We start from the raw sequence: 72,089 nt of genomic DNA on the forward strand, positions 1-72,089 counted from the left end.
TTGAATCAGATGATTATAATCTGTAGAGTGGTGCAAAAATGATGGTTTCATAAACATGTCGAAATTGACATGCTTAACCCTACCACAGTCTGTATTTGCTTGTCCCAAGTCATGAGCCTGTAATTCAGTGCATGGTTTCGTTTGTTGCTGTATATCATATTTGTTTTTGGATTATTGTTTTGTACATCAAATAAGCCGTTACTTTTCTCGTTTGATTTACATTTGTCACGTCGGGGCCTATTATAACTTGCAGTATGGTTTTGCTCATTGTTGAAGCTCGTACGGTCACCTGTAGATGCTAATATTTACATCATGTTGGTCTCTGGTGGAAAGTTGTCTCATTGGCAGTCATACCACAACTTCTGATTTTTATATATTCGATCTAAAATGGCCATTTTACACATATTGTTTGGTCAATTTATGTATAAGCCAAGGCTTTATCCATTGCAAGGGAATATTTTACTGACCTTTACATATTAGAATAAGATATATTGTAGCAAAGTGTAGGGTAAGGCTTTGGTTAATATGTTAATATTAATGACAATATCCGAAAGCAAGGATATTTTGCCATTTTCTGCACTTTGCATTTAATGTAAGAAGTTTTAAGCAATACCGCAATTAGACGGAATTCAAAAATATAAAAATACTGAGATCTGACAGACTAATGTCTTATCAAAATGTAATCTAAAAAAATAACCTTATCATACCTTTTCTATTACTAAGGTAACCAGTGACCTGACATCAACATCCAATGCCTTAACAGTAAATTATGATATAAAATAAGAAAACAAAAAATAGACGGTGTTGTTCAGTTGTGACTTGGTACTATCACATTATCATGTGGTTTTATATGCGTACTCATGTTTTTTTTTTTTAATTTTGGAGTCTTAGATTTATTCATCCTAGAGTATACGTAACATACAAATGAGACACACACTCGGTTATTGTTATCGGGTGAATGGGGATATATATCTTAACATTGGAGTATAAAGTATACAACCCAAGATGAAGCATACACGAATGGTTACTTCCCAACTAACGAAAACTTTGTTATGTAGGTCTAAAGCATTATGCATGATACTTATAGTAGAAAATGTTATGCAAGTCAAATTCATTACTATTTCTGTTTTTGGAGTTGGAGGGGGACTCTGACATTTTTGAAAACAACACATGTGTGTCGTTTTGTTGCCGCCTAATTGACCTACGACCATCTTCTTTAATTCATGTTTGATTATAAAAAGTTTAAAACAACAAAATATGTTGTTTGAACAAAGCGAAATAACTCTATTTAGTTTACTTATCTAAAAGTTATAAATGACTAGATTCTGAAAAGTTTGCTCTAATGAATAAAAAAAGGAAGAATTTAAACGTGTTTATAATAACATGTAAAAGGCCATAATTGGTAATAGATCAACAAAAAGGGGATGGGATCATGGATGCCACGAATCTGCGACACACATTTTATACTGGTCAACCAATTTATGATTTCGACCATAAAAAAAAAACCCCAAAAGTTGATAGTAATCTTTCTTTTTTAAACCTTTATTCGTAAATCTGTATCAACGTAATCCAGACATGAAACACAACGCTTGGTACATCGTATTAACTAAGTGATGTTTACTCTACGAACAGATGTTTATTTAATGAGGTTCCTAAATAAGGAAAGTTTTACAATGAATTACCAGTTGAAAACGTCAATTTCTATACATAAATCAAGGTATGGAGGAGACTTATCTTTTTTCTCAATTCCTTTGCACATTTATGTTGTATGCATGAGCTATATAATATTCCAGGGTTTGTTAATTTTTATTGGATTTTTTATTGTCAGCAGGACTGACGCCTCTAGTAGATCAGAAATCGTTTTCCGTTCCGAACGAATGGCCCAATATTTTTTTATAGACTCAGACTGCTTTTGCTTTAGTTTTCTGTTTAATATTTGTGCTAAATTCTTGTCTCTATATCCATTGGTTGAAGGACAAGGTATGATAAGCCCCCGTTTTGGTCCCCTATTTTCTCATTTTTCAAATTTTGTTTTGGAAAGCTACTTATTATATTGAAATATTCCCTTAGGTTTGAAGTTTGTTTGGATGAACTTCAAGACCATTAATTTCAGCAACTAGGTGAGGTGAGGGGGGTGAAAGGGTATAAAAAACGCCAAAAGTAGGAAAAATTACGATTTTGGCCTGTGTTTCTTAAAATTCAATAGCGTGCGCCTACGTGACCCGGAGAAAATTATGGCGATCTAGACAGACAAAAACAGTGATAATGACATGGTAATAAAAAAATTCCTGGGTCACGTTGGCGCAGTCACTTAAAAACTAAAAAAATCGTTGTACGGAACACATCCAAAGTGAATAATAATTACAATATCTGAATAATGACGGAAAGTTTACCCCCTCACCTCACCCAGTTGCTGAAATTAATGGTTTTGAAGTTCATCCAAACAAACTTCAAACCTCAGGGAATATTTTAACATGATAAGTAGCTTTCCAAAACAAAATTTGAAAAATAAGAAAATAGGGGGGGCCAAAACGGGGGCTTATCGTACCTTGTTCTTTGTAATAAATCTTCTTATTTTTATATGTTTAATCAATGTATAAGTGTGAAAAAATATTCACGTATCTATGGTTTATTTCTGAAATTTATTAATTTATGGAAGGTTCAAGCATTGACGTCACATGACCTTTATAGTCAATTTTACAAAAAGCTGAACAAAGTGATACAGGGAGAGGGAAGATAGAAAAAAATAGAGTATTCCCAATGTAGCTAATATATCATAAATTAATCAGTAGTAAATCATTGGCTTTAAAACAAAAAGAATCGCACGAGAAATAAATGGCGTCAACCAGGTTCGTTGACAGGGTTAGCAGTTATTGCTATGCATACATTATTCACCATACAATCCAAAGTCATATACATAGACAGTGAGAGTCAAATCAGGACCGTTACATAACCATTGCCACTAGTTATGAACGAAGTAAACCAGAACATGCATACAGTGGAGATCACTTCTAACCTCTCACACTGAAAACCTAAATTAGTCAATTTGACCAATTTAATTGGTCATTTTGACTGTCCTCTAGATGACAATGCATTTTAATCATTTTGACTATGCTCTTAGTCGTTTGACTAGATGGTTAGTCACATTTGACTGAGTAGGCTGGTATTTATGACTATGTTAGGAAGTCAAAATGACTATGTTATACTCTTTATGACGAATTGGATTGTTCAATTGACTATGCACATTTGTCAGTTTGACAATTGAATGCAGTCCATATGACTTATTGAAATGGTCGAAAATGACCATGTTGGTTAGTCAACATGATTACTGTGAATAGTCACGACTGTTAGACTGTTATTTTAATTTGTGTTGTGTTTTTTGTTCTACCATTTTACTTTGTGTGTGTTTCCATCCGTTTTGTACTTTTATGTTTCATTTCTTCTGTTATTCTACTTTATGTTGTTTCTCTTCCATAGGATTGACAAATACATTTGGAATATAATATCATTAAAAATACCACAGCAGCAATACTAACAATGACAACAGTATAGGACCACAAAGTGCTCAATGTTCAAAACCTTCCTATATCTTAAGTTTCCATGTGTAACCATTACTCAGTGACATATATTAAAGTCTAAAAATCAAATAAAGAAAATATATTTATTATAAACTCATTGTTACATACATTATTATATCCCAACTTCAATATATATTTTATACATTTTCAGTATGTCAGAATTTGAAGTGTTTATTTTAGATATTTTGTCGGTATCAACTCTGCATGTGTCAGTGTAATATTCTCTCTGGTAAAAAATCTCTCAGCTGTGTTCATACAAATATAGCAATGTCTTCATTTGCTGAAAAATAAAATTATTTCATTTTAAAAGCTAAAATATTACAATAAACAAGTATATCAGTCATGTTAAAAGTTAAAAGAATAAAACAAATTTTAAAATCTTTGATCTAGTGATTTAGTCACTCATCTTATACTATTATTTTGTAATGTAAGCACCGGGATCTTGACAGCCAACCATCTTATACCACAACATTGTAATGTAAGCACCAGGATCTTGACAGCCACCCATCTTATACCACAACATTGTAATGTAAGCACCGGGATCTTGACAGCCACCCATCTTATACCACAACATTGTAATGTAAGCACCGGGATCTTGACAGCCACCCATCTTCTACCACAACATTGTGATGTAAGCACCAGGATCTTGACAGCCACCCATCTTATAACACAACATTGTAATGTAAGCACCAGGATCTTGACATCCACCCATCCTATATTACAGCATTGTAATGTAAGCACCAGGATCTTGACAGCCAACCTGAGGTTTTTTTTAATTTTTGTTGTGAATATCGATTGCAGTGTTAAATTTATTTTCAACAGTTTTTGGTCAGGTGAACAAAAGATATCGCTAAATACTCTTTTCAATCGACAATACGTTGTATGTGTATCAGAATTGATATCCCGTATACATATCTCCCCCTTTTTTATTGTCATTACGTCAACATGTGCCGATTTTACATTCATTACACTTTTTCTTAAATTTAATTTTTGTAAGTTATAATTTAAACAAATATACATAATACTTACTTTAAACAATTGGTTTAATTGACAAAATGACAGTTTCATGCCTCCTGGTTTGTTTACATCTACACGATCTAGAGAACAAAGGGAACGCGAAAGAGTGCGCGTGAAAACTGATACTCTACACCACGTGGTGCTGTGACCACTAACATAGTCAAATTGACCGTGCAGGTAGTCACAATGACTTGATGGGTAGTCATATATGCTGTTGACTACCTTTCGGCTAATATTTGACTAAATGAATAGTCATAGTGACTAATTTAAATTTTCAGTGCATTAGAACTGTCAGAATAATCTGTCATAGAACTGTTCTAAACTGTCCTAGAACGGTTCTACCTAGAACAGTTCTACCCTAGTACTGTTCTAAGTAGAACTGTCAGAATCAGTTCTAGGTAGAACTGACCAAATCAGTTCTAGGTAGAACTGTCAGAATCAGTTCTAGGGTAGAACTGTCTAAAACTGTTCTAGGTAGAACTGTCCAAATCAGTTCTAACCGTAGAACTGTCAGCAGAACTGACTAAATCAGTTCTAACCGTAGAACTGTCAGCAGAACTGTCTAAAACTGTTCTAGCCGTAGAACTGACCAAACCTGTCAGAATTGTAGAACAGTTCTAAATGACGTCACCATTCAGTGTTATTATTATCGTTGATAAAGCCACACGCAAAATGCCTCCTGTCAAAGTTAACAGAATTTGAATGTATTTGAGACAGCGAATAGTTAATCTTCGCCAAAGAGGAAAATCGTATGTCAAGATTTTCAGTATTTTATCCGACACAGAGGGAGTTTTGATATAAGTCTTTAAATTTTTCCACGTTTTCCGAGATGAAGTTTTTAAATCGTCATTTTTCGTAAACAGTGATGAAGGTGGTGTTAAACTATTAACTGGGAGCAGAATAAAAAAGGAAAAAACCGATTTTCCTCTTTTTTCCCTTCAATTTCTGACAAGTGCAATTAGTGGCTAAATTTGGACCAGAATGTAATAAATTTATTCTATAACCCATGTATTTAAGTAAAAAAGATGAAAAACAAAGACAATTCTGTTATATTAGTATTTATTTGTTACATTTCAAAATAAATTTATACTGAATTCTACACTTAGCTGTACATTTTCAGTCAACTCTCTGTAAAGGATGCAACATAGAATAAATTTATTCTGAATGCATGGTGCTTTCTGTATATGATAATTTATAAAATAAATTTATTTTATAGAGCCCTTATATCTATTATTAGTTCGAGAAAAACAGAATAAGTTTATTCTACTTTTAATGTGATGCATGACTATATAACATAAATTTATTTTGAAAGTAAAGTTATCTGTATGGTGAGGCTAAAATACAGAATAAATTTATTCTACATTCAATGTGATTTATGATTATAATAATATATGAAATAAATTTATTTTATAGAGCCTTAACATCTATTATAAGTTCGAGAAAAACATAGAATAAATTTATTCTACATTCAATGTGATTTATGATTATAATAATATATAAAATAAATTCATTTTGAAAGTCCAGTAATCTATATGGTGAGGCTGAGACACAGAATAAATTTATTCTACACTCTAAGTGATTTAAAATTTATGATTATAATAATATATAGAATAAATTTATTTTGAAAGTAAAATTATTTGTATGGTGAGGCTGAGACAAAGAATAAATTTATTCTACATTCAATGTGATTTTTGTTTTATATAATAATATATAAAATAAATTTATTATGAAAGAACAGTAATCATGTTAAGGTTGAGACACAGAATAAATTTATTCTACATTGAAATTGCTTTATGATTATTGTGATATAAATGAAATAAACTTTATTTGGAAAATCCTTTGAAATGTTTATCTTTTTTGCAACATAGGATGTTTTAATAATTGTGAATTTTGATAGTATTAAATATATTCACAAAATAATTAAATAAGTACATTTAGGAAACAGAAAATAATTACTCCATCAATGTTTCAACCATGATTAAAATAAAAAAACAGGATGGTATAGTCATTTATAAAAGTACTCGACATGATTAAACTTAAAAAAATTTAAAAGAAAATTCCAACGGTGTTATTTATTACAGTCATGACAGTCAAACTGATAAAGAATGTTTTGTTCATGATCATGAATTATACCTTTTTTCCGCTCTCATTTTTAATACTATTAAATATTCCAAAATGATTGCAATTATGATTATGTCCAATTTATCTTATCACAAATATTCTAGAGGAACAGTTCAGAAAGCATGTAAAACAAACGTAATGCTATATGGCCAAAAATCAATTTCCTTATTGTTTCGATTTATCATGTGATGGCATACAAACATTTTAAAAAATACATCAATTTGAAAGTCATTTGTGTTGTCTTATATAATCCTGAACATTTTGTTTAATGTTTTGTCAATGGTCATCTGTTGGAATAATTCTGGGTTTTTTTTTCACACAAGTCTGTCTTCGTTATAATGTATTTGGTATCAATCGTTTGGACATCTGATCTTTTAATGATATAGCTGGAATTTTTCATCTTTAAACTCTTCTTAACTTTTCCAACAATTGTCTTTGTAAATGTCAGCTTTGTATCTTCTAATATTCCCAAATACATGTTTCCATTATTTCGTTCAACCAAAGCTATCTGAAAGATTAAATAATAAAAAAAAAACCAGTTCATATAAAAAATTGCTTGTAAATATGCACGAGTCAACTTCCACATTAAGATACAGGATTCACGTAGTTAAAGACTGTTTTGTGATTATAACATTCGGTTGAGTCAAACTAAAGTTAGAGAACTGAAATGAATAATTCGGCGATTTTTATGTTCATAAAGGAGCATAACCTAATAACAATTAAAGTGATGCGAGTAAATTTCGAGCCTGACTTGTTTTTGTGGTAATAAGCATTGTGTATGAGTTTTATAACATTTGGTTGAGGCAAACTAAAGTTAGAGAACGGAAACGAAAAATTCAGCAATGTTTTTTTTGTTTATGAAGGGGCTTAACTCAAGAACGGTAGAAGTGACGCCACCAATTTCTATCTTGATCTGTGTTTTATGGTTATACGTATGCATTGTGTATACGAGTTATTATTTTTGCTTGAGGCAAACTAAAATTAGAGAACAGAAGCGAAAAATCCAATAATTTTTATGTTTATAAAGGGGCATAACTCAAGAATGGTAAAAGTAACGCCACCCAATTTCGAGCTTGATATGTATTTTGTGGTAATAAGCATTGTGTATAAGTTTTATATCATTTGGTTAAGATAAACTAAAGTTAGAGAACAACCATGTTTGGGGATGGACGGACGGGACATACAGACATGGGTAAAACTTGATGCCCCCACCGCTACGGAGGGGTCAAACACGTATTCATTCATAACATATTTAAATCAATACCAGTAATAATTTTCCAAGTATAAAAGTGATATAATCCTCTTTTCAAAGAAAACATGAACTTACAAACTGTACATCTGTCCCTTTTTTTTTACGTTGCCTTAACTGCTTTTTTATGCTGATAAAGTTATATTTCAACTCTGTCTGAGTGTCATCTTTTTAAAAGGAATCTTGTATATTCACCAAACAACAATCTATTAATCAATAAACGATACCAATCACCTTACTTGTAGCTATCATACTGCATATGACAATTTTCCAATGATGCATTTTTCAAGAGCATAAGTATTGCCTTTTGATACAATTAAATTAACCCCTTGTCATTCTCAATAAAATGCTCCGCTGGGCGCAGCTTGATACGACCGCAGAGGTCGAACCCTGAACAGTTGGGGGCAAGTATGGACACAACATTCAAGCTTGATACAGCACTGAATTTGGATTGTGATTAAATATTTGACACAGCATAGGTTTCTGACTCAGAATGAATGGGGTCTAAGAACTTAATTTTTTTAAATTTACCTATTCAAACCATATCATTATTATTTGCTTTTATATATAAATCAGAAATAACCAATTTTAAATGGAACATTTTAAAGAAAAAAAAAGGAGAAAAAAAATCCCCCCCAACTTTTTGAACCCCCTTATGATTCATCACCCCCAAACTCAATACCAGCCTTCCCTTTGTGTTATGGTACCTTGCAGTACAATTTCAGAGAGATCCATACACTTGAACACAAGTTATTGTCTGGAAACTAGAAAAATGCTTGTTTTTTGGCCCCTTTTTGGCCCCAAATTCCTAAATGTTTAGGGCAATTACCCCCAAACTCAAACCCAGCTTTCCCTTTGTGATATGGAACCTTGTAGTACAATGTCATACAGATCCATACACTTACACATAAGTTATTGTCCTGAAACTAGAAACATGCTTGTTTTTTGCCCCTTTTTGGCCCTTATTCCTAAAATTTTAAGGCAATTACCCCCAAAATCAATCATAGCCTTCCCTTTGTGGTATGGTACCTTGCGGTACAATTTCAGAGAGATCCATACACTTGAACACAAGTTATTGTCTGGAAACTAGAAAAAATGCTTATTTTTGGCCCTTTTTTGGCCCCTTATTCTTAAACGTTTTGGGCAATTACCCCAAACTCAATTCCAGCTTTTTCTTTGTGATATGGAACCTTGTAGTACAATTTCAGAAAGATCCATACACTTACACACAAGTTATTGTCATGAAACTAGAAAAATGCTTGTTTTTTTGCCCCTTTTTTGCCCCTTATTCCTAAAATTTTGAGGCAATTACCCCCAAAATCAATCCCAGCATTCCCTTTGTGATATGGAACCTTTTGGTACAATGTCAAAGAGATCCATACACTAACATACAAGTTATGTCTGGAAGTTACAAAAATGCTTATTTTTGGCCCCTTTTTGGCCCCTTATTCCTTAACTGTTGGTACCATAACCCCCAAAATCAATCCCAACCTTCCTTTTCTGGTATTGAACCTTATGGTAAAATTTCATAGAGATCCATTCACTTAAACTAAAGTTAGAGTGCGAAAACCAATGTGTCTTCGGACGACGACAACGCGGGACGACGACGACGACGATAACGTCATACCAATATACGACCACAAAATTTTTTTGCGGTCGTATAAAAACATGAAATAAAATTGCCAAACTACTCTTTACAATAATCTTAGGATACGAACAAATTCTTTCATTAAACATTATGATTTAATTTGTAATATTGATGTGCTAGTCATCAAACATGACCATATTGACAGATCCTGGTTTAAAAAAGACACACAAAGTTAAAAGGTTGATGAAGATAATACAACATACCTCTTTATTATCCTCATTCTGATAGTTTTCCTTGAACATGTTGAATGATTCTTGCTCTTCATTATGTTCTGTACTAGTCTTTGTTTTCTATAAATAATTAAATGTGTAAATCAATAAGCATAACTTTAATTTTCTGAAAACTATATCACATTCAAGGTGCTCAAGGGCAAATAGTCCTGCAAAGATGTGGAATGTTCATGCTAAGCATACCCACTTGTAACTCAAAGTGTGAGAAAATAGGAAGTAGATGTCCATAAAAGAAATCACACTTTCCAATTCATCCCCATCAAAATCTTGACCAATTATGACGTCATTTTGCCAAGTAGTTTCTGAGAAAAATGTAATGAAAATGGTTGTTGAAAAAAGAGATGGGTGGAAGAACAGACAACGATACAGACGAGGTGATTGCTGTGCTAGGAGTGTAGGAGCAGATCTAGAGGTCTTATATTTTTTTTTGTTCTTTTAAATCTTTTCATAAATGTCCTACAACTTTCCCTAAAATTTACATTTTAAAGTGGCTTAACTCCCGATCATAAAAAGTTGACTCAGATTGCACAATGCACCCTTTTTGTGCATATTGAAATTGTTGCAAGAACAAAATGGGATACTAGTATTAAGTGGCATTTCATCATAAGCAAAATAAATGGGTGTGTAGAAAAATTTGCCCTAAGCATAATAAAATTGCGTCAAATATGACTGTTTTAAAAGCGTCAGATAACTTTTGAATTATTTAAGAAGTTGAATATAATAAGTATTAACGATGGGCAGATGGGTATAAAAGTTAATAAGCAATGATTTTCAAACTAATTCAACTTCTTTCTGATATCAGCATTTTTCATAATTGTCATATTAGTCTGTGGTTCTCCTTACGGATCCAAACTCAATCTTTAACATGCAACACATGCAATAGCTTTATACTTAATGAATCATGGTTGAGGTTGACCCATATAATCTCCAGAGAAATGAGAAGTGAAAATTCTGATGAAGCTATAGATACCAAATATCATTGTATTACCAATAATGGTTCATCTTAAACTAACCTTATCAAAAACTTTAACATGTAAAGTAAGCAAATGTTTCAGAGAGAATAGACGATGAAGGAGCAGCCGGATCTAATCGCTGTAGAAATAAGATATGCAAATGATTGTACAACTGCACACCACATATCAAGCCCCTCTCTCTAAAATTCATAGTATATTCCTTCTAGACTAACCGATACATTGCACGCATTTTTAACATAATGACTTCTAATACACTCATTACAATTAAGGCCGAACTATTGTCAAAACATGAGTGGGCGTATTGCGTTTCCGCTAACTTTTCAAAGTTCCAATACTAAGTTTCCGAAAACTTAAAGTATACGTTTCCAGAATTTGTATTTATTACTTTTCCGGAAATTTACCTGGAATTAAATCATAAATATTTGAATATATGTTAGATAATTTTTATTGTACACTTTTATACAAAAACGTTTCTGATATTAAATCTACAATATATAAGATATTACCAGTTGACTACGACTACAAGGACAAAAATTCGGATTTCGGAAAAAAATGGCTGACACATTTCTTTGGTTTGGCTTACTTGCCAAACAATAATATTGAAGAATGATTTGTAGAATTAATAACAGACGCTCCATCTGACGATAAATGCATGAAGCTTGCAGATTACATATTGGAATTTTATATAGATGGCAATTCGAGATTTCCACCAACCAATGGTTCCGAGTATTTTAATTTCCACTTAAACGAGCAATTTTACGCTAGCCATCCTAACCTATTAGTCTTTGTCGATGTTCTATCAAAACTGCAAACAACATCATCGTAAAGATGAGAACTTTATCTATTGAAGCACCCGTTCGAAAATATGAAAAGGAGAAGATGGACTTCCTTGTTGAAAAAAAAACACAAAACTTTTAAATGGTGAATGTACTACTGTGGACTTTGTACGACGTGTTGGCTACCATTTTATTATGACTTTGCTTTCGTTCAACAGGTATTCCTTAATTAATTTCCCGGAAAAATTATAATTATTTTTTTTTCAGGAATCGTAACTATTTTCCCGCAAAAGTAAGGTATTTCTTTCCGGAAACGTGAACTTTTTTTCCCGGAAACGTCATTTTTTTTTCCTGGAAAAGTAATGCCAATTTCCGGAAAGGTTAAACGCCAATATGGGGCTATGAGTTATATTAACTTAATCTTCTTCACTTTCAAAACCTTTTGCAAAGAGATAAGAAAGGACACTTTTATAAAACATCAATTATGATTCATAATTTCAGCATTCTAAGATACTGGTTTCAAAAAGCCAGTTAAAAGTTTAAACTTTTAAATTACCTTAGTCTCTAGATTTTCCTCAAAATTTATCCTACAATTTTCTACGGTATAGTCTTCAGGGTCGGATCCAGGGATATTGAAGGGGGGAAGGGGGGGGTAATCGATAAAACTGAGTCTATAATGGCGAGTAGAGTTTTTCTATATTTAAAATGAAATTTAATATATTCTTCAATCAAGAGGTGGGTGTCACTGCTCTATCATGTATCTAAATGTTATATTCAAAGTTGTTCTTGTTTATTATACAGTGATCGATATTAATCTACCCAGTAAACAATCCAACGTTGACATTACGTTGTGACAACGTAATACTATCGTTGTGACAACGTAGTAAAATTACGTTGGTACAACGTAATTTTGTGGACTCCAAGGCACGTGCTGACAACCATCCACACAACGTTGGCACAACGTAATTTGTGACGTAATTTATTACCATCATAAGACGTTGTCACAACGTCGCAACACAACTGTAAACGTCCCTTGTCCTCATTTGATTGATAGGAGCAATAAAATCCATTGGGGAAGTAAACAAGGTCTATATTTTATTCTTTTGACCTGTTTTTTAAGTTGTAAATTTGTCCTATGTAGGAAAGATGGACACAATGTCGATATGTACTCTTATTTCCAAACTGCCAGCTGTGTATAATATAGTCACAAAAGTTGTTTTTTTACCTTTTTGCCAGGTTTCAATGTCAAATGTATAAATATTTCGTTTTCCCAAAAACTTTGCATTATAATTTACATTAAACCTGTAGTTTTGTCCAATTAATGTTTCACACAGTTGTTTAAGGTTAAAGTGTTAGTTTTTAACTTTTGCAATACTGAAGTACAAGATTTACACATTTCCATTTAACAAAAGCAACTTTTCTTTAAAAAAATTTAACACATAATACTATTCGAAAAAGGAGATTTTGTATGATGGCCAATGAGACAACCCTCTATCCTAAAATCAAATATTGATGATGTTAGCAATTATAGGTAACTGTACAGCCTTCAACATGACATCTTGGTACATGCTGCAACTTCTGAATGTTTAGGGTTTCAGTGTTCTAGAATATAGATTTCACTATGATGGTGGAAATTCTAGAATGTAGATTTCACTTTAACGAAGGAAAACATTTTCTAATGAATTATTCAGAAATACAACAAACTACCACATATACCTTAATATTTACTGTAGATTCATTCAGCTGGATTCACTACACAATGACAAGCTAGGAAAAAAGTTTGGAAAAAGGCCCAAAAGCTGACTGTCTAATTTACAAATATATATTCTACGCAACTTATACACTTCTAAAAATATCCCAAATGAAGAAAATACCTGAAATACAATCAAACTAACTATTGCTTTTTTCCATTGACCAACTACAAAATGTAGAGATAGACCTATCCAAAAGTTAAGACTTCTTTTTTCTTGGCTTCATGAACCAATAAAAAAATAATAATATATTTCTGAATTTTTTTTATTTTTATTCCAAATTTTAGTCTTGTGTTGGTTGTATACATGTCATTCCAAATTTTGGTTTTCTGCCCTCTGATCAGCTGGTCTTGTGTTGGTTTTAGGTCTCTGAAAAATAAATAATCATAAATTATAAAATACAAAAAAAACAACTGATCCCAACTTATGAATTACAGCAGTTCTTAAAAAATATCCTGTGTGTAAACATAAATAATATTTTTTCTATTGCTGGTCGTATAATAAATCTTGCAGATTCATAATTATGTTGTGCTGTTACTGAGTCAGAGATGTTTGTATCTTTGCCAATTATACACATTTTGATATTGTATGTTAGAAATTTTAACATAATTTCAACAGTATATAATAATTTATAACTTTTGGTTAACCTTTTTCTTATTTAAAAAATAAATTTGTTGTTAAATTGAACTTTTAATGAAATTATGGCTGTTCCAGAAAATACTATGTCCGCCCCCCAGGGACGGCCATTTTTTAACCCCCAGCACCGACAGAATTAATAAACTGCTGTGCTGTGCGCATCTGGATACGCCCGCAGAGGTCCAACCCTGAACAGTTGGGGCAAAAATGGACACAATATTCAAGCTTGATACAGGTCTGAATTTGGATTGAAATTAAATATTTGACATATTATAGGTTTCTGAATAAATGTAGTCAAAGAACTTGAAATTGGTTATATGAATTGAATTTATATTCAATTAATATAAAGATTTCTTGCTGTTGTGCAATACACTGTGCTGTTGCGCAATACTTAGTAAATCTGTTGTCAGACTATAAACAAATAAAGTTCAATTAATTCTCAATGTCATATTAGAAATTATGAAAATCAAAAGGGAGCTTACATCAATAGATATAAACAATTCACCAAAGTTTCATGAGAATTGCTGACAGCATTTTTGAGTTATTGTCCGAAACTTGAAAATCCCCCCTTTTTTAATGAATAAAACCCCATAACTCAGAAATGTAAAATTTAGAATTTATAAAATTCTAAAGGGAGCTTACATCAATAGATATAAACAATTCACCAAAGTTTCATAAGAACTGCTGAAAGCATTTTTGAGTTTTGTCCGAAAAATGGAAAATCCCCCTTTTTTATGAATAAAACCCTGTAACTCAGAAACGTAAAATCTAAAATTTATAAAAATCAAAATGGAGCTCATGTCAATAGATATAAACAATTCATTACAATTTCTTGCAAGTTGGTGAAAGCATTTTTGAGTTATTTTCCGAAAACTGGAAAATCCCCCTTTTTTTAATGAATAAAACCCCATAACTCGGAAACGTAAAATCTAAAATTTATGAAAAACGAAAGGGAGCTCACGTCAATAGAATTAAACAAGGCACCAAAGTTTTATGCAAATTGGTTAAAGCGGTTTTGAGTTAATGTCCAACATGTTGATGACGGACGGACAGACGGACAACGGTAGTGCAATCGTAAAAACTTATGCAAATTGATATTCGCAGATGCGGATCGATCGAGGATTTCAAAAGGGGCACGAGCAGGGCAACGCTAGAGGTGAGACTTGTAAAACGTTTAGTATGTATTGCATAAATGTCGTTCCATGAGGGGATCCCAGTATCATTGACCCCCACCCCTAATCCCACCTCTAATTTACTGAGAAAACTAACCTCCAATTTCTTGAACTGTGATGAATGTTGCATATATACGAAACTGGAATTTAAGACAGTTCCCGTCTATTTTCAACTTCCTCCTTCTAATGTCCACTTGTCTGTCATCTTCGTTGCACGTACATAGAGAATAATACCAAGTAATCATACATATACAAACTTATTGATCCGTGTCGTCTTGTAATTAATTATCTTGTGTTTCCATTTGAAGTCTTCTCGACATGTGGTAACACTAGGGGGCCTACAATCAACGTACGCGTGCATTACATAAAATTGATAAAAGGCTTTTAAGCCGCGAGTTGTTTGGTGTAATTAGTAATATTTTAACAACTTCTGACAGATATGCGACACTAGTTTGATAACATAAATTAAAAAAATCGAATGTTGTAAATTATTTGAATCTGTGTCAATTCATAGGGGTTATTAATGTGTTTTCATTTTATACCCTTCAAATAACATAATATGCTTATAAAATTGGACTACAAAAGTATAAGGGTCTGGATAAATGGTCCTGACTCAATCGATTTTGTATTCTTTAATTTTTTTAAATATTTTTTTTCTATTCTTTATAATTTTTCTCATTATTCTCTATTTGATCACCCTTTTATTTTCTATTCTTTATATTTTTGGTCTTTTTTTCTCTTTATGTTATATGTTTTGTTCGTTATTCTGCGTTTCCCCCATAATTCTATATTCTGTAAACCCAGACCCTCAAGTATTATTCACGATAAATAGGCGATTGGGCATGGGTACCCTTTTTTCTCACCCTTTCTTCTATTTGTTTTAAAAGATTTGTAATAAATTCATTATTTTATGTTTAACTTATCTTCATTTGTGCTTGCTTTCGTAATTTAACTACAATTTTACAATTTACACACTAGTTTAAATGTGCTGCCTTTAGTCCGGATTAAATAGATAAAAAAATATTGAAATGTTAAAAAAAAATGTTAATACAAGAAAGAAAAAAAGAGGGTCTATGTTCTAAGCTCTGACTAGTTATTCCTAGTATAGCTATTCCATGTTACGGCATATCTGTTTCTTTTACATGCAGGATATATATGCATGCATGATACAAAAAATGCATAAAAAATAAAAAAGAATAATACAGCATCAAAGAATTGTCCAAGAAAGGAACGGAAAGTGAAACAATTTAACAATTTAACAGAACACAAACCGGTGTTACAAGTACAAAGGTCTCGTCACAAATTACTTGTAAAAAGGTATTGAAATGATACGATATTATAGGGAAGATGCTTGTTGGAAAACTGGAAAGCCTGCATCTAGGACAGGATAGTACTTTAGGGGCAACCATGTCTCTAGTATTTATTTTTAACCTATGAATTTCCTGGATTGTTAAAAGTCGGGCAAATGAATTATGGCTTCAATGTACAAATATGATTCCTTAAGAAGATTATGAATTTATCATTTCTTTGGTTTCAATGAAATTGTCAAATGATTCTGATTTATTATTTAACTGAATGTTAAATGATTTGAAACACATAGAAAAGAAGAGAAAAGGGGAAAGTACATGTAAGCTGACCCTAAAGTAAGATTGTGTTTATAATAGCAAAAATGTCATATTTTTTTTCTAATTGGGGAAAAAAATAATTAAACAGAATAAACTAAAAAGGGGGTTTATACTCTAAGCTTGGTATACTATTTCCAGCTCGAGATTTCCAGTGCAGTCACCAGTGCATGTTCACAGATCGCAGTTGTAGTAAAACTTTCAAATCATGCAGAAAAGTATATTCGCTTTGTCCCTTTTCCAAGACTTATTTTTACGCATTTTGCCTCCAATGATACAGGTAAAGGTAAGGGGGTAAACAGCAATTCTGGTGTGCTTTTACACTTTATTCTTCTCAGTTTACATGCCACGCTATTGCCAAGTTATGAAGTCCGTCCTAATGAGTATAGACATTTGTTTACAAAGCATGCAATACCATTCTCTCTTTTTCTCTTAAGTCGTCTTTTATTAGATATAAAACACAAGCTCAAATTCTCAAAACGTCCAACAATACGCGCATTTGCAATCCGACACCTCATCCGGAATGCTTAACGATGACATTGATTATTTGTGCATGCGCAAACGGATTGCCGAACAAATAGAAATATTAACTTTTCTTCCGGCTTGCCGATTCATATATATTTCTGATAGAACAAATCAAGTCCTTACTACATGTATACAAATCCTTGAACAAATATATAAAATGGGAAAATTATAATTATCATGAATAAAGTAAGTTAGAACAAAAGATGCGTGAAAAAATTAAAATCCTTAAATTAGAAAAAAATTACCTAAATAGAAAATAGTTACACCTATGGTACAACCAAGAATTTGTATTATATTAATAGTAAGAAGGATTTGGCATCTCGTGGTTTATCGTCTGGCGAGACTTCGCTACTCGCCACTACTACTTGTCATTTACGATATCGGACCATTATAATTTGGTTATTATTTTGTATACATGATCTAGTTATTTTTTAATTTCTGTTTCGTATAGACATACAAAATCCTTGGTACATCCATGGAAGTATTATATTGTCAATATTATACTTTCATGGTACAACCATGTTATCTGAATAGATCTCCGACTGTGTCACACTCACGACTGGAAAGTTGGTATGTGCTGCTGATCAGTTTATAGACACTTAAGGGTGACTTAATTCAATAACGAAACCGCGACTTAAAGAGTTTTCAGCATTTTAAGACAAAAAAGACGATTTTTTAGTTTGCTGAACGTGTAGCGGCTAAAATTACGTGCATATCCAGGACTATAGAAAAAATTTATCAATAAATCCAGTAGATAGGCTCGTAGTGAAATGTCCTCATTGTCTTGTGTAAAAAGCTCTTTTGAAGTCCCCGCAGGTACATGTATAATCAACTTTGTAGTAAGTGCTTCGGTACTGTCATATAATTTTTACGTTAATTCGCCATTTATTAGTTTATAAATTACATATAAAAACAATAACCCGGATAAATGATTCCCGACCCATGATAGTGCTTGTATTTTATAAGAGGATAACGAAATTAGCGAATTATATTTATTTAGATTGATAACCTTGATGGAATAAACCACTTTTTTATGTACCTTTTTACCGTAAGGTGCTCGCGTAATTGTTTATATGAAGATTGATTAGGATGACGATGAGAACGATGTATAATGTCCAGTGGTAACTATTACATACATATCCAGACGACAACCTATAATGGTTTACTTTTATATATTGTGACCTAGATGGAGAGTTGCATATTGGCACTTAAACCACATCTGCTTATATCTATTATGATATTAATATGTTTTGTACTAGACAAGCTGAGCCAGGTTGATGACGTGTTTATTCAGAAGATAAAAAAAACTCTTCAGGAAGACATGTTACTCTGCCAAGACACATTATTCTAACTTCAATCGTACCAGTCTTCAAATGCTTTCATCACCAATAAACCAATATGTTTTCTTAACCTTCATTATTTGTTTGGCCGAAACAATGACATAATATCGTGGAACAGCCATTGCCTTTTGTACGGAAAGCGGGAACAATAAGCTAATTCTACTAGTATTCCGGTATTCCGGACGACAACGAAAAAAAATCAACATGCAAATATATATGGGGAACCAGTATACCGTTATTTACACATCAGACTGTACTGGTTATACCGAAACTTTGGATAAACCAAACCAGGTACTTCATATATGAGTAATTACGCCCTCAATTTTATAGAATTCATTCATAACTATTTGTATCATTTGTAATCATCAGTCAAATGTATTCTACAAGGATCACCAGTCCTTCACCTTTCATTTGATATCTAAATGACTTACCAAAAATTGTTTTGCATAGTTTGATGTTTACACCTATACGTAAGAACTACTTTGTTTTAAATATGTACTAGCTACTTTCCTTTTTGACCGTGCCCAATTTGGTGGTGTAACATCTTACGAATTCTATTCAAATTCCTTTTGCAAAATATTTCGCTCTTGCTGGTGCTAGGGGCTGTCTTACACTTGCAGTGAGGTGAGAGCCTTTTTGCTCCGTGTTGAAGGTCTCAATGTGACTTTGAGATTAAATACAGCAATTAAAGCGCTGTTCCGTTGCTTTTTGTGTGTTGTTTATTGCTGTTCTTATACTGATTTTGTGTCATGGATTGATACCCCATATCCTTTGTTTTTCTATGGAAAAAGAGATGTTGCTTTAAAAAAAAATAATATGAGAATTGGTATGTTTAAAACTTCGATACTACTAGTAGAACATAAACTAAGACATGGTGGTCCTCTATTTTAGGGTACACTGAAAGTGTAATATTTATTCATTCCTTATAGGACGCAAAACGTTTGCTGTCTCATGAAATTCTGATGATTGACGTAGTAAAAAACTTCATGTTTTAGAAAGAAGATGGATACCTCAAAACTTGATTTTTAATTGTAGGAACTAAATGAAAAAGAGAAGTGTAATATGAAATCTTATGATTCTTTTTACATTCTACAAAAATGATTAGTTATCCTATGCTAATTAGCCATATCATATTTTGATTACCACATACCGTGGCCATCATATAAACCTAATAAACATCCGACTGTAAAATTTCGCATGATAGATAATGACGAACAAACGACGGAAATTACATAACAGATCCACAGCGTGTGCATTTGACTCTATCTTAATAAATTTGTCAGTACATGGAGGAAAGGTCCGTTTCAAATATTATTCAAAGATTAGGAGCGAATATTCAATACTCCATTTGTTTATTGTTCTTGTCGTGGATGTAACGGCACCAGGAACAGGAACAGATCAGGAGAGATAACAGAAGTCTGTAAGTATCTATTTTATGTATTTATATATTTACATAGATATCATAAGCCTTTCATGTCTGCAGTTGACAAATTTTCATATAATAATATGCACTGTTTTAGTAAACCACAGATGTTCTTTTCGAACTTAAAAAACCTCCCTGAGAAGACACACCTCATTCGAATCTTTCTTCTCAAATGTATGCCTAAATGTATATCAAATTGATAATTTTTATGGACAGCATTTTCGAATACTTCTAAAAAAATGTATTAATTCCAACGGCAGGAAATTTTAAATGGTAAATCGTAAACATGTTATCTCGGAGGAAATGTTCACACTAAACCATGTTAACAGTGCATTTTTCACAAATATAAAATAAAATAAAATGTTATATTATGCAAATTTTAAAACATTATATCACAACGATTCGGAAAGAATGGAACTGGTCTCAAGAACCTTCGCCTGGTTAGGGTACACAAAATGAAAACCCGACCACAGCCGATAGGAGAGGGGGGTCGGACCTTTATCGGGACTCCGGGATCGGGTGTTTTTAAGCTCGGGATTTCGGGATTGATCCTTTCGGGATCCGGGAATTCTTTTTTCGAATTTCGGGATGTCGGGATTTAAATTTCTTTAAATTCGGGACCTCAGGATTTCATGTTTTTAAGCCCGGGATTTCGGGATCAGGACCCCTCCGATGTTTAATCCCGCCGCATTTTTGCGCCTGTCCCAAGTCAGGAGCGTCTGGCCTTTGTTAGTCAGTATGCTTTTTTAATTTTAGTTCATTTATATGTTTTGGAGTTTAGTATGACGTCCATTTTCACTGAACTAGCATCCAATTTTATTTAGGGGCATCTGAGGACCACCTCCAGGTGCGGGATTTTCTCGCTGCATTGAAGACCCATTGGTGGCCTTCAGCTGTTGTCTGCTCTTTGGTCGGGTTGTTGTCTCTTTGACATATTCCCCATTTCCATTCTCAATCTTATATATATTTCTTATATCATGAGTATTAAATTTGCAGTAACGCTTACTATGGACGTATGTTGCACTGCATTATCATATTCCTTGCCTAAAATGAGACCTGGGGACAAAATACGTGCAAGTCGGTTATTTTAATATCTTAATATTTTCATACACGGATGTATGCATTTCACTTGATACGGTCCTCTGAGTTAAACAGTTAAACTATGATTAAACAGTTTTAATCAGTCAATCAATACAGTTCACTTCCTTTATCAAATGAGTGCAGCTTTTCAAACTTCTTTTTCATCTCAGTTTATTTTGGCACCTCCTGCAGGAATGATAAATTTCACTACCATTGAGTAATACCATTGTCTGACTTTTCTCTTGAAGAAAAATAGTAAAATTGTAGGCTTTAGTATATACCGGTATATCATGTAAATGTATATTGCACGGACCGAAAAGCACAGCATTTATTATTAAATGTTGTGAAAGATCAAACTCTGGAAGAAAAATAGTGTAAGTCCAGCATAAGTATAAACATATATACTGGCTTCAGCCATAGTTATTTTAACCATTGGTTACGATGTTTTTATTTGTAAAAGGTTGAATTGAATTAACAAAATGTAAATGTTCAAACATGAGATAAATTTACTGCTTATAGACCATTATTAACACATGACATAGGCAAATTCTCTTTTTTCCTATAGTGCTATAATCTGGATAATGCACAGTAAAGGTGTGCATTAACTACCTCAGATATACTGCACTGTTCAAATGAACTCTTATCTTCAGGGGCGAATCTAGTTTTTTTTCAAAGGCATAGGGGTGTTATTCCATAAAAATAAGTTTGTCAATTTTAGGATTAAACTTAATTTATTTTCCAATCAAAAAAAAAGGGGGGGGGGGGGGGGGGGGGTGGGTAAGTAAACTTTTTTTAAAACATTAAATTTCACAATCTTTGTTAATGGAAAAATAAATGTTCTTAGAAAGGTATCTCTATCTTCAGAGTTTTATATGAAAATTATTTTATTTTGTCCGTCTGGCAGGTTTTAATTGACTTCGACCTCATTTTCATAGTTTATTTGACAGTTTTTAGTTGTGTGGTTGGATCAATTTCTCGAGCATTATAAGCAATAGGTCAATTATATGTAGTGTATGGAACAATTGTGAGGTGCCTGTCTGTTGGTCGGTGTTTACATGACCTTGACCTCATTTTAAAGGTTCATTGATCAATGTTTAGATTTTGTGGTTAGATCTGTTTCTCATGTTCTATAAGCAATATGACAACTATAGTTGGTTCATTGATAATGTTAAGTTTATGTGATAATTGTAGTAAATCCTCCATATTACAGACTTTCAACATGAATTCCATGATAAGTAAATCAAAGGCGAGACATGTGCACTCTTACTTTGGTTATAAAATATTTAAAGTGTTGATTAAAGTACATGTACCTAAATTTCAATATATTTTTGTTTCAGAGTGCTTAAGGAGCATCCTTAACATTTTGAGAGAAAAATGAAGATTTTGTTGAAGGGGGAAATGTGTTTGGTACATTACTCACATGTTTGCCTGAAGAAGCTGCTGTTCCTTTGGAAACATGTCTTACTTGTTTTCTGATATGATAAATGGGGTAAGTAAACGTATTTTTAACACCAGTCATGTGTTTAAGACTTTATTAAACCTGTTTTTGTTATTTGTGTCTTCAGTTCGCTGTCACCATGACATATACCATTCATCTATTTTTAGACTCGATGATTGATTGATTGATTGGTTATGACTGGCTTAATGTCCAATGGCAAATATTTCATGCATATTCAGGAAGTTGGGAATGATACATGCCAATACTGATAATAATAAAGGAATATGCTTGTTCTTTATTCTTAAAAACAATAACAGATTAATTGATCCTGCATTAAACTTCAAATATTTCTTGTAGAGTGAGAAAATTGTTTTGAAACACCAGCAAAAAAGACTAGATTGTCATTCAGTCCTAACCCCATACAGTGTCTCTGCAGATGAAGATAGGTATGTAAGAATGAGGTTTTAATTTGATATATTTTTTACTTTTAAATTGTTAAAGTGTGATTAGTAAAAAAAATATTTCAGATTTATTGTGTATTAAAACAACATTGCAAATTGTTTGTTTTGCCTTTTTGTCTCTGTCTGTTAAACTTTAGTTTAAATTTTTTTTGGATCAACTTTTGCAACATTCAAACATATTATACATAACATAATTGAAAACTTTAAGATTTTAAGACACATTTATGAACGTTTTTCGACGATTTTAATGTGCTACCTATACAAATGTTCAATTATTTTGACAGAATTCAATCAGTTATATTTCTGAAAATAAAAGAGATAAAGGTATTATCATACCCATTTACTGTTCCCTGACCTTAACATTACTTTTAATTAATGTACATAAGGATTTGACTGCAAGGGGTTTATTACATATAACAATCAATATATTAAGCTCATATGGGGTTGCTGGATGAACAAACGGATGCAAAGACTAAAAACAATAATGCCCCACTACCAGGGTTGGTTACGATACTGTTGTCAGGTCATTAAAGATTGCATATTTTGGCGTTAATATTGATTCACTTATAGGGTCTTTGCATCGGCACTAAACACATTTATTTAAAAACCAGTTGTTGGCATGACACGGGTTATGTTCTTCTCATATGTGTTATGATGGTATGATACTAAACCCCTAACGGGACGGATTGTGCCTGATATTCATATGATGAAGACATAATCTTTCAATCAGTTTAATTGAGGTCTGGAGCTGGCATGTCAGTTAACTGCTAGTAGTCTGTTGTTATTTATGTATTATTGTCATTTTGTTTATTTTCTTTGGTTACATCTTCTCACATCAGACTCGGACTTCTCTTGAACTGAATTTTAATGTGCGTATTGTTATGCGTTTACTTTTCTACATTGGCTAGAGGTATAGGGGGAGGGTTGAGATCTCATAAACATGTTTAACCCCGCCGCATTTTTACGCCTGTCCCAAGTCAGGAGCCTCTAGCCTTTGTCAGTCTTGTATTATTTTTAATTTTAGTTTCTTGTGTACAATTTGGAGTTTAGTATGGCGTTCATTATCACTGAACTAGTATATATATTTGTTTAGGGGCAAGCTGAAGGACGCCTCCGGGTGCGGGAATTTCTCGCTGCATTGAAGACCTGTTGGTGACCTTCTGCTGTTGTCTGTTCTATGGTCGGGTTGTTGTCTCTTTGACACATTCCCCATTTCCATTCTCAATTTTATTGGACATTAGAGGGTATCTGATTGCTCAGGACAAATGAAATCAAAAAAGGGGGGATAACGCATATATATATATACAGCTTCAATTAGTTCTCTCTCTAGCAATTATAAAATCATCTTATCAGCCAATACTAAGAATATTATCTTGCTGTATCCAGAGGCAAGACTATAAACTACAATAAAGAGAGTGAATAATAAAATAAACAAAATAGACATCATAATTAAGATAAAAAAAAGACAGAAAGTTTTTTGACAGTTTCCTCGTCATAGATTATAAATTTTGGTATGATAACTAAAAATATTAACAAAATAGCTATTTCGATATATTTATTTATATCGTATACTCAAAAGGAAAACATTTTTTTTTCATATTTGAAATTGTTGAAAATTTGTCGTTATTTCTTTCAGATCAGGCCAATCCAGAAACAAGAAAAGGGACAATTTTTAGCACGTTCATCTATGGAGACATGTATCTAAAAAAGCAGATTTTTTTTCAGTTTTAGTAGAACTTGTCGAACTTTTACTATTTTTAAACTGTTTATTTTACATTTATATGTTGATATTTTGTTTTTTAAAATTGCTGTATTTCTTTCATCTTGCTATTCAGTCCCACATAACAAAATCTGCTGAAATTATTATTTCCATATTTTATAGAAGTGTCCTTTTGCATTGTTGATAGCAGTAAATATATTTTGTCTTAAGTTAGGTTTTAAAAACATTCACATCCCAACTCCAAATAAAATACATTTTTATGAATGTTACATGTAAATAGACATGAAAGATAGAATTGTATATGGAAAAAATGTATCACGTGAACATATTGAATATTATCAAAAGCACTGCTGACATAAAATAAATTTATTGTATGTAGTAGACAGTCCTACAGATCAGTGTATTTTTACCTGAAGACATTTTATATATTTTTATAACCAGAAATAGTGTGAGTGTAGAATAAATTTATTCTTTGTCTCAACCTTAACGTAATTACTGTACTTTCATAATAAATTTATTTTATATTTTTTTATATTCATAAATTTTAAATCACTTAGAGTGTAGAATAAATTTATTCTGTGTCTCAGCCTCACCATGCAGATTACTGTACTTTCATAATAAATTTATTTTATATATTTTTATATAAAACAAAAATCACATTGAATGTAGAATAAATTTATTCTGTGTATTAACCTCACCATACAGATAACTTTACTTTCGAAACAAATTTATTTTATTTATCATTATAATCATAAATTTTAAATCACTTAGAGTGTAGAATAAATTTATTCTGTGTCTCAGCCTCACCATATAGAATACTGGACTTTCAAAATAAATTTATTTTATATATTATTATAATCATAAATCACATTGAATGTAGAATAAATTTATTCTGTATCTCAGCCTCACCATACAGATAACTTTCCTTTCAAAATACATGTAAATTTATTTTATATATTATTATAGTCATGCGTCACATTGAATGTAGAATAAACTTATTCTGTTTTAAAAATTTCTAGAACTAATAATAGGTATTTAGGCTCTATAAAATAAATTTATTTTATAAATTATCATAAATACAGAAAAGCACCATGCATTTAGAATAAATTTATTCTATGTTGCATCCTTTACAGAGAGTTGACTGAAAATGTACAGCTAAGTGTAGAATTCAGTATAAATTTATTTTGAAATGTAACAAATAAATACTTATATAAAAGAATTGTCTTCGTTTTTCATCTTTTTTACTCAAATACATGGGTTATAGAATAAATTTATTACATTCTGGTCCAAATTTAGCCCCTAATTGCACTTGTCAGAAAATAGAGGGAAAAAAGAGGAAAATTGGTTTTTTCCTTTTTTATTCTGCTCCCAGTTTATTGTTTTTCGTGAAATTTTTGTTGTATTTCCTGTGAACTGTGATCAGCTAATTTAACATTTTGTAAACTCTGATGAAACATCCCTCTTCCCTGCATTACCCCCCTCACAGATAGTTTTGGTGGGATGGGGCTGAGATTACTATAACACATAGTATATTATTGTTATAGTAATCTCAGACCTGATAAAATAACTAACTCTACACAAGAAAGGGTTAAAAAATAAAATAATTATGAAGAATGTAAACAAACTGAGACCTCGATCAAAACGGTAACAAGCTTATTGTCAAAAAGCATGTTCCATCCACAAAAAAACGTGTCACCCCTTTCCCGTCAGAATATCGCCAGTCGTTCATTATAAACTCTAAATAATGAAGTTTGGTATTTTATTTACCTGTAAGTACAAATATTTCATAAAATTATTTGTTTTGCACTCTCCTCCATCGACATCCATCGTAACAAAATTTCCGCTATAAAAGCGACCGAGAAAACGGTTATGAACATTTTCCGTAACGAGAAATGTTAAAACAGTGCTGTGATGAGAATTTTTTAATATATATTATATTCTTTTGACTTATTTATATTTAAGACAAAGAGTTCTTAAAACTGTTCTATGGATAGAACTGACTAAATCAATTCTAGCCGTAGAACTGACTAAATCAGTTCTAATCGTAGAGCTGTTATAGTCGTAGAACTGTTCTAGCCGTAGAACTGTTCTAGTCGTAGAACTGACCAAAGAGTTGGTCAGTTCTAGGTAGAACTGTCTAAAACTGTTCTAGGGTAAATCTGTAAGGATCAGTTCTAGGTAGAACTGTCTAAATCAGTTGTATGTAGAACTGACCAAATCAGTTCTAGGTTAGAACTGTTCTAGCTAGAACTGTCTAAAAGGTGTCAGGATGACAGTTCTACATACTGTCCTAGAACAGTTCTCCTGACAGATTCTGACAGATTTGATGAGAGGTTAGAAGTGATCTCCACTGTACATACGTTCATGGACGGTTCATGTTCATGTGATTCTGTAATTCTGAATTGAGCTAGTTTGAATTTTCGTTTTTATAATAATATAAAAATCAATACATTATTGCATTATTTCTCCATATCTTACGACTTGTAACTTAATTAATTTGTATCAAAATAAACGAAGAAAGCACGATGTTTATTTTCGATGACGCAATATAATGAATATACCGGTACTACTATCTTTACCTTGAACTATTTGTCGTAATTCGGCTGCTTCTTTCTCAACTACAGACATCTTTTGAACCTCCATTTCAAGTTTGGCTATTTTCTTTTCATAAGTTTCCATTCGGTTCAAAAGATTTTCCAAATTGATATCATTTCTGGTTGCAATAATACCATGAAAGAACAAGCACAGAATAATAATTTCAACTGACATTTGTAAATGCGGACAGATAAGAATATGTGTCATTGTTCTGTTCTTATCATAATTACAACCAGAATTAAAGTCAGGGCTATGGCTATTTTTGTAATGTTCAGACTTAATCTTTATTCATTTAGGTATTCAAAAATCTATCTGCATATTTGACAACATTCCGATGAAATGATAGTAATAAATGAACAACACACTTTAATATTTTTATTATCTACGGAACATGTAACAGAACATAAAAAAATCTGTTGTAGGCATTCCAATGGAAAATCATATCTAAACTTTTAACCGATGTGCGTGTGTTTGGTTTAAAATTTGAGAATTTTCTCATGCAGCACACAAAGAAAAGTACCGTTCAGGATAAATGTTGTATCATATTCTAACAGATTTACAAGTTTTGTAAAGATATGTTGAGGCGGGTTGAGGCGACCAAAATTACAATAAAGAGCTGCGCTATGAGCGCACGATACGCACGCCCCTCTTTTACCTCGTCTTTAAAAATGAATTTATATTATCAACTAGAAATACTGTGAGGCGTTTTTGAGTTATTGCCCGAAAACTGGAAAATACCCCCTTCTTTATGAATAAAGTCCCAATACTTCAAAACGTAAAATCAGAAATTTTGTTTTTGAAAATCGAAAGGGAATTTATGTCAATATATAAATACAATTCACTAAAGTTTCAAAATTTTTCAAAGCATATTTGAGTTATAGTAAAAAAACTGGAAAATCCCCCATTTTTGTTTTTAATAAAATTCCATAACTCGGAAACGTAAAATCCAAAATTTATAAAAATCGAAAATGAGCTTACGTCAATAGATATACTAGTAAACAATTCACCAAAGTATCCTGAAAACTGGTGAGAGCGTTTTTAAGTTATTGTACGAAGTGTTGGTGGACTGACGAACGGACAGACAGACGGACAACGGTATACCATAAAACGTCCCGTGAACGGGCGTATAAAAGTTGTCTGATTAAAACATTTTCGTCAGTTTTAGTTCCGAGGGTTTCACCAGTCCAGTAGTCAGCACTAAAAATGTTATGCATGTCAAATTCATTACTTATTTATGTTTTTAGAGTTGGAGGTGGACTCGCATTTATAGAAAGACACATATTTCCGTCGTTTTATTGCCGTATAACTGACTTTAGACCTTACATCTTCTTTTATTCATATTTGACTAAACAACGAAGCAACAAGCAAATAAGTTATTAGTACAAAGCGAAATAACTCAAATAAGTTTTCTGTATCCAAAAGTTATCAAAGAACTTTAAAAATCGATTAGGAATTTAAACGTGTTGATAATGACCTGTAAAAGCCATTGGTGATATATACACAAAAGGGAATGGGATTATGTATGTCACAAATCTAATCTTTAACACATATTGTATACAGGTCATCCAAATTATGATTTCGACCGTAAGAAAAATAAAATAGTTGACAGCTAATTTTCTTTATCAAGCCTTTAGTTTCATTCAGCAGCTTCGACCTTGTAATCAGTAACCCTGTATACACGAACTCCAGATACGAAACACAAGACCTGAATTATCGTATTAAACTAGTGGTTTATATTCTAGAAAGGCGTTTATTTAATGAAGTTCTTTCATAATATTTTGGAAGTTTTGCAAAATATACCAGTTGAAAATGTTAAGCTACTGAGCATAATTCAAGGTATGAAGGAGACTTGCCTTTGTCAATATATTTTGTATAAACGTGCTATATAATATTCCAGGGCTTGTTATTTATTATTGGATGTTTGATTGTCAGCAGGACAGACTCCTCTAGTGGAGCAGAAATTGATTTTCGTTCCGATATGCCAATGGCATTTATAGATTCGGATTGCTTTTGGTTGCTTTTTTTTTTATTTGTGTAACATTCTTTCTCGATATTCATTGTTTAAGTCAGTAAAAATCTCGTCTAATCTTTGTTTTCGCTTAAGGTGGTACCTAACACTACAGGGAGATAGCTCTGTAAAAATCAGCTAAGCGTTTTAATTACATTGTATTGTTAAGGAAATATTAAGCTTCTCAATGATCAAAATTAGTGTTTGTCAAACTGCTATATAACCAATGAAATTTTTCTGATAAAGTGGTTGGTTCAAATTTTTTGAAATTTTTATGTTTTTGTCAAAGGGTCAAAGTGAACATTTTGTCAAAATTTTATGAAAATTAAACGAGCCAAATTAATATTAGTCAAGGTGTTGGGTACCACCTTAATCAAATCATATAAATAAAAATATAAAAGTATTTATGGTTTATTTCTGAAATTTCTCAAATTATGGACTATTCAAGCATTGATGTCACATAACATCCTAGTCAATTTTACAAAAAACTGACAAAAGTGATACAGGCTGAAGGAAGATCGAAAAAATAGATTATATCCAGTGAACCAGGAGCGTTAAACATGCATTATTTATCATACAATCCAAAGTCAAATCGATAAAATGTCAAACCAGGACCAATACAAAGCTGCCACTAGTTATGTCAGATGAACGAAGTCAACTGGAACACCCGTATGTTCATGAACGGTACATATAATTCTGTCATTCGTAGAAAGTTTGAACTTTCGTATTTCTTATCTTAATATTTGATACATTATAGCATTATTTCTCCATATCTTACCAGCCGTAACTTAATTAATTTGTATCAAAATAAACGAAGTTAGCACGATATTTATTTAAGTTGATGCAATATACTACTAGCTTTACCTTGGACTATTTTTCGTAATTCGGCTGCCTCTTTCTCAATTACAAACATCTTTTGAACCTCCATTTCAAGTTTGAATATTTTCTTTTCATAATTTTCCATTCGGTCCAAAAGATTTTCCACATTAATATCATTTCTGGTTGCAGTAATACCAATTAAGAACAAGCACAGAATAATTATATACCATGCCATTGTAAATACCGACAGATAAGAATGTGTGTCATGGTTCTGTTCTTTTCTTTTTTTTGTTATGTTCAGACTTAATCTTTAATCTTTTAGGAAAAGAATCTGATTATTAGTGTAAGCATTCCAATAGACAATTACCGATGTGCGTGTGTTTGGTTTAAAATTTTAGAATTTTCTCATGCAGCTCGCAAAGAAAAGTACCGTTCAGGATAAATGTTTTTTAAAGATATGCTGAGGCGGGTTGAGGCGACGAAAATTAAAATATAGAGCTTCCCCATGAGCGCATAATACCCCATCCATCTTTCACCTCATCTTTATGCTTTAAATGAATTTATATGATCAACTAGAAATACTGTGAGGCGTTTTTCAGTTATGGTCCGAAATCAGGAAATCCCCCCCCCCTTTTATGAATAAAGTCCCAATACTCCAAAACGTAAAATCAGAAATGTTTGAAAATCGAACAGGAATGTATGTCAATATTTATAAACAATTCACAAAAGTTTCATGAAAATTTTTCAAAGCATCTTTAAGTTATAGTCAGAAAACTGGAAAATCCCCCATTTTTTTTAATACAATCCCATTACTCAGAAACGTAAAATTTAACATATATAAAAATCGAAAGGGAGCTTCCGTCAATAGATATAAACACTTCACCAAAGTTTCGCCGTAAACGGGCGTTTAAAATTGTCTGATTTAAAATATTTCGTCAGTTTTAGTTTTAGCTCCGAGGGTTTCACCAGTCCAGTAGTCAGTACTTTTGTTTTGACATGACTTATCATTGGTATGGTCATAACTATATAAATTAAATGTTTACAAAACTTTGAATTTTTCGAAATACATGTACTAAGGATTTTCTATCCAAGAAACAGATTACCTTAGCTGTATTTGGCAAAACATTTCAGAATTTTACGTACTCAATGATCTTTGTACTTTGTTGGTTCATTTTAAATGTCTTGATTCGAGCGTACCTGACGAGTTATTTTGTAGATAAAACGCGCGTCTGACGTATAAAATTTAAATCCTGGGTCGATGACACTGCCGGTGGAGGTTTCCTCCTTGAGGGTATCACAAGATCAGCAGTCAGCACTTCAGTGTTGCCATGAATTATCATTGATTAGTTATACTTATAAATTAAAATGTTAACATAACTCTGAATTTGTCGACATACTAAGGATTTTCTACTCCCGGAATAGATTACCTTAGCTGTATTTGGCAAAACCTTTCGGAATTTTCGGTACTCAATACTCTTCAACTTCGTACTCTGTAGGGCCTTTATAAGTTTCTTGATTCGAGCCTTACTGGTGAGTCTTTTTGTAGACAAAAAAAAAAAAAGACATATGGCGTACATAATTTCAATCCTGATATCTATAATGAGTTTACTTTCTGATATTCGTCGGATAATGCGACATAACTCAGATCTATATTGGTAAAAATTGTATGTGTTTTAACAACTATGGCTGTTGTTCTTTTGTTACAGGTTCCCAATGCAAAACAATGAGGTAAAAACGAAAACATTTATGATTTTATAATTTTCAAAATCTGTTTAGAGGAACAAAGAAGTACATTTTTAATAGCCGTTATGTTTTTGTGCATTATTTAATAAGACTATTTTGCTATTCCTTGTTTAACCTTTTAAATTTTGTTGGAATGCCTAACTAATGAACTTTATTTTCATTTTCTGAAAACGTTAACAATAGGAAGTATACCAAATGAGTTTTGAGTCTTCGAATAAAGGAATGTTTGCTCCTGGTAAAATATAAAATGTTTGCTCTTGGTAAAATAAGAAATATTTGCTCTTGGTAAAATAAGAAATGTTTGTTCCTGGTAAAATAAAAAAATGTTTGCTCTTAGTAAATTGAGATACGTTTGCTCCTGTAAAAAGAGATACATATGTTTGCTCCTGGTAAAATGAAATACTTTTACTCCTAGTAAAATAAAGATATATTTACTCCTGGTTAATTAAGACATGATGCTCCTGGTGAAATAAGATAATTATGTTTGCTCCTGGTTAATAAAATTCATTCAAAATGTTCATTGAAAGTGAAATTTTTCTTAACATATAACACAGATGATAATTTTATAGTCGTCTACATTTTTCTTAGCATGGTCTTTATGTTGGACAATCTTGAGGAATTATTGTTGCCTTATCAAACTTAAGTAACTGTTCATGAGAAAAAAATAGAATAACAAAAATACCGAACTCCAAGGAAAATTCAAAACGGAAAGTCTTTTACCAAATGGCAAAATCAAAAGCTCAAACACATCAAACGAATGGAAAACAACTGTAATATTCCTGGCTTAGTACAGGCATTTCCTTATGTAGAAAATGGGGCATAAAACCCGGTTTGATAGCCAGCTAAACCTCTCACTTGTATGACAGTCGCATATAGAATTCCATTATATTGACAACAATGTGTGAGCGAAACAAACAGACATAAAAGGTAATCAAATAACTATTCCAACAAAGAAAAACAAAATGGCATATAGACATGCTGTAAAATAAAATGTGAATTGTTGAATTTTAGACAGGAAAATAAACCAAATACATAATTGAAACTAAAAACAAAAAATATGCTCCTTCATCCTGGCTGATTCTTTGGCCAATAAGTCTTTACAAATACTTGAAGGAGATCATTCCACTTGAAGTTTTCTCCTGTAAAACAAAACCTGTCTGCAATGACTTAAAGAAGTCCAACGAAAAACTATGTACTCCATTAGCGGACTGACAATTACCCTTGTTCGTCGCGAGCCTACACAATTACAAGCAGCTAAAAAGTCGTTGAAATAGATACGTCATTTGAACACTGGCCGATAGTTGTCTCATGGGCAATTATACCTGATCTTCTTAATCTTATATAAACAAAAAAAGTGGTATTCAGAATTATAACTTTCATATTTAATTCAATGAACAAAATAAACAGAGAATGTTTACATGCTATAAGAGGATTATAATCATAGTTTACAATAGTTTACAATACCAAATAAATAGAGATCAGGATCATCTTCCAATATATATTTCGTATAAATGTTATGACATTCGACCAATGCATCTTTAAACTTGCGTCATTTAAATGACATTATAGCGAAACTAAAATCAAAGTACTGAAGTACTGAACATCGGATGACCACAAGTTCTTGAGGATGGTCAAAAGCACTTGTCTCAGAAAAAAACAACATATCTCTTTACCTGAAACTGAGGTTAATGTACAGAGATATATTTTTTTCTGAGACAAGTTCGTGCGTGGATGATGAATAAATGACAGGAAATTCAACTTCACCGTCATAACTATTATATTGTAGTGATACAAATCAGTATACATGGTGGACACTTTTCTGTAAAAATTCGATTTTTCTAAGATTGGATACGAGTAGGCATTCATATTTTCCCGCAAAAACAATTACAGAGTTACCGGTCCTCGCAAAAAGTTCTCTGAGATATTCTTCCGCATGCTTTAACACAATTTTTCGGTACGTCTGCATTGATATTATCATTGATTTTGTACTTATATATATATATCTAACTACAAAACATTTTCATATTATTAATTTATGTTGTAAACAAAAATATTTTTATCAGTATTCATTGAAGAGATGTATTTATATCAAACGATAAGGAATGTTATTTTGCATTCGTTTTTGTGCGCATATTTATCATGTTTATAGATCGGTTACAAACCCAAAACTAATTTACATAATGGAAATCTAGGCGATAACAATACATCTGAATGACCCCAAGGTCATCGCGATGTAAAAATGATATGATGAAAATTACGTTTTGTAATGTTTTACCGACACTATTAATCTGCATTTTTAATACACTGTGATATCATATATGCACAGTAGCCGGTTCTCTGGCAGTCTTTCTCATGGTTATTGGATAAGTTGTTAATGATTTATGGCATGCGTCTCTCACAAATTCTAAGCTGATGTAGTAACAACATTAAAAGTACCATTTATTCTGCACTAGATGCGCATTTCGACAATAAATGTCTCTTCAGTGATACTCGAACCCACAATATTTGAAAATCCGAAGCTTATTAAAATAATGGAGAGTTGTATATTTAAGACAGCCTTTGTTTTTGTTTCATGTACCGTTGATGTCCTTTTTGATTAAGATGGTTAATTTAAGTACTTATTATTATTGTACTTTTTTATCTGTCGTTTTTTTTCTTCACAAAATTTAAAAAAAAACGAATGTAGTGGAGGTTTTAATGTACAATTCAGAAATAATTTCGAGTTGGTTTAGTCGTAACGTTGCGAGTTATAAGGTTACTAATAATTTTACCATAAATACATTCATTGCTTGAATCTTTAATTGGATGCCTGTGTTAGAATTTTCATTGTACATATAAAAAAGAAGATGTGGTATGATTGCCAATTAGACAACTCTCCACAAGAGACCAAATGACACAGAAATTTACAACTATAGGTCACCGTACGGCCTTCAACAATGAGCAAAGCCCATACCGCACAGTCAGCTCTAAAAGGCCCCGAAATGACAATGTAAAACAATTCAAACGAGAAAACTAACGGCCTAATTTATGTACTAAAAATGAACGAATAACAAATAGGTAACACATAAACAAACGACAACCACTGAATTACAGGCTCCTGACTTGGGACAGGCACATACATACAGAATGTACATTTGTATGAACAAAATCACATTATACAGTAGTTAATTTGGTGGACTAATTGTGCATTTTGAAACTATTTGTTCAGCGGCGGGACTTGGAACTAAATATCTAAAAAACGAAGAGTCACAAGATGAGGACGAAAAATCCCCCAAAACCCTCCCTCCTGCAAAAAATTAAAAAACAAACCAAACAGAAGCCAAAAGTTTTATTTGATTAAAAATTAAGAAGCATCTATTTGATATAAGTTGCATCTTTTTAGTACACTGTAAAATATTCAGTAGTGTTTCCCATTAAAACAAAAGCCATCCTGAAAATGTGGTTCGAGAAATTCGATCGCTTCTAATAGTACCTTCATGATGTCCATCCTGTGATCTGGTGTAAACTACATCCCCAAGATTTATGGTATGTATGACGAACCCAGTAGAACAATGTTCTTCGACGGAACTTTCTGAATCAACATAAATACTTCCGTGGACTTTATTATCGATGACTAATTCCACTCCGATCTCACTATTTCGATCTCCACTGGCACATACTGTCCATGTAAATGCATATGTCCCAGGCACTGATGCTCGAAAGATTCCGGTAAAGTTTTCATACCCATTTCCAACATTGCATTCAACAAGGTCATAAATGAGCGTATGTTTAACGCCAAATGATGGAGCGTCAAAGGATGCTGATTTATATGCAGAAAAAGCCACGCCCGTCCTATCTGGTAGTTGCTTAAGAAGGAGTCTTTCATTCCGTATTTTACCTGTTATACAGACATAAAATCATCTTAAAGCAATTTAAAAAAAAATAAAATAACCTAAATAAGATATCTTATATTTGATAAGATATCTTATAAACTAAATAAAATGAATAATAATAAAGTAAATGAAATATCTTATAGACTTTTAAAAATATCTTATAAACTATATAAGATATCTCACAACAGGGTAAATATGTCTTAGTATACATGTACAAGTCAGGAGCCTTTATTTCAGTGGTAGCCGTGTGTTGCTATATGCATACATCATATCTGTTTTTTATTTGTTGTTATGTAATAAATCAGATCGTTAATTTTTCTCGTTTGAATTGTTTTACTTTTTGCTATGTCGGGACCTTGTATAGCTTTCTATGTGGTATTGGTTTTGCTTATTGTTGAAGGTCTACAGTGTCCTATAGTTGCTTATATCTACGTCATTTGAACTCTGGTGGATAATTGTCTCATTGGCAATCATACCACATACCTTTATTGTATCATCCATCAAACAAATTCAGAAATAATTCGTTCATGCCATGTTCTATGCTCATTTTAACATAGATAGGCATTATATTTGTGAATATCTTTATACATAGCGTAAGCGACTTATTTCGAAAATTCAGAACTTTTGTTCTTCGCAGTTGGTCTATAGATAATGTAGCTAAGACATTCTCGAAAGGCAGCCATTTTGATTTGATGAAGCAAAAACGTTCTAGGAAAACAACCTTTTCAGGATTAAAAGTTGAACAGATACACAGACGTCACGCACGTGCACCTCATAATCTTTGTTTGTTTACAAAACGAAAGAAGAGCGTAACATTAGAATCCAAAGTCATGTCCAGTAGTAAGTGTGAAATCAGATCCATGATATTGATTGATTGATTGGTGATTGCTTTACGTCGCATCAAGCACAAAAGGCTATATCGCGGCTACAGCTATTTTAAATATTATAACAAGACTATGGCACAGATCCATGATAAAACCGTCCATTCAAATAATGTCATGTGAATGAATTCGCCGTTTCAAAATGCTCTTTAAAAAAAGAATATATTATCTGACGCCAATGCGTCAGCCAGCCAGATAGATTCAACTTGCTGACATTCATTTCAATTATGTACGGTATCATCCATTGCTTTACAATGTGGGTAACATTGCAAAAGTAATAGGTTTTGTTACTAGCATTTCTAAACAAGCTTGTAATTTGACAAGTTTTAGCTTTTCTTGTAATTAGAAAAATCGAAGCTTTTCCAAAAAGCTTGTAATTGGACTAATAGTAGATTTTCTATAAAGCTTGTTATTGGACAAGTAAGTATGTAAATTTATTTAGAGTCGGCACATATTTACAAATAACAATGAACATAAGCTTAAGAAAGCTCTAAGATACGAAAGATTTTCTATTTCCAAAGCTGATAGTATCAACAAATTGACTTTTTTTGTTTGTAGTTTCATTCAGTCTGACGTCACAACGTCAATAAAAAAATTCAAGTAGTGGACATCCGTTTCAATGACAGTTTGGCGTCCACTGCGTCTCAAAAGTGTATAACACTGCATCTCGGTTAATAACACAAGGAAAAGCTTTACTGAAAACCTTGTAAGTTTTTACTAAAATCATGACCGTCTCAAATCGAATTATATAAAACGTTTAGGGTATTTTGGCATTGAAGTTTCATCCATTTAGAATAGTCACTGTTGCAAATAAATTATAGTGGTGTCTTGGCAAAACAAGGAAAAGAAATCGGCTGATGATACAATTTTGGAGAATTTAAATTATTCGGATTTATGTATTATATAACATTGAGAAGGCGGTAAGATCTAAATCATCGACGTGTTTACTCTTTTCTTATTTTGGTTAAGATTTGTCACAAGTGCATAGTTGTTATGATCTGCTTGTAACACTTTCCCTGTATCTGTCATGGAACTCTACAGTCATAGAGTCAATATTGTAATCTTGGTGAAAAGTAGCGGAGTTTGACTATTACAGAATGCATTAATATATGCTACACGGTTTATCATTGAAAACTAAAAGCATAAAAAGAAAGGAAGGAAAACTATTTGTTGTGCGTATTGTATTTATGATCATTATTCCATATTCTATACTGACTTTACATATCAATAGGCAGCCCTGTTCTAAACATATACCAGAATTTGTCTTATCTTCTTGTAACGCACTTTTCACATATAATAGATGCTAAAGTTCAACAAGCTTTTTGAAATCAGTATTATCATCTAAAAGACATGAAATGAAAACTATTTGGGACTTTTTTTAACGTTTTGGTGCACGCTTTTGAAAATATTACACAGAATGCTTTTATTACATTCTGAAAAGGCGAATTCAACCAAACAGAACATCTGTTCAGTGATGGCACATCAAATTCCGTCAGTCGGAGTCGGTTTGAATCTTCATGTATGTAATATTAAAAATAAATACATTATTTCTCAATAGCCTTTGATCTGCAACTAAAAAAACAGATAAACGAAGGAAGCCAACTTGAAGGTTTATTTTAGATGATGCAATGGTATTATTTTACCTTGAAATACTTGTTCAATGTTAAGTTTCCATTGCCGTAATTCGGCTACCTCATTCTCTATCACAGACATCTTTCGAACCTCCTTTTCAAGTTTAGAAATTTTCTTTTCATAAATTTCCATTCTTTTTAAAAGTTTATCATCATTTCTATTTGCAAAAACTCCACTAAAGAACAAGCACAACATAATTCTATCCAATGCCATTTGTAAACGTGGACAGATAAGAATGTGTGTCATGGTTCTGGTCTTATCAAATTTACAGCCATAATTACAGACGGGGCTATTGCTATATTTGTATTTTTCAGACTTGATTTATAATCATTCATGTTTTCAAAAACTGTATGCATATTAACACCCTCATTACGTTAAAGTAAGCCGTGAACAAAACAAAAATAAATCATTCTTTAGCAAGTGGTATTTCCAACATTTGCCTTTCACTTTTCAAAAATACATATAGGAATAAGTAGATAAGTATTAAAAATATCTATTTTCCAAAATTAAAGCAGACACATAGAATTGTTTAAAAGAATATAAAATATAATTGTTTCCCTTCGTTTATTCGTGTTAAATGAAACAATGTTTTATTCAATTAGAAAAATCCTCAATCTTGTTTATCGTTGTGTGATACCGGGAATTGTTTATTTTACATACGATACTTTTTGGTCGTCTCGTGAGGGGTAGGCATGTCTCGTTGTAATATAAAATAAAGCATTTTTTTTAATATCATTCCTGAAATTGGGAATTTTTATGAAAAAGTAGAATTGCCATATTTTTTCCATATAAGGCACTTGTATTATAAAATCGTATAACTTTTGAGTTTCGATGATAGATATTCTCAAAGTCTAAACTACAAGAAAATACACATGGTTTGTCGTTCTTGAAACAGTTTTGTCTTATTATTAAGAGAGCAACATCGTGCAACTAACCTGCAGAAATTAAAAAAAAGTGATATTTCGCACCTAATTTTCAACGTTGATATTGTTCATAAAGTTTTGGGATATGAACGTCAAATCTTTCACTTTTGCTTAATAAACTTATAATTTATCTTTTGTGGTTCAATCAGCTAGTGTATCTCGTATTTTTGGGATGACATGAATCCGGTAACTGAAGTGTGTCTTTCGTTTTAATGTATTATACTTTGATTTTTTTTATATACGTCCAGTAGTCTACTGATTGAGGTTGAAAAAAAAAATGTGGATGTTTGGAAACTTATAAAACTAGTGTATTCCAGCCACATATTCATGTGTCTGTTTTAAATCAGTGGTTGTCTAATGTCATAAGTCTGAATGTCTTTTTTTCCCTTCTTTCTTTTGTTTTGTTTTGTTGATGGATCTTTCATGGTGTATGTAAAATATTTTCACGTTTATTTATAATAGACTCTGACTATTTATAGCTTGAAGTATTGTGTGGACACCTCTGATTACATATTGCCCTTTAAGTGTCTTGTGGTTATTTTTGTCGTTTCTCTCTTAGTGATGTGTAACCATAACTCTTTTTGTTCATATCTAAAAGAGAGATAGTATAAAAAAAAAACCGACGCTGTATAAATGAACGATCTTGCTAATCAATGCGTGTATTGAACATTTCAAAATTTTATTTTGGAAAGTGCAACGCTCGAATGAAGAGTTTACGTCATTATTCTTCAACCTACCCTTCCCGAATTGAATTTAATCACTCAAATTCAATGAATATATTTTTTTTATGAATTTGGTACACTGGAACTCATCCATAACCAATAATTGTTTTAACAATATTAAATGTTTATCTTAATGGCATTGAGATGTATCTGAACAAAAGCCTTACTATCGATGTTCTTCATTGAAATTTCATAAATTTTAATGCAGTGGTGACATCCCTTTAATTTATTGCTTGACAACGGAGAACATTCACTTTCATTTTAGTCCAACAATTAATTTTATGAGTGACTCCATTGATGCCAGTGCTGTGTGCATCAAGCATGTAAATATTTCTATAGCAATAATTATATTCTTCGCAGCATTATTTATCAGGCATGCTACGGTGTTCGAAATTGAATAAAAATGATGAATTTTTAATGACATTCCATTTAAAAGTTTTAATAAGCTTAACAAACTTCATTTAGTTATTGAATTGTGAATCAGAAATTATTGGTAATGCTATGACTTCGGGACTTGATAAATAACATGTAGTGTGGGTTTTGAAACTAAAGGATGGTGTCCAATAATTAGGTATAAGCCTCTGAGACGTAAAAATATTCAATTAAAATCAAAATTTGAGAGAGAGAGAGAGAGAGAGTTGTCGAATAAAGCTTTTACGGCACATTCAACACCATCTGACATATTTTCTGTTAACTATTTTGTTAGAAGGTATAAAAAGTAAAACAACAAAAATACCGAACTCCAAGGAAAATTCAAAACGGAAAGTCCCGTAACAATTGGCAAAATCAAAAGCTCAAACACATCAAACGAATGGAAAAAAAACCTGTCATATTCCTGACTTGGAAATTCAAATTAAAATTATATTAAATCGTCTATGCAACAGCAGTCGATTTTTTTGGGAAACTTACAATAAAATAAAAATAAATAATCTAATAATAGATACATACATCATGATATTTTATTAAATGCTGCAGCTAGAATTTCATCTGAATATAGATGATGATGATGAATGACTTTTTAACGTCCAGCGGCAAATTAATATGCATATTCAGGACGAGAACATGCATATGTTAATGTAATATAAATATTAACCCTGCTTTGTACTAGATCGACAAGCTGAGCCAGATTTTTAATGTGCTAGTTCACAATGTAATAGTACACAGGAAGACATGTCACTTTACCCGGACACATTATTTTGACTCCGAGCCGACCAGACTTTGCTCTTACTCCTTAATGTCACGTGCTTAGCGAAGAAGCAGCAAATGCCAACTTTAAAGTCTTTGGTTTGACCGGCCGGGGTTCGAACCCACGACCTCCAGCACTCGAGACGAACACACTACCACTAGACCACCAAGGCGGTTCTCCGAATATAGAAAAAGTCTATTGAATATTTACAATTTTTATTTTCCTGATTCAAAGTTTATATTTTCAATCGTGAAACAGGTGGGATGTTTTAATGAATCCACAGGTTGAAAAGTAATTAATGGTTTCTGAAATAGTCATTCTACAACTTTTTTATTGAAATGAAATGTTATTACTACCGAGCTTTCTTACTGCATTATCCGCATCGGTGGTTTCGTTGTGATTTGCTCGCCTGGAGTGTGGAAGGTCGCTGGTTAGATATACGACAAAACTTAAGAACTGACAATTTGTATTTGCTGCTTCTCCTCTTAGCATGAAGTATTTAGGAATAAAAACAAAGATTAGGGGCTGGGAGTCAAATTGTTGTAGCTGAATATACATGTCGAGAGGGATAAACTTTCCTTTCAAGGCTGGCTTAAATCTTTGCTATATAAGGAGAACTCGAACCGTCCTAATCATTTATTGTGTTTAACTTGCTTCAATATGCTCATGTTTTTAGAAGTAGCTTTTGGCTAGTTTTTGCATGTGATTGTATTTTTGAGTATTCTGGATATTTGAACTTCTGTTAGATTTCATAGATGACAAATTTCCCTTTTACTATTTCGCTTTTGTATTGTTCATGCTAAAAGAACATTCTATTTGTCATTTTGATGTATCCTACTCCTTGAAAACTTGAACATTTTGATATTTTTGATTCCCAGATGTCTTACAAAATAATAACAAACAGAAGCATATACTATAAAAATGTATTGTCTAGAAGACTTATTTTCCCTAAAGTCATCACCTTTACAGCAATTTTACAATACAGTTAACACACAAGAATTTGGTAGCTTTAATAGAACATGTTACAGTTAATATTTCTTATAAATGGTTCTATTTAGTTATTACTTTTTATTTTATAGTGTTTTGCTTATTTGTATTTGAATTTTTACGGAAAATTTACAACAAATACTGATCTACATTGACAAGTCAGTCTTATTAATTGCATATCCTGAAGACTTAAATCACATTTTCGTTTCCGTCCATTTTTCAGTCATATCCCGCTCGATGTCCTGTATTTCAATCTACACCATACATGTTTTTGATCGGACAATGTCAGTCATTAGATAATCTGGTTTCTTCTGTCGCTTATTGAAAGTTTCCACATCCACCAGAAATGAACGTATTCTAGTGTTAAGTTCATCATTTCCTTTTGCCCAAGCATATCTTTTCTGTTTAAATTCATCCGTTTTATCCGGTTTTCCATATTTTTCTTCTTGTTCTATTTTACTTAGTTCTTGTAGTTCTCTCCGTGAACGAATTTGACGCTTGCGCAGTTGCCTTGCATACGCAACTTCTGGTTTCATGACTGGTATATCCTGAGCCTCCATCACTTCACCATCTTTAAGATCTTGAAATCTGACTATTGCCGGGCGACGCTGTCGTTTACTTCGCTCTTTTCTCAGATATGCTGGCGACGAAAGACAGCGAAGTGTCATAAAGCTTCGGTAGCCTTGAATGTTTTTATGTATAACTTTATTATCATTTTTAGTTGATGATTTCGAGGAAGTTAATTTCTGCATAGAAATAGCAAACATAGTTAGCGTACTTACAGGCGGCTTATCAGAGTCACGACGCATATTGCTCTCAACATGAGTCTGAGGTCTGCTCCCTAAACTAGAACTTTGAATTCCATAAGTTAGTACTTCCGTTGTGTGCGGTGTTCCATCACGTGATTTTGGAGTATGAGATCGTCTATCATACAGAGAAACACTATCTTTAATCTCACCACGTTTAATAGCAGAACTTAAACGCGAAATTTCTTCGGCTTCCTTTCGCGCCTCTTTTAAAGCATCGTCAGTATCTATACTTGCTCTGAATTTTGCTTTGTGTAAACTGGCTATTTTAATTTCTAGACTGTCTGATAAGAACGAATTCTCTTGGTATGTCGTGCTGTGATCAATTTTAATGTTCCCTCGAGAATCAATATCGGTATGGTGCTTACTTGTAGAAGGCATCTTAATAATTAAAAAATATTCACATTTCAATTCATTCTATGTAATGGTTCTGAAAGTAGAAAAAAGAAGTTTATTTGTCATAACACACGAGAAATATGTAAATATTACTTTATAGTGTACTATATCTTCAATCTACTCAGTTATAGAATCGATGAATACAGTATGTTTTTTTTTTGTGATAAATTGATGATTGTGTAACGTCCTGCAGCAAATATTACATCCGTATTTAGAACGACATTATTCTTAAGAATCATTCGTGTTACCTCGCGAGGTAATAATCTTCCAATAAGTTGAGATATTTATTAATATTCTATTAACTGTTAAAGTTTATGTGTAGAACATCAAATAGAAGATAACAAATTTTGAACCGATCTTCTTCAGCAAATTCAGAAGGTTTATTACTCAGAGTTGATAAGTTGGTTTTAATGCTACATTTGTGTACTAGCGTAAACGAAAAGCGGCAAATACAATATCGCAATATATACAAATTGTGATAATTTTCTTCTTTTTTTCTTTTTTTGTTATTATTTGGAATAAGATTTTCTGACCAGGTTAACATTATGAAATGCTGTTAGAAAATGAATCTGTTCGTTCTACATTTTATATGATTTTTAATTTCGAAAATTATATCGTAAAAATACAACGACACCACAAAATGAAATTAAAAACTAACCTGAGAAAGTTGACAACCATGAATAATCTTCCAATAAGTTGAGATATTTATTAATATTCTATTAACAGTTAAAGTCTACGTGTAGAACATTAAATAGAAGATAACAAATTTTGAACCGATCTTCTTTATTAACAGTTTGTTCAAATCTTCTTTAACAATAAGTTATGCACAAGGAAACTATCTCATCTTACGTTATGAATGTCGTAAATCTGTCATGCAACAAGTCGTTTAATACACTGTTTCTATTGAAATGTTTAAAGGATGCTCTATCCGACATGCTGAGTGCATACATCTCCTAGCAATCATCAGATTTACTTAATGCATGGTATTATATGTGTAAATACACCTGACTGAATTATATAAAACACTTATCTGACATTGTTATATCACTCAGTCCGCAGCAAATTATATATTGATTTTAATTGGGTACTATTACCTTGGCAATATATAAACAATAGCTTATGACATTTGGCTTTCTGTGATAAGTGAATACTTGAAAGGCACAAATTCGTAATTAATTTTCAGAAGATATTGCATGAATCGATTTACTGGTTAAAATATGGGATACTCTAGGTTAAATTACGACAGGATCAAAACTGTATCTTCAAAAGGTATGCAATGTTTTCATAAAAAACAAAGTATAATATTGAACCATCCCTACTTCTAATCATTTTTTTATCGTTTAATTTGTTCTCGGCCTAGATATTCATCAAATATGTGCAGCTGTACGTAGAACAAATAACTACAACCAATATGAGTTTATCCTCTTTAAGTTAACTTTGTATAACTTTTTAGATCTCTAAAATACAAAATCACATTTTAGACGGCACGGCATTTTCATAGTAGTTTTTGAAAGGCGAAAAATCAGTATCTAGTATCCATTTATTTAACCTTACTAATTCAATCACGTTTTATTGCACATTCCTTTGATCTTGAATCATATCAATTATATGTACATTATTTTCATAATTATTATCATTTATTGTTAACAATCCAACGCAATCCTTAATATCATACTAGCCCTCAAAAGACTGCTTCTTAACTCAGGTTTTAGCTAATTAACATAATTTCAGTACCCATCACTTTTTTCATGTTGTAAAGCAGTCTTCTGGTGATTACGGTTTCAATTCAATTTTATATTTCATTGATTTTAGTCTCATTTCTCTAAAAATACTGGTATGTAGAATATAGTTTTGTGACAGTTGTGGTAGAGGACAAAATGTGATTACCTCTGTAATAATTATGTCCGTTTACATATACACGTATATAAATAGAAATTTATGAAATAGAGGAATAGAGAAAAAAAAATTTAGTGTCTATACACCTTATCGCTATTTGTCCGCCATTACTGGACATCACACAAGTTCCCGTAAAATTTTGACGTCATAATAGAAAATATCTGACGCCACAATGGAAAAGTGTTTGTTGTATGACGTCAAAAGTTCGAGCGGGACTGATTCTCGGGTCAAGCGGGGTTAGCGATAAGGTGTATTCGATACGGTTTTTTTCTGGGTTTTTTTTTTCCTTTTTCCAATTACACTCATCTCAATAAAAGAGTGCGTTTTATACATGGAAATATTTCCACAATTATACAAAATTTGTCTTGCTATTTCCCCTCGCATGCACTTTAATTATTTCTTCACAGTTTGAACACTAAGTATATAATTATGAAATAAATTTAAATGGAACCGTTACATGTCTTTTGACAATTCCTATTATTGTGGAAACACATGGATGATTACCAGCGGGTTTCCAAACCTCAATCTTGGTATATAAAGGCAGCGCTCTAGCCGACTGAGCAAAAGAAGATCTTCTTATCTCATTTCTAATCTTAAATATAAAAAAGTATTTTATATTTGTTTTCTAAAACTTGAGGCCTTAGTATTGTAAGCTATAATCTTTCCATATTGGAGAAAATGCAAAATAATACTTCTGTATTGTGTACAAAGACTACCATGTGTTATAGTAGACCCAGTTTTAAACTTGTTTCCTTGTTCTTATTTTTTGGAGGGGGTCACCTCTTTTTAGATTCCAATACTACTGTAATACATGTATGTTTAAAAGGGAACGATTATCATCAGGAATGTTTATAATTACTTCTGATAATCAGTTTGAATATTAACGTTATATTTTTATTTTATTCTTACCTTTTACGTCTAAATAATTTCAGATCGGCCGTTGAAAACAAAATACAATTTCAAGTGTTTCCAATACATTCAAAATAATGAAGCACCGGTTTTTATAATAATTTATATCCTTGTGACCAGGCATTATCGAGTCAATAACCAAAAATACCTTACTCTGTAATATGTTAATAGACTTACAGTTAACTTTAATTTCATATGCTTGATTATACACATATATTTTACATAAAACAGTTTTTACAATTTCAACTTTTTCATGTGTATAAATATTTATCTTAAAAATTTGAAGTTCAAATACAAATTAAATCAGATAGATGTAAATGTCCTGAATTGAATACAAACCGTAACTGACCACATAAAAAAAATGGGATATTGACCTTTAAATATTTCCTTTTGATGTTATAGACTAATTGAAAAAGGTTATGTTTATAACGTTGTCCAGTCATTGCGTCGGTTATTTTTGACAATGAACATTTCTTCGCTATAAAAAGTTTAACAGGTCGGGTACACTAACTTATACGGATATACATAATTTTGCATACTTATGTTCCTGCCAAAATAATTATTTATTTTACATATAATACTCAATTTTGTTTTAACTTGGTTATTGACCAATCCAGTGAATGAGTTGCAATGCACGAGGGACTATTAAGTGTTTACAATCTATCGACAACACGTGCTTTTAGTGACAAACAACGCATTTTTTTCACAAATTGCCGGAAAACATTTCATCTTTATTTCTTCTTATGTAATTACATTTACAGACCATGATATAAACCATAAGTTCTATGCTCAGAATAACGAATAATTGTTTCTGCCCTAAGAAAGAGTGTTTGAAATACTTGAACCATAGCCAATAGTGTTATGGATAAATAAACTTAGATTTCAGACATGCGCTCACGAGACCGCATTTAAACAGCACAAAATACTAAAGAGATGATTATTTGCATTCAAATTTCGAAAACGGGAGGCTTCTAAACTGTTCAGTTATCTCGTAAAATATGGAAAGCAAGTGTCTGTAAAATGCATTCACAAATCTTTTCCGTTTCGGCACAGAATAGATTTTATGATATATAACCTACTTCTGTCATTGCAAAGGTCAATGAAAGTCAATAAAAGGACCATTGTCCAAAAAACTAAAGCCAAATGCGGCACGCCCTCAGAGGTAATCAGAAAATGTTCAATTTGCATGCTCAGGTTTAAAAAATCATTGCTCACTAGCTTCAGATTTTGACTTTTATTTTTGTATTGTCATTGTAATAAAGTGTAGGTTTTGTCTTTGTTTAGGACTGTACCTGTGCATTCATTCACGTGAAATTGATGACAAAGTGTCTATTGTACAGTAAATTCACTTGAGGTCTTTAAAACTTGTGTACTAATGGATTACATGATACTATGTGCTTAAGGAATTGTCGTAGCCTGCATGCTTAAGTGTTACATAATGCACAGATAATATGGCACAGAAATCCTACTTGATATCAAGCAATACAGGCTACAAAACATCATATGAAATTAAAGACAGACACAGAATCTATCTGCAGTGATTGCGTTGACTTTTTTATTGACATGATATTAAAGCAGTTAAGTTAAAGCTACTTACAATTAAGTATTATCAAAATATCGTTATATAAATAGACTGTGACACGTGACTGAATGCTGTCTTCTAGTTGTTGTTTGGTTATTTTTGTTGTAAAAGTTGCTGTCTCATTGACATGTTCATCGTGTACTCGGAAACAAAGTTAAGGAAATTCACTATGCGCTAAAGGAAAAAAAAATAAAATGAATTGCGCTTTTATTGTTGTTATTCATCTTAAAGTCACAGTAGGGCCTTTGTAATAAATAGGGTGAAAACTGAGAAGTAAGGAATGGAATTATATTCTTATAAATCAATTAAACAATTACTGAGACAATAATTATATTCAATAAAACGTTCATAGCATGTGAAAATAGAAAACATTTCCTGGTTATCTCTGAGGCTGTTTTTGTTTTTACAAACTAAGGCCCTTTTATTGAGTTTTATTGACCTTTGCAATGACAGAAGTAGGTTATTTACCATACAAAATATTATGTGCCAAAGAAAAATATCTTTAGTGCATCTTACCAAACTTAGATACTCGCTTCTCCTATTCAACGATATCACTGAAAAGTTCAGGAGACGCCCGTTTTGGAAATCTGAATGCAAGTACAACTAAACACTTTTCAGTTTTTGTGTCATTTTGGTTTTTGTCTCGTGAACGATTTTTGGTTTTTGTCTCGTGAACGAAATGTCTAAAAAAAAATTTATTTATCCATGATAATATTGGCTATGGTTCAAGTATTCATTAATTTGTGTAAAGAACTAATACTTTATATCATGGTCTGTAAATGTAATCGCATAAAAAGAAAGACGAAATGTTTTTCCGGCAATCTGTGAAAAAAAATGCGTTTTATGTCAGTAAAAAACACGTGATCTCCGAGAATTGTAAACATGTAGTAGCCCATCTTATCATGTATTGCAACTCGTTTACTGGATTGGTTAAAAATGAGTAAGTAAAATAAATTTAGTTCTATGTAAACAAACAATAACTAAGGATTGTCTACCCCAGAAGTAGTCAGCACTTCATTATCATTGATATGGTCATGATGAACTAACTGTTTAAAGTTTTTGAATTTTTGGACATACTAAGGATTTTCTACCCAAGGAATAGATTACCTTATTATGCTGTATTTAACAAAACCTTTCGGAATTTCGGGTCCGCAATAATCTTCAACTTCGTATTTTATTTGACCTGTTTCACTTTTCTGATTCGAGCGTCACTGATGATTCTTTTGTAGACGAAATGCGCGTCTGGCGTACAAAATTTAAATCCTTTTATCTATGATGAATTATTTATATCGGTGGGAATTTATGTTAACAATTTTACAACGAAAATCTCTGTAATAAAGTCTTTGGGTTTTTGGCCCACATATTGGCTTTATTCACCACTAAATCCCAATTTTCTATTAAATGCAATGAAATATTTTACAGTATTGCTTTGAACAACGTTTCTCTTTGGTAAATGTACAAATTGGCACGTCACTTTTATTCTGTATTTTTACAGTTTTAATTTTGTAGTACTTTGAAAATTTTGTAATACACAGGCCTACAGAAGGGGTCATAAATCTTAAAAGAAGTTGAAACCGATACATAATTCAATGACAACTTCCTGCCTCTCCTACACTTAAGATAAAAAAATTTAATGTCTATGTTCACCAACAGAGAGTATAAGTATTCGATTAATGTTTTAAATTACTCTCTGTTGTTAGCTTATTAATACCAACATGAAGTTCAAAATGAAATTTTAATTATCTAAAAATAAATTTCTCTGTAGTCGTGAAATGCATTATTAATGTGGCCGATTGTGTGTGATTTTCTAATTGTCTGAGATTTAAATATCGTACGAGATAGTCAATAACATCTGTAAGGGAAAAACATGGTAGTTGAAGTGTGTAATCATTTGAATAAATTAAACCAATTTTAAAATGAAATGTATAAAAGTTGCAGCATGTTAGAAAATTTTCACAAAAAAGCTAATGAATAAAAATACTCATATGACATAAATTTTTGTTTATCCTAAAATCGACAATTAAACTATACAAATGTACAGATAAACTGAAGCGATATGCACGTTTATTGTATATGTATTACTTCAATTGAAGTCATAAATGTGTATGAAGATGTGTTAATTACAACTTGTAACCCTTTGGAAGCAGCCGAGTTCATCCCTATTGTTCTCCTACCTGATGTATAATGTTGTATTAGATTTTAATACTTTAGTGTAGTGTAAACCGCGTTTAAGAATATAATCGGACTTTCATTATCTGATTATAGACAACTCAAAATATTGTAATATTGGATACTCGAAAATTTGTCCAACAATTACGGACAAAAGCTTTCTTAGAAACGAGAATCGATAATTGCAACCCATTGTACACCTGCTGATCTCTGACAAGATAATTAACATTCGATGGCAATTCTAAACTTTTGTAATGTGTGATTTTTTTTATTTTGCAATGTTTTGTTCTCGATAACAGCCTTTCCTATCATTTGAAAAAAAGACTAAGACGGTTAGTAATTTTGTACCGCTGGTTTACACAGTCTTCTGATGTCTTAGAGTTGTGTACCGTTTGATTAAACATTCTATGTCTTAGACTAAGATAGTTTTTACATATTTTACTTAGACACATTACGTATATATCTAATGTCTAAGGGTGAGATCATTTTTACATACTTTACTTACTGTTTTGGGTTAGATTATATTGTACCATTGATTTAAACATTAAATTTTTACTAATTTCTTAGGGTGAGATAACTTTTTATATTTTGTTTTTGCTTTTTTCGTGTATTCTCATAACATATAGCTGTAGTTTCCGTAAATGTTGAAAACATATCGTTTTACGTATTCGAATTATATCTTTTACTCATACTCATTTTGGAAGGAATATGTCAGTTGTTTTCCATTCGTTCCATTGGTTGATATAGTCTAACGTTTGATTTTGTCAGGTTTTATGGACCTACCTCCCCAATGAATTTACCTTGGAGTTTAAATCATACTCAAAGCAATAGCATTAACGCCAAATAAATTATGAACAGCGCTCGTTCATTATAATCATATTCCCCGAGCAGGGTCAAGGTTTTGCCACGGGATATACTAAGTATACATATAAGTATCATACAATGAATTTGAGGTTCACAATGACATTTTGGAAGATAACGTCATGTATCATTGAAATTCAATATCAGTTTAAACAGGAATTGAAGAAACACGATGTCTAATCCAATTTCTATGAAATTGAAAAGTCAATAATTTGCAGGGGAAATCATAAAATGATTAAAAGTAAAAACACACAATGCCATTTAGAAGTGACAGTTTTCTTGAAGTTTCATTGAATTCGAACGCCTGATTTACGAAGAGTCTTTAAAACTCTATTATTCTCAATAAACTGACGAATATTGTTTTACATTTTCCTTTCATTCATTAAAGTTTCGGCAAGCCTTTCTTGATAAATTGTAATACCGCTGTAAATTAGAATGTATTAGGGAATATTCCCACCTATTTTATATCAAATCCATTTGAAATGTGTTCCTGTGTCATCCTAAGCTTATTTTCAATAATGACACACTTATAATGCTTGATTTGTTAATGCTTTTCAACTTCGTGTTTGATTAGAGCTTCATACTGTTCTGATTCGAGCACCACTGACGAGTCTTATGTAGACGAAACGTGCGTCTGGCGTATCAAATTTTAAGCATTAAATAAATAATAAGTTATATAATACAATCAAAATAATTGCCCTTGTTTATTTAGGTATATCGAAAGATATTTACTTATATACACAGAAATGTATATATGATATATATTTATCTTCCCGTTCTGTCTTTGCATCAATGTTTCATAATGTTAATCCTTACAAAAATGGAATACATCTGTGTAAATTTTGTTCTTTTGTAGCAAACACTATGCACAGGTGAATCAATAAATAAAAAGTAAATATTAGGATGTAAATTGCAAGCTATTAAAACTTTAAAGATTTAAGAAGTTTGACCTTAAATAAATATTTCTTCAAATTTACTACTGATCGTTCAAATGACAGATTTACAATATCTTTGCTTGTAAAGAATGATATAATTTTGAATAAAAGTGCAGATTGCGGCAATTAAGACGTCCCGCTGGTGATATATGTTATGTTTTTTATAATTATGTTAAGATTGTCTGGCTTTTTCATAAAATAGCAAAACAAATTCAATACTACATGGAATTTAAATATATCCAGTTGACAGCGGTGAGTTATCTGCTAGTTATCTGGAATTATTTCATCAAATACGCCAAGGAAATTAAAAGTATACAATAGAGCCTCCAATTTTGTTGTCCGGCAAAGACGATGATATTTTCACAATTCTCGAATCTTTTTTTGTAGAGTAACTTTAAGCGAATGTGTAGCAGGTGTGAATACGGTATAAACGGGTTCCTCATTCATACTTTTAAATCACAAGATTACTTCAATTATCCGGTAGTAAAATTCATGCTTCGTTCATTATTTTGTACATACATTAGGCCGTTAGTTCTCTCTTTGAATTGTTTTACATTTGTCATGTGGGTACCTATGACTATGCGGTGTGGGTTTTGCTTATTGTATAAGGCCGTACGGTGACCTATAGTTGTTTATTTCTGTGTTATTTGGTCTCTTGTGGAGAGTTGTGTCATTGGCAATCATACCACATCTTCTTATTTTTATATTTAGGGACTTCCGTTTGTCTGTGAGAGAAATGTTATAAATAAGAAGCACATCTGGTCGGAATGTAGATGATAAATCCGATGCCTCGTGTTGAAAAGTACCAAACGTTCTACAAGATATATTAGATGTCAAGAATATATAAAACTATTTATATATCAATAGAACTTACACAATTTCGAAAAGATTAAAGAATTTCATTACTTTTTCAATTTCAGATAATGTACCTCATAGTTTACAAGAACGGGCAGAAATCTTACACTTACTTTTTAAAATGTCCCATTTTGTTATCGATGAACACTGTCTTTAATTGTATAAAAGTAGGACATCTACAGTTTATATTTAACTGCCAAGGTTATGAAATAGTTATCAAGGGATGTAGTATTTTGGATAGTCAATCTTTTGTTAAAAAAATGACATTGCTAAAATGAATGTTTGTATCATTGTATCTTGTAACGATAAAAAGAAAACGATTTTCGTTATTCTGGACCTCAGATCTTTAAAAAGAAGTGTTCTGTATGAAAAAAGAATCAAATTGCTTGAAATACTAGTAATGTTAAAATTAAAAAATCAACTCTTGCTTTGAGTATCTTATTACTATTGTATCTTTGGAGTTATAACATGTATAATGCAATTATACATAACTGATTCTACTATCTGTATTTTTTCTATTCCAATTTGACTTTGTTCAGAGTTTAATTGTATGGTTCCATATTATATAACGGAAAGCTACAAAAGAAAAATCACTTAGAGAATAGATAAATCTCTTGCCAGACTTTGAAGTGCTAAAGATTAAAAGCAGAATGTAATTATATAGGCATGCCTTCTTTAAAACCATGTAAAAACTGAGAGAGAAAATTTCACATTTTCTTATCACATTTGTGACTGATATAAAATTATCAAAGGAAGGAGCTACTTGCGCCTGTTTTAAATGTACAATTACTCCTTAAACATATGGAACTTGCGTATAATTTATTTTAATTATTTAGTTAAACAATTGACAAACTGCATTCAGATCTTATTGAAAAAAGTCATAAACAGATAAACTAAAAAGAACAGAGAGAAATATATACCAATTGCATAGGGACAACAGTAATACAAGTATTTAAAAAAACACTTTTTACTACATGCAATGTGTAGTTCGGTTCGGCTGTTGAGGAAAGTCTATAAGTTGTTTGTATATTTCATCTGTTCCTTTATTATACAATGATTACATTTTAGAAACTCTGTTTCGTTATACGAAGCAAGGAATCAGCACTGTAGTTTAACTTTATATTTCTGATAACTAGCCTAATATATCCATTCTCTATATATTTGATATCCCCGCAATGACAGGTGTAAAGCTGTATGTTGTTGTATAGCACCTGACATTGATTTATGTATGAACATAGAGGGCAAACTTATGAAATTCCAGTTAACCCCCTGTTTTAATACTCGATAACCTCTGTAAAGATCTCTTTATAGAAATTATTTTTAAAGTTGAAACATTAATTCGTCGCTTGTTCTGCAAACCTGTGGTCTGATCTGGCGATATGCAAATAACAACGAAATAATACAAAACGTCAATTTATTATTTAAAGCGACTGATATACCAATTATACATTAATTCTGAATTTATTGATTATTGATGTTTTATCTCCAGATGCAAATATGTCATGTATATTTAGGACTAAAACAGTTTATCAATAAATCAAATGGGTAGGTTTTGCAAAGTGCATGGATCTGGATGTTGGATAGGGGCAGATGCAACAGGCTACCTACGGATCCCTCAAAAGTTGTTGTAATGGGTCTTTTCCATGCATAAATCGTGATACGCTCCTTACAACATATACAACCCCAAATATCCCATAAAGTTAAATGGATGCCCCTTTTTAGTATCAGTTTTACTGCTAGCGGATGGAAGAGTTTATCATTATTTCTATACACCAGTAAACCGTTTGAGTCGCATATTTGGCTGGGTATAAGGGCATTAACAACGTAACTTTAATATTCCATTTAAAAACAGAATTATTGGACCAATTAAATGAAACTCTGCAGTAGAACTCTCACAAAATGTGTATCTGTCTGTGAGGACTTTTTGTTAAGGATATGTATGTGATATAAGTGATATTATCTTTAGGCCATATTAAAATCCATCCAATCACCAGTTGACGCTCTTTTATAACCGTTGACAAGTGGCCTACAAGTATATCTCTACATTTGTCGAGAACAAAATATTGACAAAAGTTGTAGTATACCAAACGCTACAGTCTGAATGTTACTTAATAAACTACCTTAAACCAAAGTCTATCGTGATAACTATAGGTTGTTTTCTATAATTTTCACTTAAATTCACATACTAATATACACCTTTTTTATTTTGTAGATACATGTTTTGTCCCGCAGACAGATTTTGCATTGATAATTTTAACATAAAACAAATCTTGGTAAACATCACTAACTACTAATAAAACACCTGTCTGATCAATGTTTGACAAAATTGGAAATGATATGCTAGTCTAAGAGTTATATTAAATATTTAGTTGCATATATCACCTTTAATCTCTCCACCATTATAGTTCTAATGAAAGGTCTCGTAGTTTAGGTCATTGCATACGGAAAAATATCTAATATTTGTATGAAATTTAAAATATTTAATATACTGTATGGTAAGTACTAACAGTCAAAACACTTGTGAATTTGATGTAGTAAAACAACTGAAGTATACTTGTCATAAAGAAATAATGAACACAATCAATATTTGTCCAACTACACGATTAGAATAACGAGTAATGCAAAATAAGGAAGGCTGTATTCAAATGATAATAAAATATAACTAAGATCATACTTAAGGCCAAGAAGACCCAAATTACATTCTTATTTTAACATAAAGTAAAAATAACTCACCGCGTGTTGTCTGTACCTGTTTCGTTGTCCCGACTGATAAATATGAACTGTAATATAGGCGTTTACAAACATGCCCTTTTCATCTCCTTTTGTACGCTACTTTTAAATTTTACAAAGAAATCACTTTTCATCACTCGGTAATATATTATAAAATGTTCATTTAAAATGAATACCAAACGTACGGTGGTGCTATATCGAGAAGACATTCAGTTGGTTGTCTTTTGTGTGTAAAAATGAATAAATTGAAATTAAATATAAAAAGATCATTTTATTTACGTAGCTTTAATATGAATGGGAATTAAAATCTTAACTTGTATCCATATATATAACTCGAAAGGTAAAACGACTAATTTGAAGGTCTATTCAACAAAATAAATATATTATAAATAATCATCGAGTTGCTCACTCAAATAAATTAAGATTAATTATAATTTCAATAAACGACGACAGAACTTTCTATTTCCTTCTCAAATAGACATAGTGACAATTCATATCTGATTTTAACATTTAAATAAAACATTGTCATCGTGTTATTTTTAATTATTCGTTATATATTTTCTTCTTGAGCTGTTACGAACTGTCCATTAAAGTCTACTTCAAATAACATTAACGGTACCAATCAAAGAATCAGAGCTATGCATGGGGGAATTACTCTTCTAAACAAAGATAAATGATGAAGTAAAAAAAAACCATTTTGATTGCATAAGGAGTCATATATCTGTCTCATGGCAACAAATAACAAACCATAATATTTGACCAAATATATGTAGAAAAATTAAGAGTTCGATCTACAGTGACATAATTTAGCATATCAGACCGCAAGAAGTCGAGCCATGAAAAATACCAAACAACGGATACCTGATGACGAAATTGCTTAATTCCCCTTTGTTTGCATTCAGCAATGTGAATGTTTTCGATATGTTGTTGTTTACTTCAAATATTAGTTTTCCTTTTGCGGGGTTGAGAATCTAAATGTATATAAGATTTTTTCTCCGATCTATAAATAAAACTTATGCAATATGTGTATAGTATACAGTTTCAAGTATCAATCTGATTAACGATGATGTTTTGCTTTTGATTCCACTTGACATCGTGGTGTCCAAGTATGTATATTTCTTTTGACAACGATCTGAATTAAAAGCTTTCAATATGAATCTAATATCTATATCTTTTTTGCTGACTCTCATTTTGTTTGAATTTCTGCATTGAATCTGTTAATTGATTTAACATTAAAGGTATATATTTATATTTCTAACTTGTTGCGTGATAATACAATCATGACGTGTTATAGACGATTACGAATTCAAATTATACACATGTGTATGTAAATCCAAATTGAATCTCGTCTTTGATGAGGGTACATTATATATATGCATCATAATCGATTAATATTTTTTTACTGAAACTTGAATCCTTTTCTGACTGCACATGTCCAAGCTGTCCTTTGGCTTATACAAAGTCCACAAACGAATAATGATTTAACTAATGTCTGGTTGTGTTAACAAAAAAATCAGCTTCGTAGAAAAATAAAACATATAACAGATAATCTAACATATCTTAATGGCAACAGATTTGTTTGATATCAATTGTTAACACGATGAGGACAAAACAAAAACCACCAAGCGCTCACAGACGACATATAAGCCTTGTGCTCACAAATTTGGTGGTAATGAACAAAGGAGACATGATCAATATAAATAAACGTTGATTTGTCAAAACGATACAATGATTCCGCTTGTTGTATTGTATTGTTATTTATGAACCAACCAACGTCTATCAATATTGTCTCCTACTAAAAACTACTGTAGTGAAATCTTTTAAAAGTGACATTTGTTTTTATAAAAATGACTTTTATTGGTTTGTTTTTCAAATAATTTACTCGGACAAGGCTAAATACAAGTAACAGGTGTATATGCATAGAAATTTTAAATCATGATAATATACTTAAACAAATCGTATGAACTTGCACAGTATATGATTCGCAAATTTATCCGTAATATACGAAAAGAGGCATATATGAACTTACTAATTTTAAGGTATGAATATATTGTGGCTGAATTTCTTCAAAGAAACATATTTAATCCAAATTCCATCTAACAATTATTAAATTTAACGAGAATATAAAATGAATCTACTATGAATATAAAATTGGAAATGTTATGATTTATTTTCTTTCGAAATACGTGAAATACTCGAAATTTGATTATAAAGTAAAAAGAAAACACATATTCGAACATCTACACATTTATACTCCAAACATACAATTTACAAATTGTCTCAATCTCGCTACCAATTGACAGTATACAAACGTCTTTTTACAGGCACACTGTTGCATTGTATTGAAGGTTACCATTTCTTGAATTAATTTCTCTTGACAAATTATTGAATATAAATCACTAGTTTCCTCTAATATATAAGCATTTCAGACACACAACGCTTATAAATGTTTTTGTTGATCTTTCATGTACAGTAAATGATAAACATTAAAATGAGCATAAATCTACTTATTTATATATATAAAAAAAACATAAAAGCGATATTTTCAATATTAATTAAATAGTATTATATATGTTTTGTTGACATGTTTAATTACAGCAACACATTATGGAAATAAAGAAGGGAGGTAGAAAACTGCAATAGTTGTAGGTAGGTCTTTGAACTAGTTTAAATTCCAAACAAAAACCTGTACAAAGTGAATAATTGTTTACCATTTCAGCGACCAATATAAGGATTGTTGGTGCTTGAAAGAATCCATCGTTAATGAACAGGCTGATTTTATATCAATCCTTTAAACGATTATTGCTAACAAACTTTCAATTTAGCAATTACGTCTTCCAACTTTAGGATCCTTGCTTACTGTTTTTTTTTTCAAATCACACTACCTTTACATAAAGATAACATGATTCTCTATGAATTCCGTTGAAACCTAAAAATAGGATTTTACAAACGATGGGCAGAAAACGATTCTTCAAGATGACATGCAGTCATATGAGCAGAGCTTATAAAAAGTGAGGATAACTTTCAACAAGACAGACTAGTAATTTCTGTTCGTAGGTTTAGAGGCACTAACCTCAAATGCATAAAGGTTGCACTTCTGTAAATATAGACAATGCAATTTCCCATAGGAACTCCCTTTGCGGCTAAAGCTGTGCCACTTATACTATGAAGTTTCGTGAAAAATTACATCCTAGAACGGAAAGTTGATATGCACTACTTTTTTATTCAAAGGTCAAAACATAGGGCTGTGCGGCATATTTTCAACATTTATATGCCCCGAACTTCTAAGAGTTAAGACTTATACTAAAATTCTGTACTACCCCTACCTTCACTTTGAGTCTTCCTCAGAATTCAATTTTCGCCGTTACCATGTGTTTTTACACTGGTAACATTCCCAAGTTATTTCTCTATGAGATGAAACATAGAGATCATATCTGGGAACCAGTACGTTAACAAAACAAAATATCAATGAATAATATATATCTTCCCAAAAGAGGCGTGGCTTGTGAAACAGAAGTATCTACAAAGTGCAACCTAAAACAGATACAATGATGTCCAATAAAATTGATAATGAAGTCTGTTCGATAATTTAAAGTTAAGATGAAACATGTAACCGTATAAAAAGTGTAGGTGAGCAGGCAAAACAAACTTCCATAGAAATAGCATTAGGACATTTGAAAGTTCGGTGCGATTGCGAAAAAGTTTCAATATACATACTCTCTTCAATAATCTGAAAGGATCACTGCTATATTTCTGTTTAGTCTTAAGTGCCTTAGTTTTGTAACGTGATTTTTTGAACTATGATATGAACGAGAAGTTGTTTTCATATTCGTACATATTTATATTAAACTATTTTGTAAATGAACATTTTGTTTTCATCAGCTACTCCTTGAGGACATTTAGTTTCACAGTTCTGTCCTGGAATCAATGAAAAACCGCTTGGATTAAATGACGCGGATACCCAACACTCTCCCCAGAATTCTATTCCGAAATATTTGTAGCTTGCGTTATGAGCAAGATTTGCGCATGCATCAATAGTTAGTTGTATATTGTCCCAAACTATACTAGTCCTAAGATTTGACAACAATGTTGGTAGAGGATTTGGATTCCCCCCAGCACCGAAGCATCCAACTGGTTGATAGTCGAAAGTAGCCAGGGTAACTGAAAAAAGTAATAAATGCAAGTGTAGTAAAGGCAACATAATAACCTTATCAACACATGCTTTTAGTGCTCTAGTAGTTCGTTTACATTTTTTTTTATTTTAGTTGGAATTGTGACGTGTCATGGATTAATGAACTTGTTAAAATAGCAGTTATCTTACTGATTTTTAATCTGACGTGTGCTTGTGTATTATAGTTTGGTTCAAACAATCGGGTTTTCAATTTGACAGATATGACCAAATACATATACAAAATTAGTTATTCAAGTTGAAATGAACGATAAAAAAAGTATGTAGAACAAGATTAAATTCTACGACACGCCACAGTCGCTTGTCAGTACAATACATGATGTATGTCTCATATTTGGTGACATGAATGCCAGGATAGGCGTAGATAACTCTAGGAATGAAAGATTTATGGGCAACCACGGTTGTGTATAATGTAGAACGACAAAAAATAATTTAGAAAGATATCAAAGGGATAGTCAAATTCATAAGTTGAAACCAAACTGACAATACCATGGCAAAAACAAAAACGAAAAACAATCAAAACACAAACAATAGTACACAAAACACAACATAGAAAACTAATTTAAAGAGTGAGCAACACAAACCCACACCAAAAACCGGGGGTGATCTCGGGTGCTCAGGAAAGTAGACCCTGCTCTACATGTGACACTCGTCGTGTGTTGCTCATGTCAGTACAAACTCGGTGATAAGTCTAATTCGGTTGGTCACATTCGAGAAAAAGAGCATGGAATTGTGTTTAAGACAATTGGAACACATCCGTCGATATCTGTGAAACAGATATTCCATAACAGTCAATCAACTATTGCTGGCGTCCGTAAATTTTTCGAAGGGATGACTTCAACTTCAACGCTTGGAACTCTTGTTTTGATAGCTTCCGTGTATGGAGAAACCCTCTATCAAGGATATGCAAGCTCTGGAATATCGTATCAACTGGAATATATATACACGATATGCAGGCGGTGCTGGAATGTTGCAGTATACATGTATATAGATATGGAAAGTTAAAAATTGGGAAGCTGAAATCATCTCCTTTGTCGTCAAGTTTTGTTATCAATAACCCTCATTGTCGATTTCTAGATGTATGTCAAGTAAATACATATTTTGTCTTTCAGACACAAAAAGTAAAATAACAAAAATACCGAACTCCAAGGAAAATTCAAATCGGAAAGTCCCTTATCAAATGGCAAAATCAAAAATTCAAACAATCAAACGAATGGAAAACAACTGTCATATTCCAAATTAGTTCATGTTGGTTTATGATATCTTTCAATGCAATAAAAAAGGACTATTTGCAATATTGTGAAATGGTTTTTTAATATGAGAAAAATTATTGTATACTCTTTAATGTATTACGGTGACTATTTTAAAATATTTATTTTGACTCTGTGAGTGGAATAGGTCAGGGGCAATTGGCCCAACCTCTTTGTATTTTGTTTAACTTGTGGTTCACCTAATCTACATAAATAATCACCAAATCAATAAAGCATGTTAAGATTCACAGTACAATAATTGGAAATAGAAAAAAAAGATAGCCCTTTACCGTGGTTCTCAATTTGGTACAGATTCAGGTAGTTTGTTTATTGGTTTTTACTTATAAAGAGGCAAAGATAGGACTTTACGATAAAAAAAAATCATCACCATACACATCCTACAAACTTGGTGATATGTCATCCTTTTTGGTGCTATATGGCTTTTAATTCTCGTTTGATTTTTAATACTTTTGTATTTTTTTCTATACATGTTTAGACCACGACTGATTTAAATGACGTTTTTGAAATTTAGATATAGTGCAGTTTATTATAATTGTGTATCATGTTATATTGTATTAATTTGTTCATGTCTTCAAATTTGACAGCAGATAGTTTCCTTTCACAGCTTGAAGATGTGAATACAGCTTCTTAGATTGTTATTTAAGTGATTTTTGTTAAAATGATTGGATGTATTCTATTAACTTTAACAGGTACCTTACATTTTGATTGCATGCAGTTGGTACATCCATCATTTGGTACACACACTGAGGAAACAACACATTGATAAGGATCGCTAAGTCCGTACGGATTTGGTTCACACATAAGATCATCTGCACATGTATGTCCAGAACAACGACCCAATAGACTCTAAAATACATAGACAATACTTGATGGATTTCGCTGTTAAACATTAAGCAATAGCTAGTAACTACACAAAATTAGATAATGAACAGAACAGTTATATTGAAATGAAACTACCAATAATAAATGTAACCTATTACATCAAGTTAAACCCTTTATCATTGCATTTGGTTTTGTCAAGTGCATGTAGGCAGTAATAGTCATATCCTTTCTATTTTGTACTACTGTAGATAGATGTGACTTCATGTCAGTTTCCAAGTTTTCAGACAGAAATCTACTTTTACCTCGCAATATCTTTAAACAAGTCAACTGTATGATAAAATGAAAACAGCAATTGCATGAGCATGCTGTCTCTAAATTCCAATGTGGTGCAATACTGCCTAAAAAAAATGTTACCTTGCAAATGAGATTTTGCTGCAAACCTGCCGCAATAATTTACATTGCAAATGAATGTTGACTACAGACCTGCCGCAAAGAATTCACCTTGCAAATGACGGTTGTCCGGCAAAGTTGACCTTAGATGTATTTCGCTTTTTTGTCAGGTCCTTATTGATCATACAACTTTTACACTGTTTGGTTCTTATACATCCTTGGCTTTGAAATATTCGGATTTCAGTGTCCCTGATGAAGGTAAATTCAGTAAAGCGTTTCGAACGCATGAAATTTGTAACGTGTTGTTTTCATTTTTTACTACGGACGTGTAGCAAATAAATGTTTGTTACAGACCTGCCACAAACAATTTACCTTGCAAATGACTTTTGTTACAGACCTGCCATAGACAATGTACACTGCAAATGACTGTTTGTTACAGACCTTCCACAAACAATTCACCTTGCAATTGACTGTTTGTTATAGACCTACCACAAACAATGTACCTTGCAAATGACTGTTTGTTACAGAACTGCCACAAACATTTCAACTTGCAAATGACTGTTTGTTACAGACTTACAACCAACAATGTACCTTGCAAATGACTGTTTGTTACAAACCTGGCACAAACAATGTACCTTGCAAATGACTGTTTGTTACAGACCTGCCACAAGAATTTACCTTGCAAGTTAGCGCAATATTTAGAGAAAAAGTTTGAAAATATTTCCCCGTAGTTTACCCATAAATAGACTGAATGGTTTTACAGTCAACATTAAGGTAGAATATAAGGTAAAAGTCTCTCAGTAATCAATAACTTTGTCAAACCTACATTGAGTTTAAAGTAAATTGGATAACAATTCAATTACTGATTAGCATATTCAAAACTCTTTATAAATTAACTGAAAATTAACAACAGTCAATCTGTAAGTTTCAGCAATTCAATTTTACTGTTCTCTAGTTTTGTCGGCAGACATAACTGACAGACATTTTCACAACTTCATAAATTATCTTCATCGTTTATCGTCAATTAAAGAACAACGACATAAACTACCTTTATCTTACCTCGTCAATTAAAGAACAACGACATAAACTACCTTTATCTTACCTCGTCAATTAAAGAAGAACGACATGAACTACCTTTATCTTACCTCGTCAATTAAAGAACAACGACATAAACTACCTTTATCTTACCTCGTCAATTCAATAATGTCGTAAATTACTTTACCGTAATTTATGAATTAAATAAAGTCAGCAATTATCTTTATCCTACCTCGTCAAGGTCATCAATGGTATAATACTGCGTGTAATCTGGTGCCGATGTCAGTGAAGCTAATTGTGTTTTGTGGTCCTCACTGTTTAGTTGACAATGAGACGTATCTGTGTTGTAGTTGACAGATTTACATTTTCTTTGTTTGAGACATCTTATTAAACAAAAAGCATTGTCAGCTTGAATATTGGTTTCATATACATAGTTTTCCAAAATTTGTTCTCTTAACGACAGTGGTAATAAGGGTAAATTTACAATTTCACATTTTTCTTCAAATTCAGCGGCATCTCTTGTACCCAAAATGAGAACAAAACATAGCAATACATGTACATTCATTTTAAACATGAACTGTTTATAATCCTTTTCGGTAACTTTTAAAAGTTTGGAATTCTAAGATATCTGTTTGGTCCAACAGAAATTATCTCCACAATAAGCCGTATCATTCTTTCAAGAATGATTGTTGTATCATGTCAAAACGTATAAGCAATATTTCCCAAAAAAATCTTTGCATTGTAAATAATAAGGTCCTAACTTGTGATTGTATAAGCGTAACGTTATAGTCTATGGACTATCTTAATATAGTTTTATTTTAATCATTGCATTATTTACATAATGCATTAAGGGAAGAAATTAATCAATTTTATCATTGTCATATAGTACAACCTTTGGCAGAAAATTCCCATTAGTATTTAGGAAAATCAAACATAACGCTCTCAGCAACTTATCTTTATGTTTGTATTGTTGAACTATATAGTAAATATACAAAAGTATATTGAATTTTGAATCACTAGTTGCAGCATCCCTAAGTGATAAATCACAAAAGCGTTTTCTAGTATCGAATTTTTTAACACAAAATCAAATTGCATAGCAGTGCAATCAAGTTAACCTTCATAGTTTATAAACTGATCCAGTGTGTCGATTTAAGTCACTTAGCTGATGTTACCCTTGTGTAATGGCAGTCGATTAGTAACTGTCCTGAAACACTGTTAGTAATATATCATAAAAAGATGATGCATAAATCCTTTGTCAAGCTCTAATTCATCGTAAATCTAGACACGTTGTCAATAAATTCAACAAATATGACGTAAAAGATATGTGTTAGATAAATGTACGTAAATGAGACAGCAACCCAAAAACAAGACTGATGTATCTGCATTTTTCAAAGCTCTAAATCGTCCTGAGTTATTTAACACCTTGCTTATCTAACTAAGATATTTTTAATATAATGCAGATTTTAAAAGATTGGGATATCATTTAAAACAAAACAACATATTTTTGAGTTGTATGGCAAGCATCCCTCAATCAGCATACTATATAGATTTAAGAAGATGTAGTATGAGTGCCAATGAGACAACTCTCTTTCCAAGTCACAATAGTATATCAAATCCTTATTTCTTGACTATAAATTATTTGTTGTCTCTTTATGGACAAGTCCACCAGTTAGAATGGGTTTTTTCCGTTCATACGACAATCATAACTATTAACTTGAATACATTATTTCACCTCCATCACCTTTTCCTTCAAATAAAGTCGTCGTACAGAAGCGAAATATACTGCCGGACACAAAAAAAGAATTTTTACTGTAAAAAGCCATTGTGATCTGCACTTCTTCTGAAGGTCTGGACAAATTTATTTTGTTTAGTTTTGGGGATTTCAAAAATTGTAAAGTTTAAACAATCACGTCTGTCTTCGATTTTGGTTTCAAGTTGTTCATCAGTGTCAATATTGAGGAAACGAACAATATTTACAGCAGACCCTCTAATTGCGGTTTATTCCCTTACTAAAGTTCACTGGAATATACGAGAAGCAAGGATTCACTGCAATGATGGTTTTTGAGTGACATCATCAATATATCAAAAAGTGAAATCAATGAACCTAGCCAGACGCGTTTTCTTTTTCTCTTTTAGAAGATTCAGTGTGAATTCTGCCTCATATGAGTAAAAAACAAGTCAGCTAGTAGGTATGCACGATTAGTAAACATTGGACTACCGACGTTCTATTAAATATATTTAAAGTGACAATATGGTATGGGTTTTGCTCATTATTGAAGGTTGTACAGTGACCTATGATTGCTTAAATCCCCGTGTTAGTTGTTTTATTACCAATCATGGCACATCTACTAATTTACACGTCTCGAAGTTCACTGACACACTAAACATGGTTTACTATGTTATTTTCAGTCATTAACGGGTGCCACATGTGGATCATGATCGTCTTACCCTTACATCTGAGATCACCCCAGATTTTGATGGGCTTCGTATAGCTCAGTTTTTAGTTTTATATAATTTATTGTGTAGACTATTGCTTGTCTTTTTGTTATTTTCGGTTTTTCCATGGCATCGACTTGTGAGTTTACCCTTTGGTTTCTCTTATAGAGCTTCGCTGATCAAAACCAACTCTTTTATTGAAAAAAAAAGATTTACACATTAACAAAAATATCTACTTTTTAGCAAATTGTATAGGATTTTTTTATCGTGTCAGCACTTCTGTGTTGACTTGAGTTATCATTGATATGTTCATAATAATAAATTAACTGTTAACAAAACTTTGAATTTTTGAAATACTAAGGCTTTTCTACATCAGGAATGGATTACCTTAACTGTATTTGGCAAAACTTTTAGGAATTTTTGGTCCTCAATGCTCTTCAACTTCGTACTTTATTTGGCCTTTTAAACAGTTTTTGATTCGAGCGTCACTGATGAGTCTTTTGTAGACGAAACGCGCGTCTTGCGTAAGTGTAAAATTTTAGTCCTGGTATCTATGATGAGTTTATTGTATGTTAATTTTGTGATACATATTTTAAGTTGAAAGCATACATTGTTTGTAAACAAAATTAATTAAAGAAATACGTTGTTTGTTTATATTCAATTTGTATTCAAATTGAAATAATGATAAATGTTATTTATTTTCACTAACTGACTGAAAACTATTTTAGGTAATTCGATTAAATTTATTGTTTTTAAATGAATCAATTTGAAGGCGAAAAAAGTTTTACGCATTATATTTAATCTTTATACGTAAATACTATGATTCAAAATTTATCAAAAAACTTGTATCTTCCTAAATTAATGCATAGCTCTGATTCTTTGTCCGGTTTTGGCTCAACTGTTGGTAGTTTGAGTTTTATCAGCTCTTCAACGTTGGTATTAGGTTTTGGACTTTCAGATATTTTAGCCTCGAGTATCACTGAAGAGACATTAATTGTCGAAATAAGCCTCTAGTGCAGAACAATTGGTACCGTTAGTGTTAATACAGGATCCATATTGTTACTATACAAAAACTTTAATCACTAAATAACTCCAAATGATCTACCTTTATGTAAGTACTACTATTGTCAATGAAATTTGATCAGATTTATTTTTTGTTTTGTTTTGTCTTACAGTCATCATATCATATTAAGTCTAGTATGCGAAAACCTCTTTTACAAACCACCAAAATTTAACTGCCTCATGCCACCAACATACCGTTTCAAGCAATGTTGCAATTTCAGGCTATCGTATCAGCTGTCCATCACAGTTTGTTATCCAAAACTTTTAGAGCTTACTATATGGTATGTTTTTTCTGAAGGTCTTATTTTGACATGTAGTTGCATGTTTACATTTTTTTTACATTGGTATTAGATAGTTGTCTCGCTGACAATCATACCACATATCCTTATTTTTATATCGAAGAGTAATACTAGGCCCCACTCATTATTTACTCAAAATTTCGTTTTTCAGTATATGTATTCTTTTGTATAATTCATAGCACTTTTTGTTCTTCATTTAAAGACAAACAGAAAATTTGTTGATTTAATCTGTTCCTGTCGGGTAAAAAAATGTCTTCACAAATTTTCGATCAAACTAAATTCAGAAGAATAAGTACACTCCACCCAAAAAGATTAAAAAAAATTAAAGCAACTAAAATGGATGTATTATACTTTAAATTAAGCAAATAATCGATTAATATTTTCCTTATCTTAAAGAGCAAACATATAGCATGGAGATCAAGGGAGGCAATCACAATTTAGAATAGAAATTATTGATACATGTGTTCCTTTTCCTAAACAGTACGTGTCGAAACTTTTTTATTTTGGTTTTTGAAATAAAGGTAACACTTATTTGCTGTTATATCTATTCAAGGTGTTTTTTTTCTGATTTCCTTAAACACTTATACTAATGATATCTTAAAAAGAAAAATATATATATATATAAGTCTGAAAATTAGATTTTTATGCTGATAAATTATTGTCCCTCAACGGGATTTGAACTCACACCTTTGATACACTACAGCACCAATCGCTTAGCCTCGTGTCCAGCGCTCTAGACCACTCGACCACATCCGCTATATTAAAATATATAATATTATATATATATATATACCAAGAAATTTGTTTTGCATGCACATGTATAAAAATTGCGATTTTTATCCATCGCAATCATAGGTTTGAACGTTATATATAAATAAGTCTAAATTGAAAACAACGTTCAAACCTATGATTGCGTTGGATAAAAACCGCAATTTTTATACGTGTGCATGCAAAACAAATTTCTTGTTAGAGGGGTCTAAATACAGCACAAACAACATTTTTCAAAAGACTAAAAAAAGTGAAAAAGTATATTTTAACAAAACGCATTTGACTAACAGGTCGAACAACAAATGTTCTTAAACCCTGCTGACTGCCATTGGCGATTGCCAAATAAACGGATCACCGATGTAATAAAGGGATCTTAATTTTAAATTTAATACTAAACAGAAAACAATAAACCTGCGGAGAAGATGATATACCGCAAACAAAAGGTGCAAAGGTTTTTGTACACCATACCCGGATTTCGACAAATAATGTCTCTTCAGTGATGTTAGGAATCGAAACGGTATTTGGAAAGCCCAACAATTTACCTCAATTTTGGATAGACTCTTGAATTTTGAGGACTCAAAATAGGATGAACGGATCATATAAACCATAAGGCAAATATAATACAAGCCCAAACGAAAAAATATAAACAAGTCTAAATTGAAAACAACGTTCAAACCTATGATTGCGTTGGATAAAAACCGCAATTTTTATACGTGTGCATGCAAAACAAATTTCTTGTTAGAGGGGTCTAAAAACAGCACAAACAACATTTTCCAAAAGACCAAAAAAGTGAAAAAGTATAATTTAACAAAACGCATTTGACTAACAGGTCGAACAACACATGCTCTTAAACCCTGCTGACTGCCATTAGCGATTGCCAAATAAACGGATCACTGATGTAATAAATGGATCTTAATTTTAAATTTAATACTAAACAGAAAACAATAAACATGCGGAGAAGATTATATAGCGCAAACAAAAGGTGCAAAGGTTTTTGTACACCATATCCGGATTTCGACAAATAATGTCTCTACAGTGATGTTTGGAATCAAAACAGTTTTTGGAAAGCCCAACAATTTACCTCAATTTAGGATAGACTCTTGAATTTTGAGGACTCAAAATAGGATGAACGGATCATATAAACCATAAGGCAAATATAATACAAGCCCAAACGAAAAAATATAAACAAGTCTAAATTGAAAACAACGTTCAAACCTATGATTGCGTTGGATAAAAACCGCAATTTTTATACGTGTGCATGCAAAACAAATTTCTTGTTAGAGGGGTCTAAATACAGCACAAACAACATTTTCCAAAAGACCAAAAACGTGAAAAAGTATATTTTAACAAAACGCATTTGACTAACAGGTCGAACAACAAATGTTCTTCAAGGATACCAGGATTATAATTTTGGACGCCATTATAAACAATGCTTCAATACCTGTTCCTTTTAAAATAGATATTCTATATTATTTATTCCGTCAGGCATAGTATCGTCTTAGTACAATTTCACACTTTTGTAACCGTGCAACTGTTAAGATACAGCGCATCAATCTTTTATTTTAGAAAGTTTGATATTAACATTAATGATAACCTCTCGTTTCTGAAACTAATTTAACATAATTTAACCTTCGTGATATCTTGGAGGCACAGGAAATTAGAATAGAAATAAATTATTCCCTTTAAGTATTTATCATTGAAACAAATAGAGGTTTCTTCAAAGATAGACAAATCCTTTCTATACTAAATACTTCCTGAAAGTATTGATGGAAACATGGCGTTTAATCTGCAAAAAACTGTACCATCCTTTTTTTATGATTATTGACGATGTGTTCCATATATAAACCTAATCTGAAAAAAATCCATAATTAAAAGTCACCCTCTAAAACAAGCACAACTCGTGTTTCCGTAAAGAAGGAAGATTCAATGCATCATAATTCTATCTAATGGAAGTTAAACCGTGATAATGTTTTTGCATGTTTGATTATGTCGATTTTAGTTTTTATTTCATCAATATCTATGTGCAGTAACCACATAGTTATATTCAGGGTTATAAAAAGCTTAACAGTAAGAGTCCGATCAAGTAAGACTTCTTACTTTCCATGAATACTTTTAGTTATGACGATGATATGCGCATACTAACCACATATGTTTCTGGTTTTAGAATTAGTTTATCTATTTGTGACGAAAATGCTTATGAAAATGATTCTGTGTTTAATGTCAAAAAATTAATGTGTATGATTTTCAAGACAAAGTAAATGGAGCATTATAAGTCCAAACTTATTTATATTCTAATTTGCCAAGCTCAAACAAATATAAATTATTTAATACATAAAGCAGCACATAAATAGGTTAAGTGTGCCTACACGTGTAGCTGCCTTTAATATTAATAATTACATTCAATATTCTTCAAACTAAAGTCCTTCACTATATAAATTCATGCAAGCACTACCAATTCAATCATATAATAGTATACACAATGAAAATCTATCTACAAAAGAGGAAAACTACATTTTAATATAACTTGATGTATTCATATACCCCTATTAACAATAATCAACTCAAAAAGGGTGGGTGGTGTGTAAACAATGGTAAACATAGTAACGAACTGCTGCTACGTAAACTATAGGCAAACTTCGGATAACTTGAATTTCTCAAACGAACCCCTTAAGTAATAATTAATCATGCTTTTCACGAATCTCATGAGTTGCATGAACCCGTAAAAGCCACATTGCGGGTATATCCATCCAATCATAACCAACATAAACACAAACCATGTGCTTAGTAAAAACACAAGCACGTGTTTATAGTAAACACTCACTTGACCGTTATTACATCACGTGACCAATAACTTTAATAAATATATGTATATGGCAATTTATTGGAGTTTAAAATAAGAATACGTGGTATGACTATTGATGACAAATCTATCAAACAAAGACCGAAAAACAGGAATGCGGAATTTGTTGAATCTGACCATCACGGACATATGGTTTTTAATGATTTATATGATGATATTGACAAACGTAGACACTGTCAAAGCTTATGCAGGAAGATTAATATACTGAAAGGTAAATTAAACAAAAGTTCTACGTAAAATTTAACAATTTCATGTGGAAAATTTTACAAATGTTCAATGGAAAATTAAACGACTGTTCTGCAGATGTCATTGTCTCATGGTGACATTTCTGCATTCCTGTTTTTCGGTCTTGGTTTGATAGTTTTCTAATCAACAACACGGCAGGTACAGTGTCCGGCTGAGATTGTGTTTTTTCCGAGTAATATTACATGCCATCAGATCGATTTAATGCTATTTCGCGAGGATAATAGTTTTATTCGTGAATGTCCATCTTATTCTGAATGCTATACATGTTTAGAGCACAATTTCCTTGTAGTTCATTCGCAATTCAGTGTTTTATATTGTCCGTGTTTTTTCGAGAGCAACATTTAAAACGTCCGGGTTTTTCAACAAATGGTCCGGGTAAGTCACAAAAATACTATGTTGATCAAATTTAACCCATTTCAATGATTACTTTCTGTTCTGAAAACATTTGACCATAACATTGCAGTATTAAGATAAATAAGAAATTACTGGGTCCTTTTGGAAGCGGCCTTTAGAACGAGTACAGGAACTCATAATCTTTTCAATTTCATTTCATGCTACCTTTATTTTTACAGTCAATAATATTTTATGATTAATATTTATTACAATGACGAAAAAACATAAGAGCAAGAAAACACAGGAAAAGCACAAAAAATCAGAGAAATTCAATATCAACCCAAATATTCTACTGAAAGAGCCCCCTTCCTCCCCTCCAAAAAAAATTACAATATAAACGTTTGAATTGAATGGAGTATCTAATAACACTTTGTGAATGTCATGTATGCGTCCGCAGCAGTTTTCTGGATTAACCTTCATCCGGAATGCTCGAAACTGAATATTTAAAAGCCAAGGATGTATATGAAACGAAACATTTGAAGAGATTCATGACCAATATCTCAGAACGAGAATAAATCAGTCATCAAATCAAATAGGTATGTCCTATAACAGAAGACGTCCGGGATAAAGGTCGGGACGGGAAATTGACTGTAACTGAAAATAAAGGAATATTTGATATATACAACAGGCCACCTACGGACCCCTCAAAGAACTGTTGCAGTGATCGTGCACTCTCTTTACACGCCCCACACTGACCGGACGCCCCACTTTGGCAAGGGTTTTACTGTCGATCGGAAGAGGACTTATTTTAGAAAGGTTTGTTATAAATCATGTCAGTACCAAAGTACTGACTGTTGAGCTGATGATAAACTGGGGGACTTATCCAATGTATTTAATAAACAACGAAATAAGTAAGTTGTAAGCTTTTTGAAATAGTAACATATGCTAATCATGTTTCATGTTTCCGGCAAAAAAAAAAATAATGAGCCAGGAATAACGTAATTGAACTTTTTGAAATATAAATATTTTCCTCTCTTTCAAGATAAAAATACACAAACCCGATATATGCCTACCTTGAATATATTTGGATATTTTTCAGACCGATTTTAA

General features: G+C 31.8%; 2 protein-coding genes and 3 long non-coding RNA genes across 7 annotated transcripts; 1 reads left to right on the forward strand and 4 right to left on the reverse strand.

Moving 5' to 3' along the window:
- Positions 1-3,647: 3,647 nt before the first annotated feature.
- LOC127725900 (uncharacterized) lies at positions 3,648-4,865 on the reverse strand. Its single transcript, XR_007993267.1, has 2 exons — positions 4,608-4,865; positions 3,648-3,858 (listed from the first exon to the last, which is right to left on the reverse strand). It is a non-coding gene; the product is annotated as an uncharacterized LOC127725900 (long non-coding RNA).
- A 1,487-nt stretch (positions 4,866-6,352) lies between these two features.
- On the reverse strand, positions 6,353-16,700 carry LOC127725456 (uncharacterized). Its single transcript, XR_007993009.1, has 3 exons — positions 15,250-16,700; positions 9,817-9,903; positions 6,353-7,224 (listed from the first exon to the last, which is right to left on the reverse strand). It is a non-coding gene; the product is annotated as an uncharacterized LOC127725456 (long non-coding RNA).
- A 5,741-nt stretch (positions 16,701-22,441) lies between these two features.
- On the forward strand, positions 22,442-25,273 carry LOC127725901 (uncharacterized). The gene is made up of 3 exons (XR_007993268.1): positions 22,442-22,631; positions 22,938-23,026; positions 24,678-25,273. It is a non-coding gene; the product is annotated as an uncharacterized LOC127725901 (long non-coding RNA).
- Positions 25,274-42,051: 16,778 nt separating this feature from the next.
- On the reverse strand, positions 42,052-55,553 carry LOC127725457 (uncharacterized). Of its 3 annotated transcripts, none has more exons than XM_052232420.1 (2): positions 55,272-55,553; positions 42,052-43,365 (listed from the first exon to the last, which is right to left on the reverse strand). In XM_052232420.1, exon 2 carries the CDS (start codon positions 43,314-43,316, stop codon positions 42,384-42,386), a length of 933 nt encoding a protein of 310 aa, XP_052088380.1. In that variant the 5' UTR covers positions 43,317-43,365; positions 55,272-55,553; the 3' UTR covers positions 42,052-42,383. The 3 variants fall into 3 exon arrangements, with proteins under 3 accessions (XP_052088380.1, XP_052088382.1, XP_052088381.1); XM_052232422.1 differs by lacking the exon at positions 55,272-55,553 and adding an exon at positions 44,181-44,382; XM_052232421.1 differs by lacking the exon at positions 55,272-55,553 and adding an exon at positions 43,990-44,382.
- A 1,946-nt stretch (positions 55,554-57,499) lies between these two features.
- LOC127725902 (uncharacterized) lies at positions 57,500-63,745 on the reverse strand. Its single transcript, XM_052233218.1, has 3 exons — positions 63,208-63,745; positions 61,427-61,574; positions 57,500-59,429 (listed from the first exon to the last, which is right to left on the reverse strand). The coding sequence occupies exons 1-3, from the start codon at positions 63,547-63,549 to the stop codon at positions 59,113-59,115; spliced, it is 807 nt and encodes a 268-aa protein (XP_052089178.1). The 5' UTR covers positions 63,550-63,745; the 3' UTR covers positions 57,500-59,112.
- Between the last annotated feature and the right edge of the window lie 8,344 nt (positions 63,746-72,089).

The sequence above is a fragment of the Mytilus californianus genome, unplaced genomic scaffold, assembly GCF_021869535.1.
Source record: "Mytilus californianus isolate M0D057914Y unplaced genomic scaffold, xbMytCali1.0.p SCAF_15, whole genome shotgun sequence".
Taxonomy (NCBI): domain Eukaryota; kingdom Metazoa; phylum Mollusca; class Bivalvia; order Mytilida; family Mytilidae; genus Mytilus; species Mytilus californianus.

What these genes read in the sequence shown, in the direction of transcription:
- LOC127725457 (XM_052232420.1), bottom strand. Translation starts at nt 43,316, where the DNA reads ATGCCTTCTACAAGTAAGCACCATACCGATATTGATTCTCGAGGGAAC.
- LOC127725902 (XM_052233218.1), bottom strand. Translation starts at nt 63,549, where the DNA reads ATGTTTAAAATGAATGTACATGTATTGCTATGTTTTGTTCTCATTTTG. An exon ending in CCATTGATGACCTTGACGAG is followed by an intron (nt 61,575 to 63,207) that starts GTAGGATAAAGA and finishes TATGTATTTTAG; the next exon opens with AGTCTATTGGGTCGTTGTTC. An exon ending in CAACTGCATGCAATCAAAAT is followed by an intron (nt 59,430 to 61,426) that starts GTAAGGTACCTG and finishes TACTTTTTTCAG; the next exon opens with TTACCCTGGCTACTTTCGAC.